Here is a 70937-nt window from a genome sequence, read left to right as displayed (position 1 = left end):
TAAAATATTACAAACTATTTATGTTTTAAATAAATCCATCCCTTACTTAGCACTAAAATATCAAGCCATTCATTTATTAACAGACCTTTGAGATATAATTAAAATGTTTTTATATGAACATGTACAGTTGTGTATATGTATACATAAACACACATGCATATATATAGTTATTTGAGGACATGGAAATACTAATCTTGAGAAAAAAAAGCGTTGGTCTACATAAATATTGATACTATCTGGCACAGCAAAAGTCCCCTTTAAGAAAATGACTTCCAAAGCATAGAATGACAGAAAATGCTCACAGCATGTACATGTGAAGAATGTGTCATGTTGGCCCCAGCTGTCAACATTGCCAGTGTTGCTGCTATTCTCAGTGCAGACAGCTGTGGCATTTGTTCAGAATCTTTGGATGCTGAGGGTGGCTGAGCTGGCCCTGCCTGTGCCACAGACCCTAAATTGGACAGAGGGGAGGGACTGTGGGTCAGAATCAGCATACTGAGGAGGGTGGGTGTGTGGAGCAGAGCCAACTGTGGATTCCATCCCTAGGTGAGGTGCCCCCTCCCCTGTGCAGTGGGTGAGGAGGGTAAAGACAGGAGCCCCGGGTATGGTTCAGATGCGACTCCACTTCACGACACTCTGCTGTGGAGCCTGAGCTTTCTGAAGCTGCCTTACATCTCCCAAAACCTTCATGGTAGCAGAGTCACTGCATTTAAATTAGAGCTGTGACTTGTCTGTTCCTGGGCCCTTTACCCTGACTTCTCATAGCTGACCTGGTGGGGTGAAGGTGTGTCCTAGCAGGTAAGTGTTGCCACTCAACTCTAACCAGTGGGCATCCTGAAGATCAAACTCCCATGGAGGCTCTGAGTCATTTTCCAGCTGGGAGAGGCCATCTCAGGAGTGTCCCTCACTGTCCCACACTGCCCTCAGGCCCCAAAGACTTCCTACCTCTCCAACACACTGGGATGTCCTAGGTGGAGAGCCTTGGATGCCCTCATTCTACTTTCTAAAGCTGTTCATGATGTCAGATAGGGGACAGGGCAGCTGGGAATCCTAAATAAAGGGGATGTGGGCTGAAGGGAGGTCACTTGTGCCTGACAGCTGTGCCAGAAGAGCATGTGTGACTCTTTCTATCTGTCAGTGTTTTCTGGGACACAGAAACACAGAGTTTACTCACACTATTAACACTCATCATCAGCCACCTCTTTCATATTTTTTGTTATCATCATTTCAATCATATTTTCCTCTATCTCGGAGTCACCAACTCAAGTGTAAATAATGTGGTTCCACTCTGACTTCCAAATAATCTCTACAGATGCTTAAAGAATTCATAATGTGTTTCTATTTTTTAAGTAAATAATTTTTTCTCTTTAGGCCTCATCTTATTTAAAGTCACAGCTCTAATTTAAATGCAGTTTATTGCTTATTTTTTCTAAGATTTAAACTCAGACTTGAACATTTAATTTCATCCATGTGTGCACATGAATCATTTCCATTATTTCTAACAGGTCAGCATTGTGTAAACTACACTTTAGTTACAAACCCTTGGGCTGAGCAGCCAGGTTGCTGCCTATACCACATGACCAGTGAGGACTTCCTCCTATGCATTTCCCTTAATCTCTGAACCACAGTGGACTAGCTGCATGGAGGGTGCATACTTAATGTTACTATGTGCTGAGGGACATCCTGCCGGATGGCTGACCTTGTTAATATCCCAGTTGTGAGTAAGAGCTTCTGAAGCTTCACAGCCTGACTGAAAATTTGTTTTATTTTTATTTTTTAAATTGCAACATTAGTTGTCTGCTCAACACTCACTGTTTCATGCCTCACTCAGAAGTGACTGCACAATTCTACGGCATCCACAGGAACCTACAGGTTTTGCCTGCCCCTGCCCCCAGCTGGCTGATCTTTAAACCCTCTCCCTGGTTTCCCACTGAGGGGGCTCTGGCAGCTCCTGCCACTCTTATCCTGCTCCTCCCAAGCCCTTTTGCCTTGCTCTCTGCTCTTCCAGGCTGCTCCTCCCACACAGACATGTTGGGCTCCACAGGGGTTTCTTTTGCTTCAAGTGGATCAGAACACGTGTTCATGTGACTTTTATTCATCCACATTTTGCCTTCTCTAAATTGCTTTGTTGTGATATTTGTTCATATTTAGTGACATTTCCATTTTATCTGTTTTTTCTATTTTTTTTTTCTGAAATCCAGATTGTCCTTGCAAATATCTTTCCATTGTTCCATATCCCTCTGCAATTTTGCCTGTTGGATCCTTCTTCTAACAAAGCACCTTAAATAGTCATTCAGGAACTCATAAGGTTATGTGACTTATCAAAATTCTAGAAACCTCAGTAAGTTCAGCACATGAAAATGCACTCAATCCCAAGTCATTAGCATAGTACACATTGAAACTAGTTTCTCACCCACCAGAATAGGCATGTTATCAGAGACAAAAATGCAAAGGGTGTGAGGATGTGGAGGAACTTGAACTGTCGTGTTACTCTGGGAACATACTTAGTTTCAACCATTTTGATAAATGGTTTTCTAGTGTGTACTACAGTCATCAGCACCTGTGACCTTACAGTTCCACTCCTGCCACCTAAGTCCGAGAGACAAGTATGAGCCAAGAATGTTGGTGTCCACCTGGGGGACTTTACAGAAGCCTTGTTTCAAGCAAACATCATGAGAAATAGCAGAGAGAATGTAAAAAACACAGAGGTGTAAACTAGCTGTGCCAACTTTCTACAATGTTATATACTGACTCAGCAATACAAAATGACAAATGTTTCATCATGTGGAACATGGGTGAAATTCATATATTCATATGTAATTTTCAACCAGAAACAAAAGAGTACATACTGTAGGTTTGCATTTATGTGATGTTTAAAAATAAATTTAAAATGTGTTGATCATGATCAGAGTAGGTATGTCCTGCGGTTACTGCACGGAAATTAGCTGCAGAGGGACTGCCAGGGGATTTACATCTGGGTGGTGGTAACACAGTGTTTGTAGGAAGGCTGCAGTCTGCACATGTCTTATGTGTGTACTGTGCCACGAGTAAAACAACCATCACCTAAAAACTAATGCAAATAATATCTTTCCATCATGCAAACATCCATCCTTATTGTCTCCCTGTGAGTCTATCTATATTTTAAATTGAAGTAACTTCAATTTTTGTATGTACAAGAACATGCTCACACTACTCTCTTTTAACTGAGAAAATCATGATAGCAACTTCTGTAAGACATGACAAGAAAGGTGAATTAAAAGTCAAACTCTTTTGAATACTGTTGCCAAAATCCAACACAATATATTAGCAATCTTGATTCTGAGGTTTGTTTTTTTAATTTTCCTTTGAGTTTGGGATACATGTGCAGAATATGCAGGTTAGTTACACAGGTATACATGTGCCATGGTGGTTTGCTGCACCTATCAACCTCTCATCTAGATTTTAAGCCCCTCATGCATTAAGTATTTGTCCTAATGCTCTCCCTCCCCTTGCCCCCTACCCCTGACAGGCCCCACTGTGTGATGTTCCCCTCCCTTTGTCCATGTGTTCTTATTGTTCAACTCCCACTTACGAGTGAGAAAATGCAGTGCTTGGTTTTCTGTTCCTGTGTTAGTTTGCTAACTAACTGCAAAGGACATGAACTGACTCTTTTGTATGTATGCACAGTATTCCGTGGTGTATATGTGCCACATTTTGGTTTTGTAAAGGAAAGACTGAGGTTTTGATGTGGATATAAATGTGGTGGGATGAGGACAAAATCCCTACTGTTTAGGGTGCTGCTGGGGAGAGTGGTGAGAAGAGACAGAGCCCTCAGCTTAGAGGAATGGACATTTGATTAGAAGGAGTACCTCAGTGGTCCTCAGGGACAGTCCTGGGGTGGGATCTCCAGGCCGTAGCTATGGAGGTTTCCCTCTAAGAGGAGGAGGAACTCTGTGCATTGTCCCTGCAGGGCTCGGAATGCAATAAAAAGTTGAAGACGCTGACTTTTGCTTTGGAAGAAATTAACAGGGAAAAAGGTCCACTCTGTGCTGGTGCAGCCACTGCCCATCCTCAGCCAGGTCTTAGTCCAGCTGCACAGACAGTGGCTCAGATCAATATTAAGTCAGGTGGGAAGCTTTATAAACTGAAGTCCTCAAACTACTGACACTCCAGCCCAGGTGCCCCTTATCAGTTAAAGGGCATTAACTGCTCACTCAGAATTGGTCAAGTGGAGAGAAGCTAAGCTGTTATGTGACAGTTTAGAATGTTTTTTTCTAATACAGTTAGCAGTCAGTTGACTGCAGGGGTCTTTTGTAGCTAACTGATTATTGGAAACACGTAGCCCATGGTAGGTGACTATGAAACTGCTATGAAAGGATTGCCCTGTTCTGAATCACCCTTTTCCTTCAAAGGGGCTTTGTTTGAGGTAAACCACATCCTGTTTGCATGCACTCATTCTTCTGCTGCTGACAAACACCTGTGCTGTGTTTGGGGTCTGAGATGGAAAGGAAGAGACAGAGACCAAATCTTGTGTCGAAGCTCTTTTCTGGGCTCAGGCACCTGTTCCAGGACATCCACCCTCCCACAGAAACCTTGGGCCAGGACGTCTTGAGAGTCAGGGGAGTTCATGTTTTCGGGGGTCTAGAGCATGATCTGGAGGTCTCAAGTCTGAAGACATCTCTGGCCCCAAGGCCTCAGGTACATTTCTGCCCCAGGTGCATCACATACCAGTGTGGTGACTGGAAAGTGGCATGACTGCCTTTAAAAGAATTTCTTCCGCCGGGCGTGGTGGCTCAAGCCTGTAATCCCAGCACTTTGGGAGGCCGAGGCGGGTGGATCACGAGGTCAACAGATTGAGACCACCCTGTTCAACATGGTGAAACCCCGTCTCTACTAAAAATACAAAAAATTAGCTGGGCATGGTGGCGCGTGCCTGTAATCCCAGCTACTCGGGAGGCTGAGGCGGGAGAATTGCCTGAACCCAGGAGGCGGAGGTTGCGGTGAGCCGAGATTGCGCCATTGCACTCCAGCCTGGGTAACAAGAGCGAAACTCCATCTCAAAAAAAAAAAAAAAAAAAAAAAAGAATTTCTTCCAACTGTAAAGTGAAGGCCACAGCTCCTGTTCTGCCCACCCTCAGCTCTGATGTGGGGATCATAGGAGATGATCTCATGTACTGTTCATGCGCTGTAAACCCTCCCACACAGGCAAATGAAGAAAAGCCAACCTCCACCCTCCCCTGCCCTGGAGCATCCATGTCCCCTCTCTGGTCACCCACTATCAAGTGTGTAGCTTCTCTCAGGCATTTAATGACAGAGGGATCATGGAGCATTGAAGAATTGACCACTTTGTCTAAGCTTTAACTCTGTTCAATGATCTTCAGTCTCATCATGCTAACCAGTCAGCCCTATTAAAGTGTTTAGATGGCAGTGCAGAGAACTGGAGGCTTAGGTGTTGTAGGACATTCCCCAGTTCTCACGGCTCTAAGTGGGATTGAGCCCAGGCTCTCAGGCCCCAGCCCTTAAGCTCAGTCACTCTGTTCAGCTGCCCTTCTGGACCATCTAAATCTACATAAAGGCATTTTCCACACAACCTTTCTCTTAGGTATTTCAAGTGCACATGAAAACCCAAGATCTTCCAAAAGCCCAGCATTGGCTCAGAGGCTGTGTCGGGGAGTCAGTGCAGTGGGATCTGCTGTTTGAGCTCTGCATAAATTATGGTTCATTTCCTCTGGTCTTCTGCCAACAAGATGTCAGCAGCTGTCTTTACTGTGAGTGCATTTTCCAGGATCTTAGCTGATGAATTTGAGGAGAAAAGCATTTTCCTCCTTCAAGAATCTGTACAACCCCAGACCAGCAGCAAATCAACAAAGGGCCCCCACCAAGCACAGGGGCACCTGCAGACGGTGAGCTGACAGCCCTGTGGATACTCAGTCCTTATGTTGTTTCAATAATAACGATTGTAGGTTTGTTCCAAAGTTGCATATTTAAAATAAAGCAATAAAAATGCTGAGCCATGTTATTCATGTGAGAAAATTTTAATTTACTATTCAGTCAGTAGTGTTTCAACTGCATAAAGATACATTCACAGCTCAGCTTTGGTTCAGATTTAATAGCAAAACACATCTGAAGCTCCTGATTATTCAACATTTGCTGCAATAGATCTGCCCCTAAAATAGTGTTGCCAAATGACACTTTAATTAATAGATATTATTTGGATAAGTTTTTCATTAGCAAAAATATAGAGCAGATGCTGAAATTAGCACGTGCCCCTTTCCTCCATTTCCCCTGTAATTGAAATATTAGAATGGTGCACTTTTATGGTTAATGAACCAATGTTTACATATTATTAACTATATGCCTTAGTTGACATTATGGATTACTCTTTCTATTGTGCATTTTCAAGGTTTTTAAAAAAATTTACCATGTCTTGCTTCACCTTGCATGCACTCATTGTTCTGCTGCTGACAAACACCTGTGCTTCACCTGTTATTCCTTTTCTTTTCCTTGAAAACAGCTAAATTTTTTTTGCTTTTTTAAAAATAATTTTATTGCATTTGAGGTTTTGGGGTACATGTGAAGAACATGCAACAGTGTTGCATGGGTACCCACATGGCAATATGGTTTGCTGCCTTCCTCCCCATCACCTATATCTGGCATTTATCCCCATGTTATCCCTCCCTATCTCCCTACCCCGCACTGTCCCTCCCCTAGCTGCCCCCCACAAACCCCAGTGTGTGATGCTCCCCTCCCTGTGTCCATGTGTTCTCATTGTTCAACACCCACCTGTGAGTACTAACATGCTGTGTTTGATTTTCTCTTGTTGCTCCAGTTTGCTGAGAATAACAACTTCATCCCTACAAAGGACATGAACTCATCGTTTCTTATGTCTGCATAGTATTCCACCGTGTATATGTGCCACAATTTTCCTGTCCAGTCTATCATGACACACTGGGGTCCATTGGGGGGAGCTAGGGAAGGCACAGTGGGGGGTGGGGAGTTGGGGAGGGATAACATGGGGATAAATGCCAGATATGTGATGGGGAGGAAGGCAGCAAACCACACTGCCATGTGCATACCTATGCAACAATCTAACATGTTCTTTACATGTACCCCAAACCCTAAAATGCCATTTAAAAAATTAATTCAAATCAAATCCATGGTGGACAAAATAACAACTCCTTAATTCAAGCCAGTGTCTACCCAGGCTTCTCTAGGGCATAAGCTTCCTCCTCACCTCTCTGGCTGATCTCCCCCACAGGACTCCCACATTTTTCTGGAATATCTTGCCCTTTACTGCCCCACAGGCTCTGCAGGCTGGGCTGGCCTCTTTCCACCCAGGTTTGCAGCTCCAGCTGGGATGAACAAGGTGGGGCCTGTTTATGAAGGAGCCTTGCCTCACTGTGCCTCTCCCAGTACCTGCATCTGAGCTGTGCCATGTGGAGCCCCTTTCCCATGGGACCCTAGGTCCCTTCAAGACACCTTGGCCAGAACCTATGGCTTCCCATCACCTTCAGAGACACAACTCTTTTTGGTGTGTAAGACACTGGCCTACACATTAAGTCTTCTGCCTCACATCTGACTCCAAGCCCTTCCCCAGGGCTGGCCAGACCAGTCTGGGGTGTCCAGTGGCTTTGAAATACTTTAGGTGGGAAAGGGGCTTGACTGGCTCCCACACTCAGGGGCAGGGTAGGGAAGAATGGAGAATCTTCTCGTGTGCCTGGGCCCAACATAGGTGAGTTTCTGACTTTCCCAAAGGTGGCCGCTGCCTCTCAGGCCACTGTATGACTGCTATGGCAGATGACTCCTGAGGCACTGGTGACCAAAATATGGTCCTTCCCAGGTCCCCTGCCCCTCCCTTCTCAGCCTTAGTAGATGTGACTGTCACTGGCAGCCTCCTGCTGGCTGCTCAGGCCTCTGGCTGGGGAGCTGAGAGACACTTGAGGGTCCTCTTGTCAAAGCCACCACCTGCTCTGAAAAACCCTCCGTGAGACCTGAAGACAAACCGGCATGGGTGGGTGTGCAGCCAACCCTCCCTCAGTATCCTTTCCTCTCCTACAGGGCCTATGGCATCAGCAAAGGTGTATCCCCTTGCTGGTGTGGAAGCTGTAGGGGGAGAAGAAACTCCAGGATCTCATTCTGGACCCACTGGCCCCTGCCTAAGGGAGGAAATAGGACATGGTTAGGCCCTCTCTCCATGATTCTCAGAATCAGGAGGTGAGCACAGAAGCAGCACTGATGATGATCATGACACCCAGTTGTCACTTAGTGTCTCTGATGTGCCAGGCATTGTCTACAAACCTAACATTTAGACAACTCTCTAGGAAGGTGATGTCTCCTTTTACAAGTGAGGAAACTGAGGTGCAGTGTCTTGTCTCTCACCCACAGTTCCCAAGGACAATGGGAGGTGCAGGGCTCAGGCTTAGTAAAGGTCCTGCCAGTTAAGGAAAGAATTCAATGGACACTGCAGGAGGGTAGTGCCACTGCTCCCAGCCCATTTTTAAATCCCTAATCAAATAATTTTTGTCTTTGATAACATGGTGATAAAGTATATGTTGGCAAAGTAAAAGTTGAACTGAATAAAAAGTTACGACATTTTGAGATTTACTGGTTTGAAGAAAATTAGGTGTTGGTTGGAGATGGAACAACAAAAGTCACTTCCTAACCTAGACTTCATCAAAGCCACCAGCAGGGTGAATGTACCTGGTTGGGAGTGAGGAGAGAGGTTTTTTTCTTGCTTCCCTTAGAGTCTGGAACACTGTGTATGCCTCAGTGCCATCATGCTCTATCTCACAGTAATAGCCTCATCCTCAGGCTGCAGCCCAAAAATGTGAAGAATCCCTAAGCTAGTTGAAGCATCTGTGGATACAGAAAGGCAGCTGGGGACTCCAGAGTCCTGGCGTTTATTTGACTCTGAGGAGTATAGCTCAGGAGATCCCGGGGACTGCTCCCTGGCTTCTGCTGTAACTGGTATTCAACTTTTCCACCAACATAGATGTCACTGCTCAGGGTGAGGTGAGTCTGCCAGATGTTCCTGGGGTTGCAGAGAGGGAAGATGAGTCAGCACAGGCTGGACAGAAACCCTGCAAACACAGACATATTGTTGGTGGAGATAAGTGTAAAACTCCCTGGGGTTCAAAGTCAGAGATGCTGACACAGGCTGGAGGCTGCCCCTGGTCCCAGAAAGCTGTTTTCACCTGTGCCGTGGGAGAGAAGCACACAGAGAAGAGACATCCAGGCCATGGTGGGCACAGCTGACATGCCAGCCCCAACTCTGTCACCCGAGGCTTCTTTAATCTTCTTCACAGGCCTGACAGTGGAGGGGCTGTGCCCACACATTTGTTTCTCCCCCTTGTGCTCTCAGGCCCACACTGAGAAGCAGCTGCCATCTGAGCTTGGTTCTTGGTACAGAGAGGACTAACATGTGAGACTCAGAGTTGGCCCCATAGGAAGGGCCAGGAGGAAGCAGCTGCTGCGAACTTCCACAGTTCTGTGGGCAGGAGACACTGCCCTGCAGTTTCGGGGTTGGCACAGCTGTGGAGTCCCTCAGTGCAGACCCTGAGGTAGACCCACAGTGCCCCCTGCTGCTCACTAATTAGATTACAGTCTTTCAGTGGAAATTATGTGAGTGGAGTTCCCTGAGAGCCTGGCACCAGTCGATCCACAGCATCTATGGGTCACACACTCACTCTGTCCTGAGTTACTGATATTGATAAATAGCTTTCCACAAGAATTTCTGAGTTACTAAAAGAAGGATATGTAGGGGAAAATGAGGATCACTTAATGCGAGGAGGCTGCAGTGAGGGGAGAATGCAGGGGGCTCTGGAAGCAAAGGCCTGAGCAGCTCCTTACACAGAGAATGGATTAGTTCATTGTCTGGGCTTGTTAGAGATATAAACAGGAAACAGGAGGGATAAAACGGATGCTCTATAGAGACATCTTTGGTGCCACTTTCAACAAAGAGCCTGAAGGCAGCAGAGCAGGTAAGGATGTGTCAGGGGAGTTGAGGGCTAAACTCTGGGGTCTGGAGGAGGCTGAGAAGAAAGAACCCATGGGTGACTGTGGTCCTTGAAAAAAAGTGAGGGAGGCATGGGGATGAGGCTGATGGTGGCAGCTGGGTTCATTTGGTGTTTTTTGTCTTCATTTGCTGTTATTGCAGGATGAGAGAGAGCAAGAGAACAATATGAAGAGAAGTAAATTCATTTTGTGTTCTTTTTTTAAAGTCAAGTAGGAACCACACACTTTTTAGTCCACTTTGCACAGCTCCACAAAAATCCCACAGACGGGGTGGTTTCTAGAGAAGAGATATTCATCTCCTCCCAAGTTTTGAGGTTGGAAAGTTCAGGATCAAGGCTCTGGCATCTGAGAAACGTCTTCTTTCTGTGTCCTCACATGGCATGTGGTGGAAAGGAGAGAGACAGAACACACCACCACCTCCAGCTTTTGTAGAAGGGCCCTGATCACAATCATGTGGTCTCCATACTCAAGACTACATCACCTTGTCAAGGCCCACATCTTAGTACTATCACATTGGCGATCCAAATCTATGCATTTTGGAAGGGAGACATTCAAACCAGAGCATGATGAGAATAGCAGCACTGGAAGGCAGGGTTTCTCATGTCAGTCACTTGCTAAAGGGGGATGGAAGCCACCCTGAGGATGCAGCTCAGTCTTGGGGAGAGAGAGGATGGTATCAGAACAGAAATAGAAATAGACAAGGGAGTGCCCCCTGCTCACAGAACAGAGAGGAGAAGCCTCATATCAGGTAGAAATAAATAATGAATGCCTCATTTATTTCTTCTTCCACTTGTTCAATCATTTTAATAACACATATTTATTAGCCAGCTCCTCTTCAGATTTGGGCTCCTGGTGTCAGTCAGTCAATTTGGATAATCAGGTTGTTCACATATTTTTATGTGTAATATTTTTTCTGCTGATTCACTCAGTTAATAAAAGTGTGACTTTTTTTGAGACAGGATCTCACTCTATCACCCTGGCTGGAGTGCAGTGGCACTGTCTTGGTTCTCTGCAGCCTCCACCTCCCAGGTTCAAGGGATCCTCCTACCTCAGACTCCCAAGTATCTGGTACTACAAGAAGATGCCACCACACCTGGCTAAATTTTTTTCTACTTTTTAGAGTGAAGTTTTGCTGTGATGTCCAGGCTGGTCTAGAATTCCTAAGCTCAAGCAATCCACCCACCTTGGCCTCCCGAAGTGTTAGGACTACAAGCATCAGCCACCACTCCTGGACTGAGATGTGTTTCGGATAATTGTTATGTGTTCTTGTTGAATATTTCATTTTATGCACATAGAATGTCCCACATTTCCTGATGTCAATAATTTTTATTAAAATTAATTGGTCTGATACCAAGATAACCACAAGAGCTTTCTGCAGGTAAATGTTTGCATAATGTATTTTTAGCACCCTTTTACATTTAACACACAAGTAACTTTAAGGAAACATATTTTTATCTGGTTCATCAATATATTTACATTTAATATACCTGCACCATACACTTCTTAAAACAGGATTTCATAGGGAAATCACTATGCTAAGTCACACACAAACCTATTTCTAATAAACACAGATAGTCAACATTTATTTAAAAAGACTATATCAGATGAATCACACCCTGCTAAACACATGGATTCTCATAGATAATGCGAGGCTCATTCACTCATGTTAAACCTGTTAAACTTAACATTTAAATATGTATTACAGAAGATAATAGCACATGAACCTCCTGCTTCTCAATGCAATGCTTCATGAGGTAGCACTATTCTCAATTACTCATGCATCTACCTCACTTCAATAAAGAGCAAATATGTATCAATGAACAATGCACCACATGCGCTATATGATGCTAAACGCAGTGGCTCATACAGTTAACTTGATGTGATCATTCATGAACTCAGCTCTCTTAAACATCGAAATCAAACAGGTATGTGGGACACAGCACATGGTGTGATTTGTGTCTGCATCTCTCTCGTGCCTGTTATGTATTTCATCTACTGTAGGTACAAAATGTGTCTTCACCCCCATCAGCCATCACCTAACAAGGGTTACAATAGTGACATAATACAACTGAGTTCTGCATCCTCTTCTATCATGACATCATGTGACAACATGACCAAGGTGAGTAATGACTATCCCCTCTCACCTGCTGTATCATGCCATGACATTTGTGACTCACATGCACTGTGAATCAGGCCTGCAACCATTCTATCAGTTGTTGGATGACACTGTATGTGCCATAGTGACATAAGGCAACTGAGGGCTCCTTGATATCATAAGTGACATAGTGACATGGTGTGAACAGGGCAGCCTCCTCCTCTTGAGTTTTCATTGGCTATCATATATGACATCATGATACAAAGTGACAAGTGTGTGTCCCCCTGAAGTGTTCTATGTCATATGTGACATAGAGTAAGGTGAGCCTGAGTCCCTCTCTTGGTTGTCCTACATTATTTTACTTTTTGAGACAGAGTCTCACTCTGTCACCCAGGCTGGAGTGCAGTGGTACAATCTCAGCTCACCACAACCTCCACCTACTGGGTTCAAGTGATTCTCCTGTCTCAATCTCCTGAGTAACTGGGACCACAGATATGGACCACCTCACCCAGCTAATTTTATATTTTTAGTTATACAGTGACATATGTGACTGAGGTCTACCTGCCCTCTCAATTGATGCATGGCATCCTTATTGCCTAGGGGTGAATGCTTCTCAGGCCTGCACCCTACCTCTTCTGTCACACACTATCATATGCTATGTAAGATGAGAACATAGAGCAGACACACTTAGTCACTGCACCTTGTGTGATATATAACACAACAGCTGAGAGAGTGGGACACATTCCTCATCACATTTTGCCAGTGTATCATAGCATATAGCAGCTGAGAACAGGGTACATCCCTGACTCACATGCTCCCATAATGTCACAATGTCATATATGATATCATAAGTCATACCATGGGCTAAGCATGGTGGCTCATGCCTGTAATCCTCACACTTCGGGAGTCTGAGGTGGGTAAATCGCTTGAGCTCTGGAGTTTGAGAACAGCCTGGGCAACATGGTGAAAACCTGTCTCTACTAAAAATACAAATATTAGCCAGGTGTGGTGGTGTGTGTCTGCATTTTCTGCTACTCAGGAGGCTGAGGTGAAAAGATGGCTTGAGCCCAAGAAGCAGAGGCTGCAGTGAGCCAAGATTGTGCTACTGCACTCCAGCCTGGGCAACAAAGCCAGACCCTGCATTAAAAAAATAGAAATAAAATGAAAAAATAGAAATGAGTCATCCAGTGACATGTGACTCACATCTGCAGGCCATCTCCTGGCTGCCATATGGTATCATCAACCTTAAATAACAAGTTTCAGGGAATATGGTTAAATGTGCAGTTTGAGCACAAACCTTTTCAACGGCCATCAGGAACAGAGATTCCAAAAAGTGCAATTCAGTGCTCCAAAGTGGAGAAGATTTGGGGCTTGTTTACACATATAAGGTTTGGGAAGCTTAGCAGGGTATCAACATACTCCCCGAAAGGCTAGCCCAGAGTTACAGCAATTTCATTCATCAATGCAGTATTCTATTTGAGAAAGGCATATTTAACCTTCCACGATGAAGATGTAAAAGATGTGGGGTCTTTTACACTATCTAGTCTGAGTTAGGTACAGGACAATAAAGGATGCAGTTAATCTATGACCCAGATCAGCAACTAGAAGGGGAGGCCTGGTCTCTGTTTTCTCCCAATCACTTACAGAACGTGGACAATGAGGAAGAGAGACCTTATGATCTAGGAGGCTGAAGTTGCAACTACCACTACACAGCTCAGACCACAGTCACAGCTCTCTCAAAGCCCAAAGTGTCTGGGGGGGGGGGGGTCCCAACAGTGTTTACATTTTATCTACTTTCACAATTGCATGTTACGTAGTGGCACAATGTGTCTTCAATATGTGTCCCTGGTTTTGGCTATTTGTGATGCCACATGTGACAGAGTGTCCAACTGAGTCCGGCTCCTGTGAGTGATTTGCCAGTCCTGACCACAGGCAATAACAAAGGCTTTACTTGGCAGGGCTGATGGGAGAAATCCCCTCCCACACCAGGCGTGGTGCATGGCCAGTGCATGGGCAGGCCCTGGCTGAACACAAAGGCCACACGCACGGCCTGCTGGATGGTCTCTAGTCTTGTTAACTGAGCAGCCATGCAACAGAGGCTTTTTTTAAAAGATCTTATGCAATGAGCTGAGCAAGGTCCCAGGTGAGGCATGAGCTGTGGACAATACTTGAGCAAGCGAATCAGAATTGGAGTATTGGTGCCTCCTCTTTGTTCACTTGAGGTTTCTCTCTAACGAGCTCAGAGATTGCTCATCAACCTCTATGGTCCTGTGGTGGTTGATTTTATGTCGACCATCCTGGCTGGGTAGTTCCAGGTGCATTTAGCATGTGAGGCAGTGGGCAAGGCACACGGCCCTCCCCAGTGTGACAGGCATCACCCAATCCACTGAGGGCCTGAGTGGAACAAAGGCTGGGGAAGAATTCACTTCCCTTTTTCCCACATCACTACTGGAGCTGGACATCTCATTTTCTCCTGCCCTCAGACTGCCATTTCCACATCCACCCCCCTGGTTCTCAAGCCTGGGGAGGGAGGTGTAAGGGTGCCAGAAGGACAGACACCAGTCAGAGCAGCACAGGCCTCAGGAGGTGTCTAGGGCCTCCAGGCCTCTGGTCATGCCAGGAAACAGCAAGGGACACAGGGATCTTTATTTTTATTTCTTAATTATTTTTTTGAGACAGAGTTTTGCTCTTGTCACCCTGGCTTGAGTGCAATGGCACAATCTCTGCTCGCTGCAACTTCTGCCTTCTGAATTCAAGCAATTCTCCTGCCTCAGCCTCCTGAGTAGCTGGGGTTACAGTGCATGCTGCCATGCCCGGCTAATTTTTGTATTTTTAGCAGAGATGGTTTCTTTTTCTTTTTCTTTTTTTTTTTAATTGAGACAGAGTCCCACTCCATCACCAGGCTGAAGTGCAATGGAGCCATCTCAGCTCACTGCAACCTCCGCCTCAGGTTCAAGCCATTCTCCTGCCTCAGACTCCTGAGTAGCTGGGACCATAGATGCATGCCACCACGCCCAGCTAATTTTTGTATTTTTAGTAGAGATGGGGTTTCGTCATGTTAGCCAGGATGGTCTCAATCTCTTGACCTCGTGATCACCCCGCCTGGACCTCCCAAAGTGCTGGTATTACAGGTGTGAGCCACGGAGCCTGGCTGAGTTTCACCATGTTGGCCTGGCTGGTCTCAAACTCCTAAGTTCAGGGAATCCACCAGCCTCGGCCTCCTAAAGTGCTGGGATTAGAGGCGTGAGCCCCCATATCAGGCCAGGTTTCACCATGTTGGCCTGGCTGGTCTCAAACTCCTAAGCTCAGGGGATCCACACACCTCGGCTTCCCAAGTGCTGGGATTACAGGTGTGAGCCGCTGCATCAGGCCGAGATGGGGATCTTTACGTGTGTGGTCCTTCCATGGCTTGGGAGTGAGAGAACATCCCCTGTAGGCAGATCGTCGATCTCTTTGGGGATACCCTGGTATCACAGCCAGGCCTACAGGGTCCTGCAGCCTTGTCTGAATCTTCCATCATGGTCTTTTCTCTGCCTATCCAGAAGGGCATTTCCCTTGGCCTAGGTCTAGTCTTCCATGCTACGAGCTTGTTGCCAGGAACTGAAGAGTTTCCCAAAGGCTGACTCTGGGGCCAAGAGAAGACTGCATGTCCCCAACAGCCTGGAGGTGCTGATGGAACACACTTATCCATCTCACCCCATGACTGCCATGGGTTCCATTTTGTCTCCCCTTCCAAGTCATATGTTGAAGTCCTGATCTCCAGTTATCTCAGGAGGTGACTGTGTTTGAAGACAGGTTTTTACAGAGGTAATTAATTTAAATCAGGGTCAATGGAGTGAACCCTAATCCCACTCTATAACTGGTGTCTTTATCAGAAGAAATGTGGAAACAGACTGTTAAATCAAGTTTAGCCTAAAACTACCTCCGTATGTATTTTAAGTTCAGCCTAAAGGTTTCTCTGTACATTGTAAACTATAACCTAAATGAAATTCTAAACAGACTCTAGCCTACTTTTGTGCCAATCACTGAGTTTTGGCCAGTTAAATGTGGCCCACTGTTCAAACTGTGTTGAAATAAGGGAAATTCTGAGCCATAGCCAATCTATCTGTTTCTGCCCCTCACATCTGTTTTCTGTGGGTCACTTTTCTTTTTCTGTCCATAAAGCTTCTTTCACCACATGCCTGCATGGGAGTCGCTGAGCCTACTCTGGCTCTGGAGGCTGCCAATTCACGAATTGTTGTTTGGTCAATTAAAAGAAAAATAGCCAAATTACATTTAAAAGAGTTGAACAAGACACACAGAGGGAAGACATTGTGAAGTCACAGGGAGACGTCAGCCATCGACGAGTCAAGGAGAGTCAGAGAACAGACCATTCACTTGCAGCCCTCAGAAGGAACTGGGAGCCGAAAGGCATCTGAGACAGGTTTCATTGACCTAGAAAGTTCATTGTGCCAGGTTAAGGACACACCCATGACACAGCCTTAGGAGGTGCTGGCGACACCTGCCCAAGATGGCTGGGGCACAGCTTGCTTTTATATTTTTTAGGGAGACAGGAGACATCAATCAGTACAGGTAAGATTTGCTACTGGCTCTGTCTGGAAGGGCAGAGCAACTCAAATCAGGGGACTTTCAGGTCATATGTAGATTTGAAGGCTTTGATTGGCAATTGGTTGAGAGTTAAGCTATCTAAAGACCTGGAATCAATAGAAAGGAATGCCTGGGTTACCACAGTAAAGGATTTTGGAGAGCAAAGTTTGATGCAGATGAAGCCACCTGGTAGCAGGCTTCAGAGAGAGTGGATTGTAAATGTTTCTTATCAGACTCAAGGTCTATATTGATGTTAATGCTGGTCAGCTTTTTCTGAATTCCAAAAGGGAGACCATCCCCTACTTCTTCTGGTCTCTGCCTGAACTAGTTTTTCAGGTTTACTTCAGCCAAGAGAAGGGGTCTTAGAATTTTATTTTTTATTTATAGAACTGACCCTGCCAACAACTCAATCTGAGACCTCTGGCCTCCAGAACTGTAAGAAAATCCACTCCTGTTATTGTCCTCAGTCTGTGGTCCTTGGTTATGAAGCCCAAAGACACACACAGTTACATCTCATCACCTACGCATGTGTGTTTTCCAATCTGAACCCAGGCTGGGGTTATAGTGGCCTGGGAAGATACAGGTGCCCCTCGCATTGCCCATGGCACTAAGCAGATGAGGAAACAAATCTGGGCAGTCCAGTGTTCCCTTGTGGAGGTGAAGACCCTTTGCACAAGTCCTGGTGGGTCATTGTAAGTTTTTCCTCATGTTCACATCACTGGTGTAAGGGTTATTGCTGAGTTCAAAATGAGGAAACTGAGGCCAGTATAAGAAAATTAAATGTCAATTTCTTCAGCTCCCAGGCGAGGTTCTCTGGTCCAGGGAAAGGGGGCCAGAGAAGTTGCACTGACTACGTGGGGCGTGGGGTTTTCATGGCTATGAGGAATGAGCAACAGCTGGGTGCTCTGATTGGCTGCAGGGGAGTGAGATTGGGACTGGGTGGGCCGCCATTGGTTGGTGGGTTGTTGGATGGGTTTTCTTGTGTGAGAGCCAGCCAGGGTTGCCTCTGCCAGAGCCTTCCAGGGGACCCATGTGGCAGAGCTAGGTGCCAAATGCAGAGCCTGGTGCCGGGTGCAGAGTCAGGTGCTGAGTGCAGAGGTGGGTGTGTCTGGCCTCCCAGCGAGTCAACTGGCCTTACAAGTGGCACATTGGTCATGGCCTGGCCGGCTTGGGACATGGGGGTGGCCATTGGGCAACTGAGTGACATTCACCCCTTTCTCATCCTGCAGACTGAAGGGCCCCAGTGTGTGCCACCAAGAGGAGCAGCCCCCTAGAGTCTCACTGGGCTTTTGCCCAAGCCCGTTGGCAACATTCCTCCTCCCATTGGCTCTAAGTTCAGACCTCAGAAGCTGCATGTATTACTGACTGCCCTTGGGGTCTAGGGAGAATTCTCTCCATGTTCACACCCTCCAGTCAGAAGGAGCAATCTCACTCTCCCATGTTGCAGAGGCTGAGCAGCAACTCTGGAGTGTGGACTGCTGCCTGCACTTCCGGAGTCTCCCCTGCATTATCTCTAACTAGCCAACAGGGTGACTAATTGGGGGTCTCTGGCACAACAAAGGCCCCTTGGCCCCTCATCACCGAACACTTCAGCAACCAGGCCCATGCCACCACCAGGGCTCTGCTTCCCAACTGGCTGGCTGGCATGCAAGGTCTCACCTGTCATTTTTCCAAAGAGCACTATAACCAGGTCAGTCTCCAGGAGAGGACATGAAAGGCCCAACAGCACGGATCTGTCTGGAGCATGCACGGCAAAGCCCCATGGCATGTGGCCTCTTTTCTGCAAAACAAACACACCTGCTTTTACAGGACTTGTAGCTTTGGTGTGAGGAGCCTTTACTTTACAGAGTTCTTTACTCTGTAAAAGACACAGGTTGCTCTCTGAGTGCCTGAGGGATTCAGGGCTGTGAGTCCACCAACACGGTTTCAGCCAGCAGAGGCACCATGTATAGACATCACTCCACACATCCCCACGTCATGAGCATTGACAGTGCAAACTAACACACCCATCACACTCAAACAACAGCACACGCCACACATCGGTCAGAGCCTCCCTCACAGATTGCATTCATCTCTTTCTCTCTCTTCACTGCAAGTTTTTTGCCGAAATGCAATTAAGCACTTGTGTGTGGAAACACAAACCAAAGAGTTTTAATGAGGCGCCACTCTAGCAGTGGCTGTGGACCATCATCTCCTGGTTGGAAACAGGGAATTCTGTTGGTGAGGGAGGAGCAACGCAGCAGCAGAGCGGGCTGATGCACTCTGGGGTGGGTGGATGGATGGGTGGATGAACGAATTTACTTACTTACTTATTATCTGGTTTTGCTCTGTTGCCCAGGCTGGCATGCAGTGGTGCAATCTCAGATCACTGTAACCTGGACGTCCCGGGCTCAAGTGATTCCACCTCAGCCTCCCAAGTAGCTGGGACTTCAGGCACATGCCACTATACCAGCTAATTTTTTTTTTTTTTTTTTTGAGATGGAGTCTTACTCTGTTGCCAGACTAGAGTGCAGTGGCGCCATCTCAGCTCACTGCAACCTCCGCCCCCTGGGTCCAAGCAATTCTCCTGGCTCAGCCTCCTGAATAGCTGGGTCTATAGGTATATAACACCAACTATTTTTTGTATTTTTTAGTAGAGATAGGATTTCACCATGTTGAGCGGGGTGGTCTCGATCTCTTGACCTTGTGATCCACCAGCCTCAGCCTCCCAAAGTGCTAGGATTACAGGCATGAGCCACCATGCCCAGCTAATTCATAAAAATTTTTTGTAGGGAAAGGCTCTCACTCTGGTCTTGAACTCCTGGCCTCAAGCCATCTGTCCACCTTGGCCTCCCAAATTGCTGGGATTACAGGTGTGAGTAACCAACTCAGCCCACTCGATTTTGAGTGGCTATTTGCTTTGACTCAACAAACACTGCTGATGGTAACAAGCACCAACTGGGTGGCTGGTCTCAGTCCTACCCTTGCCACCCAACACATTTTATCAACATGGAGCAAACGTTCTCAGATCTTGAGGAGCTGGCCACACTGCCCATTTTGCTGGTGGGGCAGTGGGAGGCCCCACCCTCCTCCCATCCCACACCACCTAGGTGAGAGCTGTGTCCAGGCACTGTCACCTGTAACTGGTCCGCAAGGCCTTGTCTTCTAAAAGGGTGCTGGACCTTCACTGCCCCCATGGGCAATACATTTGCCAAGCACGCACAAGACATGCCAGGGCCAAGGCCTGTCTGATTTGACAATAAAGACACAATGAGCCCCTCTCATTCAGAGCTGATTACTCACAGAGTAAAAATAAGAGAAGCCTGACGTGGCAGCTCCCTGCCGTCCTCATGCCACACACTAAAAAGGACAGCACCGAAACCAAAGGGGTCAGAGAGCAACCGTTTCAGGACACCCACTGCGGAGGAGGCCCTCCTCACAGCAGGTGGGTGGCAACCATTTCTTTCTTTAGGTTGACATCCACATTAAGGGAGTGGTGTTGCTGGGCTGGGGGGCTGGGGAAGCTGGTTCAGGTCGGAAGTTGCACTAAGGGTGGGAGAAGGGGCCTTCCTACATCCGCAGCCGGAGCAGGTGTTCTGCAGCTCCATTGTGCGGGTGGGGCAGGGAGACTCATGCTTACCAGGGCCAGTGAGGCAGGCAGTGAGGAACAGTCTCAGGAGACACAGGGAGTGAGTGGGGCCTGGGTGCATCCTGATGTTCTGGGAGGAGCAGGCTTAGGTCAGCTGCTGTGCACACCTCTGCATGGCTGCTGGTGATCCTGCAATGGCTCCAGGCCCGCCCCACAGCAGAGCTGTTTTTCCTGCCACACAACAGACACACAACCTGACACAGAAAAACTCACAGAGAAACACAGAAAGGCACATGTGACACTCAAAGACAGACCCACACAAAAGCCATGCAGCAAAGCCTTTTGCCACGCATGCACACACGTGCACACACACACACACGTGCTCATCCCTTTAAAGCATAGGCTAGGTGTGCTTGCCCAGACATACCTGTGTCAGAGACCAGGGACCTGCCACCCCCAACACACACCAGCCACCACACACTAACCCAAGATGTCACCAGCCAGCCGGGAGGACTTGGGAGGCCAAGTGGAGGTGGACACTGGCCTCAGAGCAAAGGCCTTCGGTGGATACCACCTGACGTGAAGAGCCATGGTGCCCACTGTGTCCACACACACAGGGGACACGCATGTCTGTACACCAGTGTCCCCATTCCTACACACCCATCCCTGGGGCTCTAGGGGATGAGACCCCTCCTTCCAGACCAGGCCCTCCCTGAAGACCCAGAGATGGCCCAGGAGTCCCCATGCCTGAGTGACCCATTGCTCATGTCCATGAAAAAGAAAAGGAACTTTATCTGGGAATGTGAGCTCTTTTTAGTTATCAGGCCCAGAGAGGCACTGGAATGAGACAGCAGTCACATCTCACTCCCACTTGAGCTAAAGACCTCTTGAAGCCACTTGCTCTGTGGGCTCCATACTGATGCGGGTTGACATAAATAGCCACATGCTGGACACCGTAACTCTTACCCTGTCATTCAACACTGTCTAGCCCATCACTAAGGTTCTCTCTGGAAACCAGTCAGAATTCCTGCTGCCTTCGTGTCAGCCCACTCCCTGTCCCCTTCAGTCTTGAAACACTTCCTGGTAAAAAAGCTGAATGGAGCACTCCCAGGGCACCTTGGCATCCTGGGCAGCTCTCTCAGCCTTGGCCCCGACAAACTCTCCATATGGGTTGTGGTTCCATTTCTTTCTTTAGGTTGACATCCACATTAAGGGAGTGGTGTTGCTGGGCTGGGGGGCTGGGGAAGCTGGTTCAGGTCGGAAGTTGCACCAAGGGTGGGAGAAGGGGCCTTCCTACATCAGCAGCCGGGCAAGGCAGAGGAGCAGGTGTCCAAACCCAGTCCTGGCCTGCTCCTGCTGTGGCTCACAGCCCCCACCTCACCTGGCAGACCCAGGAGGAGCTGGTGACAGGGGTGCCCAGCTGGTCATAGCATATATCATTAGCACATGGGGCTGCCCTGTTTAGGCCCCAGTCCTCACACACACGCCCTGCGTGGACTGGGGGACTGAGGTCAGGGACACTGGTGAAAATCTTCAGGCAGGCATCTTCACCCAGCTGCTTATCCCACCCACGACTTCTGGGGGAGGGGACAGTGTGACCAGGCCCAGCCCCAGCTGGCTCTTGACCAGTCGTTGCAGGCTCAGCTTCCCACAAGCTCGAGTCCCACCTCCAGCTCCTGCCACTCTGAGGGGCCTGGAGGGCAGGGTGCCTGGCACATGACCAGCTCTGGGTTGTGGCCCACCCTCCACGGAGTGGCAGTGGCCTGACTGCTTGTTGTCACTTTATTCACTTCTGGTTTCTGGCTGGAAGGGATCACAAAGACAGAGTGCAGGGGAGGCAATCCTGCCAGGGACCGAGGAAACAGATTGTGGGGAAAACCAGAGACCACGCTGGCACTTCAGGGGGACCCCAGTTGGCTCGACGCCCCCTCCCCCCGACAGCCAATCACTAACCAATCTTCTTTCTGGAAACCGAGCATAATTTCTGACCTACTCAAAGCAGCATTATCTCAAAGAGCCCAGCCACCCCACAGGCAGCTAAAGAGTGCCTGGTGAAATGCAAGTCTGATCGTCTCTGTGTCCCCAAGCACTTTCGTGTCCCCTGATGCTCTCTGGACTAGCAGCAGTCTCTGCAATGCGCACCCCCTGCCCTTCTCTCCCGCCCTGGCTGGCTTCCGCAGCCTGGCCACGCTGGTCCTCATGCCCATCCACCTGACCCAGCTCTGGCAGGGCGTTTGCTGGAGCCTTTCCTCCACCCGAACCCCTCCTGTTGAAGCATGTTCGTTGCCGGTTCAGCCCCAGACACCAGAACCCCCACCAGCCCTGGCCCAGCAACTGGCCCGAGTAGCCGGGAGAGTGCAGTCTGTGTCGAGGGTTCAGACTGGAGGCCGGGCAGCCCAGGGCGACCACAGCAGCCCCAGATGGGGACTGTGGCTCCGACTGTCCTGACCCAGAGGCTCTCGAGTGGTCCTGTCAGTCTCATCCCCGGGGGCGCCACTGCTCGCCTCAGACGGTGCCTTAGGCTCAGGTCCTGTGGGCTCTGGCCCAAGACCCCTCCCTCTGGGGGGAGGCCGGTGACCTGGAAGTCACCGACGCACCAGCGCGGAGCCCGGACCTCAGCCCGCACTGACTCAGCGAGGGCCTGTGGGATTCTCTGAAGTCCAGCAATATCCAGGCGAGGGAGTCTCGCCTGTAAGGTCGCGCAGGGAGCACGTAGGTGTAAGACCTGGCAGAGCGAAACCTTCCTTAGCGCCTCGGAGGAGGGGTTGGGCACGCCTCCTTTTGAATGACGCAGGGGGCGGGACGCACGGCAGGGAGGGAGGGGCTGGCGGTGCTGGCGGGCGGGCACGCTTTGCTCCGAACAGTCGTAAAAGGGGCGGGGCGCGCTAGCCCGTGACTGTCATAAAAGGGGCGGGACGTGCCGCGCTATGGATGGAGTTTGGGGCGTGTGTAGTTGAAGCAGGCGGCTATCGGGCGCCCGGGTCTTGGACAGCTACGCGGGCGCCTTGGAGGAGGTGGCGGACGGTTCCCGGCATCAAGGGTGACACTACCGTTTTCTGTCGGCGCTGCAGAGCCTGGTGAAGGAGTTGCCTAGGTATACGTGCGGGGCGGGCGGCGGCCTGCCAAGCCGGCCTGGGTCCCGCAGGCTCTCACCGCGCACCCCCTGCCCTCAGCTCCTTCCAGCAGCGCCTGTCCTGCACCACGCTCAGCGACCTGGCCCTGGCGCTTCTCGACGGCACCGTGTTGGAAATCGTGCAGGGGCTACTGGAGATCCAGCACCTCGCCTAAAAGAGCCTGTACAACCAGCGCCTGCGCCTACAGAACGAGCACCAAGGTAAGCCGGAGCAGCGGGATGAGGCGCTTCCTCCTCCGGGTCGGTGGGTCCCGGCTGCTCTTGGTATCTGTGCAGATCGGCTCCTTCCTTGGGAGTGTTCGGAAGAGGTCCCTTAGATTGACAAAATCAAAGGCGCCTTTTTGGTGACCAGTGGGTCCCAACAGTTTTGTTTTCAGTTGTGCAGCCCCCCTTCTTAGCAGAAACTGCCTGCTCAGGCTTTCCTGTGCCCCACCGCGTTCCAAGCAGGATGGCCCTAGGACTTGGTGTTTGGTTGGCCTGGCGCTAACTGCATTGCCCCTCAGTAGTTGAAGGTCTGTTCACAGCTGTGCAGCTCTCTTTAGGGTCAGTTCCCTCTCACGCCTCGCAGGGTCTCATACCAGTTGCACATCAAATTCCTAAGCACGGTCCCCTGTGACACCCTCCCAAACCCCAAGAGGTTCCCACTTGAGCCGCATGCTTGGTGGGCTTAGGAGCCCTTTCCTGCAGATTACACAGGGCGGGTCCCCCTGCACCATCAGATTTCCACCTATGCTGTTTTATTTTTCCCAAACTTCTTATTTTAAAAGTTTAAACATTTAGAAAAGCTGAAAAAGATAGTATAGTGCATACCCTTGTGCTCTCTACCAGAAGTTCAATGGTGAGCATTTTGCCTTAGTTCTTGATATCCCTAAATACATACACATAACAGCTTAGCAGTTCACCAAGAGTCTCCAGCATTCCTGGAGTCCAAGATTTTCAGCCCAGGAATGTTGACAGCTTCCTGGGGAGCTGTAGCCATTTGGCACTTACTGGTCACTGGTGCTAGCTGCGGGCTGCTGCGTGTTCCCTTTCGCCATGGTGGTTTCTTTGCGTCCCGTGATCACTTCATCTGTAGATTCCCTTCAGACTAGACAGGTTTCTCTCATCTGTGTTTATGCACAGTTCAGCAGGGACCATGGAGCTTTGCTTGGTGGCCGAAGGTGAGCCCCTCAGAGCCACACAGACTCCTTGGCCCAGAGTCTCATGGCACCCCAAGCTCATCCCAAACTTGGGCCTCCCAGGTCTATGCCCACCCTTCTCCCTCAGGTGCTGTGGGGGGCTGGGAGCTGCAAATGGGGGAGGGAGCTGCCCACCCTGAAGGGCAGCACTGAGGGTGGAGGGGCCGACCGCACCCCTGGTATGCAGAGGCCCCACAGTCAGGCCCAGTACAGATGCTCTTCACTAGTTCTTCAGTGTCCTGTCTCTTTACCTCTTGGATCTTTTCCCATGCCTTTGCCTAAGGTGGTCTCTGACACGAGTACCTGTCCCATGGACGATGGGGCCGAGCACACACGGCACTGCTGGCCTGTGGCCATGTAAGGCCTGAAGTCCTCAGACTGCACCCTCCCTCCCTCCCTCACCTCCAGTTGCCCTGGGTCTGGGACTGCAGCTCTGGCCCCACCCAGCCTTCCCCACCCCACCCTCTTTCAGTGTCCTGTACCTTCTGTAGTCCCCTGAAGACTTGCTGCCAGAGGAGGGCCCAGCCCTGAGTGACAGTGGGCCTAGGAGAATGGAGGAGCTTGGCGTTCTCCCCAGTGCAGACACCCCTTTGGTTTGTCTGCTCTGCTTGGGGCAGGGCAGGTGTCCATGAGTAAGGGCGTCTACCAAGTCCTACCGCCTGCTGATGGGCTCTCATCCTTCCAGTGCTCAGGCAGGTGCTGTGGCAGAAGCACCAGGAAGCCCAGCAGGCCTGCTGGCCCCACAACCTTCATGTGCTCCAGGTGGCTCAGCAGCGAGAACTAGAGGTACTGGGGGCACTGGCAGGGTGGCCAGACCCTCTCTTGTGGGTACCACCTGGCTCTGCTGACTGGGCTGAGCTAAGGGGTGCAGAGGGGCTCAGTCGTGGGTGGCTACCCTGGGCCTGAATGGGCCACTGGAGGCTGAGTGAGTCCCACCAGGTGGCTTCTACCTGCGGGTGCCAGGTGTGGTGGGGCTGGGTGGAGGGTGAAGGCCCACCAGTGCTCCCCTGGATAGCAGCTCCTTGTGGGTTGGGGCCTCTGCAGAGCAGGTGGCCTCGGGGATACAAGGGCAATGGTGGGATGATGGAGCCAGCCAGGAAGGGGCCCATCCTTCTCCCAGGGAGCACAGGGACAGCTGGAGACTGGTATTTAAACAAGAAGCCATGGGCCAGTGGGTGCCTACAGAGATGCGTGTGCAGTCCCAAGGCAGCCCCAAGTTGGAGCATTCGTGGAAGCCCCTTGGAGCCCCACTTCAGGGTTTGGCTGGCTAAGGAGAGGCCTGGGTGTGGTGAGGATGCATCAGTGGTATCAGAGCTGGTACTACTGGTGCTACTGGAGACGGCAATAGGCACTTGTTTTTGAGCTGCCCTCACTCTCTTCCACCCGTGGCAGGCGGTGGAGCACCTGATCTGTGAGGAGCAGCGGGCGATGGACCGGAAGATCACCCTGGAACTGGAATGGATGGTGGCTGTCCGGTAGAGCATACTGGAGAAGGCAGAGATGGCTGGCTTCTACGTGACCACCAACCCGCAGGTCAGTGCCTGGGCCTGCTCTGCCGTAGCCCAAGTGCCCCTGAGCCCTGAAGACCCCATTCCATCTGAGATTTCCCTGCTGGTCCCTGGGAATCCAGGCTCGGTACAGTGGGTGAAGTGGAAGGACTGAGGCTCTGGAAAGGATTTCTGTACTGTTTCCAGCACAGAGGCTGGGCCCACTCCCTACAGGAGGGTGAGCCAGCCAGACGTGGGGCACTGCTCATCCTCCCCAGGCCCACAAGACCCTCTTGCTCTCCTCCCACATGCCATTTTGAGTGGCCCTGCTGAGGGCAGAGGCTCAGATTCCACCCCTTACTGGCACGCCATGACCAGCTTCACAGGATGGTTGCCCGATGGGCTCACTGCCTGGCACCTCTAGGCTGGGATGAAAGGGGCCTGGGTCACTCTGATGCTTATAGGGCCCCTCTGTATCCCAGGAGCTGATGCCGCAGATGAATCTGCTGGAGTTTATCTGGAAGTTGCAGCGGGGTGCTGCCAGGCAGGGAAGGCAACCCTGGGACTGGGAGGTCACTGGTAGCCACCTGCTGCCCAGTGTCACCAGGAAGGCAGCCCGGTCCCCACATAGCCACAGGTAGCAAAAGGCTGGGCAGAGTTCATCTTCTTAACCTTTGGCCACTGCCTTCCCAGCTGCCCTGCTGAGGAGAGGCCAGGTGGACCTTGGCTGCCTGTCCCCCACCTTCATCTGGGACTTTCTGCCAACTGCTTAGCATGGTCTCATAAAGGGCAGGCGGGCCCAGCCTGCCACTATCTACCTCACGGCCAGGCAGAGTGGGTCTCAGGGTTCTCACAACTTTTAGTTCCATGGGACACATCCCGACCTGCACTGGGGCCCCACCTGAGTGCTTGTTCTGGTCTTAGCCACTTCCTTGGCAGCTGCAGCCCCCATGCAGAAGAGGCTCCGAGGCCCAAGCTCTGTGTGACCCGAGAAATAAAGATGTCTCAGCGTGGCCTGCATGTGGCTTGTGTGACAGCTGTGGGTTTGGCCATAACCAGGGCCCTGGTAGGGCCCCCAGCTCTGCTGCAGCAGAGGCCTCTGCCTGGGAGTCCCTTCCTGGGCTCTGCCCAGCCCTCCACCCCTTCCCCTGCATGGAGACTGGGAGCCTCCAGGCCTTTCCTGCCCCAGCCCTGGTCCCAGGATGCTGTCACTACCATCTACATGGGGACCCCACCCAAGCCCCAGGGCCTGAGGACCACATCCAGCCTTCTTCATGGGGCTGGGGGCTGGAGAGTGTGAGAGAAGGCAGGGGCTGAGTGTGTACCTGCTGCAGCCTGGTCAGTGTCCTATGGGAACCACTAGGAGGAGCCTGATGTAGGTCATGGTTGCAGTGGTGGGGGCGGTGTGGAGGACTCAGGATGTCAGCGAATGGTCTGAGGAGGAGTCCCAGCGGGAGGGGTGTCAGGCCCACCTGGGGAGCTTGGCCTCTGTGTCTGCATGAGTCTCCTCCATGCTGCCCTGAGCCCAGGGGCCCTACTGGGTCCTGAGTTGTGCAGTCAGGGTTGGGGATGTCCAGCACCCTGGGTGGCCAGGTCTGCACAGGGCCTAGCCTCCAGGAACAGATGATGCTGGAAGCCAGAGTCTGGGCTGAGACTTCTGGGACCCTGTCTGAGCCCCTTCCTCTTGCTGTCCAGAGCTGACCCTGTGTGGGGGCAAGGGCTCTCAGCTGCAGAAACAGTGGTTTATTGACCAGGCAGGCCTCCCCATCCTGGCCACTGCTCCCCGAGGGGCTTGAGACCTGTGGGCTGGCCCTGGCAGAAGGCAGACAATCCTGTAGGTCCAAGGACATGCGGGTCATGGAGGTAGGGGCTTGGGCCCACACATCCGAGGAGAGTTCCCGACAGTTCCCAGCCGGTTTCCCAGGCAGGTATCAGGTTCAGCCCACACTCTGGGTGGGTCTGGGAGGTACCTGGCCCACATCCAGCCGCTCTAAAGTGTGGGGTGAAAAAAGGCGAATCTGTGTGAAGATGGGGTTGGCTGCAGCTGTCGTGATGGCCTGGAGGGTCCAGGGTCCCTGGAGGCCACATCTGGGGTGCCTGGAGGCCAAGGGTGGGCTCTCGGGTGCTAGGTGGGACAATGTAAGAAGCTGCCAGTTAAAGCCGCCACAAGAGCTCCAGCCACAGCAGCTCCCGATGGGCACCCTTCATGAGGCAGCTGTTCTCCAGGGCATGGTGGGAAAGGTAGGGCAGCACGTCCATCACTGGGCCATAGGGGTAGCCAGCCTGGCCTGCATGGGGGAGAGATGCGCCATGAGGCCCAGGCCCAGCACCCCACCCCACCATACCAGGGAGGGCCCCACTCACCCAGTGGGAAACTAATGTCATCACACATGCCTAACACCTGGCCAAAGTACACCTGGTGGCCAGCGGAATGCAGGCACAGCTCCTCCATCCTGTGCAGGTGAAGTCAGGAGCTGAGGGCCAGTTCCAGGACACTGCCACCAGTGCAGGGGTACAGGGCCCCTGTCCCAGCTCTGAGCCTGTCCTGCCACCCCAAGTGCCCCATCTATACTCTCCAGACTTCATTGCCTGTGAAGTGGGGCTGGGTTATGGCCTCTGCCCGGTGAGGCCTCTTCCCGGCAGGACTCTGCTGGGTTGCCCTACTCTTCTCCCTGGGGAGGCTCAGCCCTTAGCCAGCAAGGCCCGCTTCCTACCAGCCCCACCCCACCTCTCCTCCACCTCTGTTCTTGGAAGTGCAGCCCTTCCTGAGGCCCTGACCCATCTGTCAGCCACCCCACAGGGCAGGGAAGCTCCTTGGCTCTCCTTCCATTTCTCCCTCAAGTCCTGGGGTTCTGCAGGGTGACTTGGCTCCGGCCCCTGCCCTCAGACTCCTCTGCCCCATCCCCACAGCTGCTCTGTCCCACACAGCTGCCACCAGCCCCCAAGTCCTTGGAAGGTGGCTGCTCTGAATTGAGATGTGTTGCAAGTGTCAAATACTCCCAGGATTTAGCAGACTGTAGTAAAATGCACAAATGCCACATCACTTTTCTAAAAGCAACTTGAATACAATTTGAAGTGGTAATATTTTGTATATTTTGGGTTGCTTAAAATGTATTACTGAAATTCATTTTATCTTTTAACGTACCTACTAAAAAATTCAAAATTACAGATGTGACACTGCTCAGATAGGGTTGGGGGCCCTCAACTCTTTTCTGACACCACCCCTTACAGGGTTTCACAAAAATTCTCATGTTCTGAAATATTCATGCAGTGACAGTTCTCAAGTTTCATCTCCAGGTTCCTGTATCCAGATATCCTGACATAGCTGGTCTGCACAGCACTGGGACTCCCACACTGGGATGAGTTCTGCCTGTTCGTCACACATCACCTGGGTAACTGGCGGGGGTCTGTCTTGTGCTTCTCACTCCCTCCCCCAACCCACCCCAGCTCAAGCTCCCAGAGTACCCATCAACCATAGACCCTTTCCCTCCATCCCTGGGCTGGGTTCTGGTGTTGGGACCACCCAGCTAAAACAGGCACCCACCTCTGCCACATTGCCCAGATCTCCAGCTTGTGCCTTCCTCAACCCCAGGACATGAACCCTAGAGCCAGGCTGCCACTGCAGGCCGTCCCCTCCCCTGCTGGTGTGCACAGCCTCTGCCACACTGAGAATATGTGTGCCCTCTCTCACTGGCCAGGAACTGAAAATACATGTGCCCTCTCTCGCAGGCCAGGCACTGAGACACGTGTGCCCTTTCTCACAGGCCGGGCACTGAGAATATGTGTGCCCTCTCTCACAGGCCAGGCACTGAGACACGTGTGCCCTCTCTCACAGGCTGGGCACTGAGACTATGTGTGCCCTCTCACAGACCAGGCACTGAGATGCATGTGCCCTCTTAGGCTAGGCACTGAGAATATGTGTGCCCTCTCTCACAGGCCGGGCACTGAGATGTGTGTGCCCTCTCTCACAGGCCGGGCACTGAGATGTGTGTGCCCTCTCTCACAGGCCGGGCACTGAGATGTGTGTGCCCTCTCTCACAGGCCGGGCACTGAGATGTGTGTGCCCTCTCTCACAGGCCGGGCACTGAGATGTGTGTGCCCTCTCTCACAGGCCGGGCACTGAAAAACCTATGCCCTCTCACACAGGTTGGGCATTGAGAACGTGTGTGCCCTCTCACAGGCCAGGCACCGAGAATATATGTGCCCTCTCTCACAGGCCAGGCACTGAGAATGCACGTGCCCTCTCACGGGCCGGGCACTGAGAACATGTATGCTGGGACCCCTTGGGCACAGCCAGCATATAAGTGGGTCAGTAGGGAGGGAGGTTAGAACCAGGTCGGGTCTGCTGCTGACAAGGAGGGGTTTCTCATTAGCTCCTCAGAATGCAGCATCCCCCTGACTGGCTGACTTGTGAGGCACCAGTCCCCGGGATACCTGGCCTGTCTGTATTCTGCACAGCCTGAGAAGCTGGCCAGCGTTTGTCCATGGAGGTGTGAGTGCCCAGCCCTTCACAAGAAGGGGGGAGAGCGGCCAGCATGGCTGGGCTGTCTTCCAGCCTGTGTCCCTCCATGCTGGGGCAGCAGAGTCTCCATGGAGGCCTGGCGGGCACAAGGCCGCCTTTCCTGCTGCCTCCACAGCCTGCTGAAGGCTGGCTCTGAGGGGCACTGCCCACCTCTCCCACATCTCTGGGATAGGAACTCCTGTTAGTGCAGTACAGAGCAGCCTTTTTTTATTTTTTATATTTTTTGAGACGGAGTTTCCCTCATGTTGCCCAGGCTGCAGTGCATTGCTGTGATCTTAGCTCACTGCAACCTCCACCTCTTGGTTCCAGTGATTCTCCTGCTTCAGCCTCCCAAGTAGCTAGGATTACAGGTGCCCACCACCATGCCCAGCCATTTTTTTATATTTTTAGTAGAAATGGGGTTTCACCATTTTAGCCAGCTGGTCTTGAACTCCTGACCTTAGGTGATCCTCTCGCCTCGGCCTCCCAAAGTACCAGGATTACAGGTGTGAACCACTGTGCCCAGGGAATGGCCCTTTATTTAAGGGTTGGTTTTATATTTTGCAGTTTTATATTCTGCCACTTACATGTTTTGAACCTGTCTTGTGGTGATCCCTTGTGAGGCGCTCAGATGAGCTGTGATGAGGCAGAGAAACAACTCCTAGGGACTGTTGTGCCTGCCTGTTTTTGTGACTAGAGCTGATTTGCCATAGAATGGCTGAAAAGTGGCAGATAATTTACACTGTTCACCTGCCTAAGTTAAGAGACTGACTTCAAAGACTAGCTTGATAGTTAAAGGCGGGGTTTGCAAGCTCCATCACAGCAGGGCCCTCTCTGGGATTTTTGGGTTGGAGTGAGGGCTGGCTGGGCTGCACCTGGCCAGGGTTGCCCAGGGAGGGCAGAGCTCTTGTTGACAGGTGTTCTGGTGCCTGTTTTTAAAAGGGAAATGGAAAACCTGGATTCCCACATGTCCCATGAATTTAGAAATGCTCTGCATGTCCAGCAGCGTCTGCAGCTGCAGCTGCCTGGCCCAGCTGCCGCCTGTTACCTGCCACACTGATGCACTGCCCTCTATTCTTCCTGCCTCTGCCCCTGGAGTAAACCTTTTCCCCACCTTTTCCATAGGTGACAAGGCTCTTGATGACTATAGTAAAAAGAAGTATGTCTGCAAGTTGCTGTTCATCTTTCTCCTTGGTCATGACATTAACTTTGGACACATGGAGGCCGTCAACCTGCTGAGAAACAGATACACGGAAAAGCAGATTGTGAGTATTGCTGTAGGCAGAGGCATGTGCCTGGCAGGACCGAGACCCTGTGCCCTCTTAGGGTCGCTGCCTCCTTTTCTACCTTTTCACATCTGACACGAGCCTCGTGGGTCTGCTGCAGATGGAGATGCATGCCCAGCCTATGTTAGCCCTGCTGCTGACACCCTGGGGCTGCCTTTCCTGCCCAGTCTGAGTGCTCCTCAGGAAGCCTGATGCCCTGGCAGTGTTCCTCCTCCACGTGGTTCTCCTGATGAGGTGGCCAGGCCTTTGCTTCCTGCTTTCTTTACAACCCCACAACGTGATTCTCAGAACTTCCCAGTTGGTCTGGAGAGCGCTGCACATGGCCCAGTGTTTGATGTGGCTGGTGCCCTGGGGTCTGGTTCCTGATGGCATCTGGCACATGGCCTCCTAGTCAGCTGTGCCCTGCAGGAACACTATGCCATCGCAGTGTCACAGCGCAGGGAGCCTCTGTTCCACTGGAACAGACGCTTGCTGAGTCCTGAGCTGCACAGCTGCCGCAGCAGCACCCTGGGTGCCTGGCTGGTGCCAGGATCTGCTGTAGGCTTTGGGGTCTGCTACATGTTTTGAACATGTCCTGCCATGATCCTCTGATTTTGTGCATCACTGCTTGTCACGTGACTCCAAGACGCAGGTGGACTCAGAGGGTCACACACTCTCTGTTCTCCCATCTTCTCGGAGCAGCGCTACCTCTTCATCTCTCCATACTGGTGAACTCCAGCAGCAAGCTGATCCACCTCATCAACAACGCCATCAAGAACGACCTGGCCAGCCACAACCCCGCCTTCATGGGCCTGGCCCTGCACTGCATCGCCAGCATGGGCAGCCTGGAGATGGCCGAGGCCTTCGCCAGGGAGATCGCCAAGGTCCTGGTGGCCGGGTAAGTGTGGGCTCCCATGTGAAATACGTCAGCTCCACAGCTGCTTAGCTGAGAGCTCTCACTCTCCCCATCTTGTGTCATGAGAGATGAGAGGTAGCCTAAGGTGAGGTCCAGAGTTACAAGCTTAGGCTGGGCATGGTGGCTCACTCCTCTAATCTCAGCAGTGTGGGATGCCAAGGTGGGAGAATTACTTAAGCCCAGGAGTTCAAGGCCAACCTGGGCAACATAGGGAGACCCCTTCTCTACAAACAATTTTTAAAAATTAGCCAGGTATGGTGGTGTGCTTCTGTGGTCCCAGCTACTCAGTAGGCTGAGGCAGGAGGGTTGCTGGAGGCCAGGGAGTCAAGGCTGCAGTGAGCCCTGTCCATGCTACTGCACTCCAGCCTTGGCAACAGCAAGACCCTGTCTCCAAAACAGAAAGAGAATTAGTGCAATCAGACTTTCCCTTCCCAATACCACTGAGATTCAAGAAACAGATCAAAGAAGAACACCCAAACCCTGCCAGCCACAGACAAACCAAGGAGGGGCTTCAGCCCCACAGGGCACTGGGTGGAGCTATGCATCTCAGGGCAGCTCCTCATTCTCTTTCCAGAGGGCTTCACATGGAGAAGCTGAGTACCCGCCTGAGTGCCCTGGGCCATCTGTCCCATTCCTTGTTAACTTGGAGAGAAGCCTTGTGGGGCCTAGTCACCAGCTCTGGAAGAGCTTAAAGCAGCCCTGTGCTGTCTGTGCCACAGTACAGGTTCCTGCCTGTGTCTTCCAGGATTCCCTGTGGAGTTGGTGACCCACAGCCCACATGGTACCATCCAGCTGAGCAAGGGCTTAGGCCACGGGACATCTACCTGGAACACACAGTGAGGAGCGGAGAGAAGGTGGTAAGCAGGCATGAGGAAAACAGGCCTAGACCACTTCTCACCTGGGCACCCTTGGCTTTGTTAGGACATTGGGTCCTGTCTTGGGGCAGTTCTAGTTGTCAGAGTGGAGGACGTGCCCTGGCATCTGTTGGGTAGAGACCAGGGGGCTGTGCTACACCCCACACTACAAAGGACGACCCACCACAGAGAATGAGAGAGCCTCCCATCAGCTGTGAGGCAGGGAGGAGCTGGGCAGGCAGGAGAAGGCAGTATAGCACCGGGAAGACAGATTCAGACATACATGAGCTCAGAGATGGGTGGGCTCACAGTAGGACAGACAGAAGCAGAGCTGCAAAGCCGGGGGAGCTCGGAGGGCCTGGAGGCACCGACACTTTTCAGGCCATCCAGTCACAGGTGGCACAGCATGTGGTGGGTGCCCCGACAACAGTGCCAAAAATGGAAGGAAGGCTCAGATGATCAGAGTGTGCTGGTGTAGGAGAGGGAGGGTAGAACTTGGGATCGGAACCAGCCAGAAGGTCCAGCAGATCCTGCCCTATGGCTGCGGCCCCTGCCCTCCCTCCCTTCCTCCTCCAGGGCTATTGCTTGCCTGTTTATTGCCCCTTTCCACCTTTGGGATGGAAGCTCCCTGGGCTCTGAGGTTTCTGTCCACTGTGGTGGCCGCTTTACACCCAGCATCTTCAACAGTATCGGGTCCCTAGTAGGCAGTTGGTGGGTGTCTGTGTGAGTGGAATGCAAGACAGGGCCACTCCTGAAGCTCACGTAGATGGACGGAGCACGTGTAGATGGACAGGGCAGGTGCGGGTGGATGGGGCAGGTGTGGATGGATGGAGTGAGCACTCCCTGAACCAAGGACCTGCTGCAGGAGTCAGGGACGGAGGAAGGAGGAACCACCATGAGGAGGGGTCTCCAGAGGCTGGCACAATGTCTGGCTGGAAGTGGGTGGCTTGAGTGGTCTCATGGGGTTGGAGGTCATAGGCAGGGTTCTCCTACCTCCAAGAGCTCAGGTAACACGGTACCCATGGGCCTTGCTTGACGAAAGGGGCCAATTGTTGAAATCCAGTGAAGTAGTAGATGATTCAAACTAGCATGCGTGGACCAGGTGAGGTGCTCACGCCTGTAATCCCAGCACTCGGGAGGCCAAGATTGGCAGACCACCTGAGGTCAGGAATTTGAGACCAGCCTGGCCAACATGGTGGAATTTTGTCTCTACTAAAAATACAAAAATTAGTTGGGTGTGGTGTTGGTCGTGGGCACCTGTAACCCCAGCTACCTGGGAGACTGAGGCAGGAGAATTGCTTTGAACCTTGGAGGCAGAAGCTCTAGTGAGCCAAAACTGGACCACTGCACTCCAGCCTGGGTAGCAGAATAAGACTCTATCTAAAAAAAAAAAAGTACAAAACTGTGTTCAGGAAGGAGGTGCTGTGGTTGGAGGACTCCTGGTGTGTGTGTCACCTAGAGACTGGAGGACAGGGTGGGTGCTGAGGAATGAGTGACAGGTCATTCTTAGGGCCAGAGGTAGGAAAGGGGGATACCGTCGAAGGCAGAAGAGTGGGGAGGTGTCTCTGCTGGGATGGACGGAGTTGGTGGAAAGAGAACCACCGTAAAGGTGCAGAGTAGCCCTGGGGCCCTCGGACCCCCTCATGTGAGCTGATGCTGGAGAGTAGTGGTAGGGCCCTCTGTCTCAACCCCACACCCCCGTGTGAGCTGACATAGCCCTTGTGCATTCTCCTCTCTGAGGAGCGTGGCATGCTAGGTGCCCTCACATGTCTGCATTTGTAGCCATGAGCACGTATCCTGGTTGGCTCCTCTGTGCTGAAAAACTGCTGGGGTCCTGAAGTTGCCTGGCACAGACTCCAACGTGGTCAAGACCACACATCCACAGGGACACACGGCAGGGTGGGCACCCAGTTCCTCCTCTGGTCTGATCCTGTGATGATGGGGTGGGAGGAAGAGGGACAGTACCTCCTCCTCCTGCAGGGGGTGTTTGCACCCAAAAGATGAAGTTTCTTTTTTTTTTGTTGTTTTGTTTTGTTTTGTTTTTTGAAGCAGAGTTTCGCTGTTGTTACCCGGACTGGAGTGCAATGGCATGATCTTGTCTAACTGCAACCTCCGCCTCCTGGGTTCAAGCAATTCTCCTGCCTCAGCCTCCCGAGTAGCTGGGACTACAGGTGTGCACCACCATGCCCAGCTAATTTTTGTATTTTTAGTAGAGACGGGGTTTTATCTTGTTGACCAAGAATGCCTTGATCTCTTTACCATCCTCAGCCTCCCAAAGTGCTGGGATTATAGGCGTGAGCCGTGGCACCTGGCTTTGATGGAGTTTTTACTCAGTTATTTATTTTTGGCATAGTATAGGGAGAGATTTAGGAATAAAAAGCCAAAAGGTGAAGGCACACATGGTCCCTACAGCCTTTTCTTCCTTCCAGTAGAGACCTGGCTGATTCTGGTGCTTTGAGATCAGACTGGCCCTTTTCCACCCATGCCCACAGCATCCATTCCAGGCTCCCTATCGTCTTCCCATTGCTCAGCAGAGTCCAGTGGTGGGAGTGCAAAGTGGGTAAGCAGGGCATGGAGCATGCCTTTGCCCTGGACATGCTTGTCAACTGAAAAGCAGGAGAGCCACGCCAGCTCCCCTCCCACCATGTGGGGTGAGGGCACGGGCACCCCAGCCTGCTGTTCAGGGAAGGGCATGGTGGGGTAAGGGCCAGCGTCGTGGGGGGGAAATCACCCAGGAGATGGGGAGCTCCACGGCGGTGTGAGGCCCTCCATGCGTTTCTCTTGTGATCGTGGGTTATTAAGTAGTTGTAACAGCAACAACAAAAAGCTGCTGTTGGAACAGTTGAAACAGCGAATGAACAGTGCGAGCTGCGTGTGGTTGGCTGGTGATTTTGGTGGTGAGAAGGTTGGCAGGGAGACCTTTGCAGCAGAGCCTGTGTGTGCTGAGAATGCCGCTGCTGCCCCCCAGGTGGCCCTCAGGAGGCGGTAGCAGCCCTGCCCTGAGTGCTGTCTAGGCCGTCCTGGCCCCACACCAGCCCCACCCCAGTGTCTCCAGCTGGCTCGGGATACTCCGTGAGGCTCCACGCTGCACTCAGCCATCAGGAGTGACTCTGACGTCTCCCTTTCAGAGACACCATGGACAGTATGAAAAGGAGCATGGCCCTGTGCTTGCTGCGCTGGTACCGGATGTCCCCTGACCTTGTCCCCATGGACGACTGGACATATCGGGTGGTGCACCTGCTCAACGACTAGCACTTGATAAGTGCCCTTGGCCTTGGTTCTTTCATCCTGCTCCGCCAGGTGACTTTGCGATGGCCTGGAGCGGGGTGGTGGTGGGGGAAGAAATGTGACCTGAGCACGGCACAGGTGCTGCGCGGACCCATGGGTTTTGTAGCCCGAGGGTAGCCTGGTGGAGAGACAGGTTGGAGTGGACATGGGCACCACGCTGAGCCATGGGTCCCATAGCCCGAGGGTGGCCTGGTGGAGAGATTGGTTGGAGTGGATGAGGACAGGAGACACCACGGGGAAAACAGTTTGGGGGCAGGGCCAGAGCTGGAGGCCACTGAGGAGACACGGAGGTCACCTTGGCACCAGCTGTTGCCACAGGTTAGGGCCACTTGTTGTCCTGAGTGTGCCCCTCGCCAGGCCCCTTGCTGTCTCTCTGTGCAGGGGAGGGACATCCTAATGAGCTAAGCACTTTGCTCACCGAGAAATACAGGAAGACCAATCAGACCCATTTCTTTACACCTTTTCCTTGAAAAGCTGAGGGCACAGGCACCTCCAGTCTCTGGAGAGAGTGCTGTGCTGTAGGAGCTGTACCCCAACCAGGCTCAGGAGCCATGTGCAGTGTGAGGGGTGAGGGGATTGCATATGTTCTGCAAGTAGACGCAGGGTGAGGAGTCGGGGGATTGCATGTGTCCAGGTAGACACAGGGTGAGGGGTTGGGGGATTGCATGGGTCCAGGTAGATGCAGGGTGAGGGGTGGGGGTATTGCATGTGTCCAAGTAGATGTGGGGTGAGGGGTGGGGGAATCGCATACATTCAGGTGGATGTGGGGTGAGGGGAGGGGGGATTGCATGTGTCCAAGTAGATGCAGGGTGAGGGTTGAGGGGATTGCATGTGTCCAGGTAGACACAAGGTGAGGGGTGGGGGGATTGCATGTGTCCAGGTAGATGCAGGGTGAGGGGCAGGGAGATTGCATATATCCAGGTAGATGCAGGGTGCAGGTGGAGGATTGCAAGTAGACATTTCCTTTTTTATTTTTGAGATAGAGTCTCATTCTGTGGCACAGGCTAGAGTGAAGTGGTGGGATCCCAGCTCACTCCAGCCTCTGCCTCCTGGGTTCAAGGAGGATTCTCCTGCCTCAGTTTCCCAAGTAGCTGGGATTACAGGTGAGTGCCACCATGCCCAGCTAATTTTTTTTTTTTTGCATTTTAGGTTTTGGGGTACATGTGCAGAACATGCAAGATAGTTGCATAGGTACACATGTGGCAGTGTGATTTGCTGTCTTTCTCCCCTTCACCCACATCTGGCATTTCTCCCCATGCTATCCCTCCCCAACTCTCCCCGCCCCCCGCTGTCCCACCCCTATTCCCCCCAATAGACCCCAGTGTGTAGTGCTCCCCTCTCTGTGTCCATGTGCTCTCATTGTTCATCACCCACCTATGAGTGAGAATATGCGGTTTTTCATTTTCTGTTCTTGTGTCAGTTTGCTGAGAATGATGTTCTCCAAATTCATCCATGTCCCTACAAGCGACACAAACTCATCCTTTTTGATTGCTGCATAATATTCCATGGTGTATATGTGCCACATTTTCCCAGTCCAGTCTATCATCTATGGGCATTTGGGTTGGTTCCAGGTATTTGCTATTGTAAACAGTGCTGCAATGAACATTCGTGTGCATGTGTTCTTATAGTAGAATGACTTATAGTCCTTTGGATATATACCCAGTAATGGGATTGCTGGGTCAAATGGAATTTCTATGTCTAGGTCCGTGAGGAATTGCCACACTGTCTTCCACAATGGTTGAACTAATTTACACTCCCACCAGCAGTGTAAAAGTGTTCCTATTTCTCCACATCCTCTCCAGCATTTGCTGTCTCCAGATTTTTTAATGATTGCCATTCAAACTGGCATGAGATGGTATCCCAATGTAGTTTTGATTTGCATTTCTCTGGTGACCAGTGATGATGAGCATTTTTTCATATGTTTGTTGGCCTCATGTATGACTTCTTTTGTAAACTGTCTGTTCATATCCTTTGCCCATTTTTGAATGGGCTTGTTTGTTTTTTTTCTCATAAATCTGTTTGTGTTCTTTGTAGATTCTGGATATCAGCCCTTTGTCAGATGGGTAAACTGCAAAAATGTTTTCCCATTCTGTTGGTTGCCGATTCACTCTAGTGACTGTTTCTTTTTCCATGCAGAAGCTGTGGAGTTTGATTAGGTCCCATTTGTCTATTTTGGCTTTTACTGTCAATGCTTTTGGTGTTTTGGTCATTATTTCTTTGCCTACTCCTATGTCCTGAATGTTTTTGCCTAGATTTTCTTCTAGGGTTTTTATAATGTCAGGTCTCATGTTTAAGTCTTTAATCCATCGGGAGTTAATTTTAGTGTAAGGTGTCAGGAAGGGGTCCAGTTTCTGCTTTCTGCACATGGCTAGCCAGTTTTCCCTACACCATTTATTAAACAGGGAATTCTTTCCCCATTGCTTGTTTTTGTCAGGTTTAAAAAAGATTGTATGGTTGTAGATATGTTGTGTTGCCTCTGATGCCTCTTTTTTGTTCCATTGGTCTATATCTCTGTTTTGGTACCATTACCATGCTGTTTTGATTACTGTAGCCTTGTAGTATAGTTTGAAGTCCAGTAGTGTGATGCCTCCTGCTGTGTTCTTTTTGCTTAGAACTTGGATTGACTTGGCTATGCAGGCTCTCTTTTGGTTCCATATGAAGTTCAAGGTGTTTTTTTTTCAGTTCTGTGAAGAAAGTCAATGGTAGCTTGATGGGGATATCATTGAGTCTGTATATTACTTTGGGCAGTATGGCCATTTTCACGATATTGATTCTTCCTAACCATGAACATGGAATGTTTCTTTAACTGTTTGTGTCCTCTCTTATTTCGTTGAGCAGTGGTTTGTAGTTCTCCTTGACGAGGTCCCTTACATTCCTTGTTAGTTGTATTCCTAGGTATTTTATTCTCTTTGTAGCAATTGTGAATGGCAATTCGTTCTTGATTTGGCTCTCTTTAAGTCTGTTATTGGTGTATAGGAATGCTTGTGATTTTTGCACATTGATTTTGTATCCTTAGTCTGCTGAAGTTGCTTATCAGTTTAGGAGTTTTGGGGCTGAGATGATGGGGTCTTCTAGATATACTATCATGTCGTCTGCAAATAGAGACAATTTGGCTTCCTCCTTTTCTATTTGAATACCCTTTATTTCTTTTTCTTGCCTGATTGCACTGGCTAGAACTTCCCATACTATATTGAATAGGAGTGGTGAGAGAGGGCATACTTGTCTATTGCCAGATTTCAAAGGGAATGCTTCCAGTGTCTGCCCATTCAGTATGATATTGGCTGTTGGTTTGTCGTAAATAGCTTTTATTATTTTGAGATACATTCCATCAATACCGAGTTTATTGAGGGTGTTTAGCATAAAGGACTGTTGAATTTTGTCAAAGGCTTTTCTCTGCGTCAATTGAGATAATCATGTGGTTTTTGTTTTTGGTTCTGTTTATGTGGTGAATTATGTTTATAGACTTACATATGTTGAACCAGCCTTGCATCGCCAGGATGAATCCTACTTGATCATGGTGGATAAGCTTTTTGATGTGCTGTTCCAATCGACTTGCCAGTATTTTATTGAAGATTTTTGCATCTATGTTCACCATGGATATTGGCCTGAAGTTCTCTTTTTTTGTAGAGTCTCTGCCGGGTTTTGGTATCAGGATGATGTTGATCTCATAAAATGATTGGGAAGGATTCCCTCTTTTTGGATTATTGGAATAGTTTCAGAAGGAATGATAACAGTTCCTCTTTGTGTGTCTGGTAGAATTCGGCTGTGAACCCATCTGGACATGGGCTTTTTTTGTGTGTGGTAGGCTTTTAATTGCTGCCTCAACTTCAGACCTTGTTATTGGTCTATTCATAGTTTTGGCTTCCTCCTGGTTTAGGCTTGGGAGGACACAGGTGTCCAGCAATTTATCCATTTCTTCCAAGTTTACTAGTTTATGTGCATAGAGTTGTTTGTAATATTCTCTGATGATGGTTTGAATTTCTGTGGAATCTGTGGTGATTTCGCCTTTATCATTTTTTTATTGCATCTATTTGATTATTCTCTCTTTTCTTTTTTATCAATCTGGGTAGTGATCTGTCTATTTTGTTGATCTTTTCAAAAAACCAGCTCTTGGATTTATTGATTTATTGAAGGGTTTTTCGTGTCTCTGTCTCCTTCAGTTCTGCTCTGATCTTAGTTATTTCTTGTCTTCTGCTAGGTTTTGAGTTTTTTTGATCTTGCTTCTCCAGCTCTTTCAATTTTGATGACAGGGTGTCAATTTTGGATCTCTCCACTCTTCTCATGTGGGCACTTACTGCTATATATTTTCCTCTAGAGACTGCTTTAAATGTGTCCCAGAGATTCTGGTATGTTGTGTCTTCATTCTCATTGGTTTTGAAGAACTTCTTTATTTCTGCCTTCATTTCATGTTTATCCAGTCAACATTCAAGAGCCAGTTGTTCAGTTTCCATGAAGCTGTGCAGTTCTGAGTTAATTTCTGAATTCTGAGTTCTAACTTGATTGCACTATGATCTGAGAGACTGTTTTTTATGATTTCAGTTCTTTTGCGTTTGCTGAGCAGTGCTTTACTTCCAATTATGTGGTCAATTTTAGAGTTGGTGTGATGGGTGCTGAGAAGAATGTATATTCTGTGGATTTGGGGTGGAGAGTTCTGTAAATGTCTATCAGGTTTGCTTGTTCGAGGTCTGAGTTCAAGTCCTGGATATTCTTGTTAATTTTCTGTCTGGTTGATCTGTCTAATATTGACAGTGGAGTGTTGAAGTCTCCCACTATTATTGTGTGGGAGTCTAAGTCTCTTTGTAAGTCATTAAGAACTTGCCTTATATATCTGTGTGCTCCTGTATTGGGTCCATATATATTTAGGTTCCTTAGCTCTTCTTGTTGTGTCGTTGCTTTTACCATTATGTAATGTTCTTCTTTGTCTCTTTTGATCTTTGTTGCTTTAAAGTCTATTTTATCAGAGATGAGAATTGCAACTCCTGCTTTTTTTTTTTTGCTTTTCATTTGCTTGGTAAATCTTCCTCCATCTTTTTATTTTGAGCCTTTGTGTATCCTTGCATGTGAGATGGGATTCAGGGAGAAGATGGCGCTGTAGGACCAACTCTGGATTGCAGCTCCCAGTGAAAGCGCAGATGGTGAGTGGATGCTGCATTTTCAGATGGATCTTTATTGCCCACAGACCAGGAGGTTTCCAGGTGTAGGAGCCCCACGGGCCGCCAGCACAGCTGTTTGGGCCAGCACAGCTGTTTGGGCTGGGGTCGCAGCACAGCGGCACTCCATACAAAATACACTGGTTTTCTTGCCCTGTTAAACCGGCAATTGGAGATTTCTGAAAGCAGATTAGCACATTCATCTGATTAAACGGGACTTAAACAGAAAGCCAGGCCAGGAGATTCCTGGGCAGCAACGTTGTTCCAGCCGGCACAGTGGGTCACTGCACGGGAAATCACACAGATTCCAGCACCCTTTCAGCAGGCGACTGGAACACCTGGGAGAGAGTCAAACGTTCAACTTAAAAAAAAAAAAGGGCTCTGAGGCAGGGAGCCAGGTGATCAGGCTCGGCAGGTCCCACCCCCACAAAAACAAAACAGCAATTGGAAACGCTCGGGGTCGAGAGTTTCATGGCAAGCACAGCTGAACCCAGGACAGTGCAGCTCGGAGGGAGTGGGGCGTCTGCCATTACCGAGGCACTCAACCCCTACGGAGGTACTCTGCCATTGCTGACACAGCCTGCCATTGCTGAGCCAACCAGCCATAACAGAGAGAGTCCGCCACTACAGAGGTGGGCCACCATCACCATGGCAGCTCTAACCACACTCATATAAACAGGACTACAGGGAATTACACATGGCAGCTGGGCAAAGCCCACAACAGTAGGGCGGAGCCCACAGCAGCAGGGCAGAGCCCATGGCCATATGGCCCAGCCCACAGCAGCTCAGCATAGCCACTACAGGCAGGCAGTGATTAGACTGCCTCCTTGCTGGGCAGGACAGTGCAACAGATACTCATAAATAAAGCCCTAACTCCCCAGGACAGAGCACCTGAAGAAAAAAAGGGGCTTTATGAATTCTGCTGCAGCAGACTTAAACGTACCTGCCTAGCAGCCCTGAATGAACAACAGAGCTCACAGCTCAGCACTTAAGCTCCTATAAAGTACAGACAGTCTCCTCAAGCAGCTCCCTGACCCCCATATATCCAAAGAGTCACCTCACAAAGGACTGATCAGACTGGCGTTTGGGAGGCATCATTCAGGGACAAAGATAGCAGAAGAAGAAACTGGTATCAATCCTCAATGGTTGTGCAGCTGCTACAGGTGTACCCCAGGCAAGCAGGACCTGGAGTGGACCTCAGCAGTCCTACAGCAAAGGGGCCAGACTGTTAGAAGGAAAACTAAGAAACAGAAATACTTCATCACCAACAATCTGGACGTCCACTCAGAGACCCAATCAGAAATCAGCAACTACTCAGACGACAGGTGGATAAATCCAAAAAGATGGGAAAAAAAACGCGCAAAAAGGAGGAAAACACCCAAAACCAGAACACTTTGCCTCCTACAAGGGACCACAACTCCTCACCAGCAAGGGAACAAAGTTGGATGGAGAATGAGAGTGATGAAATGACAGAATCAGACTTTAGAAGGTGGGTAATGAGGAACTTTCATGAGCTAAAAGAACCTGTTCTAACTCAATGCAAAGAAACTAAGAACCTTGAAAAAAGATTTAAGGAAATGATAACAAGAATGGACAACTTAGAGAGGAATATGAGTGAATTGAAGGGGCTGAAAAACACAACACGAGAACTTCACAAAGCATGCACAAGTTTCAACAGCCAAATTGACCAAGCCGAAGAAAGGATATCAGAAGTCGAAGATCAACTCAATGAAATAAAACAAGAAACCAAGATTAGAGAAAAAGCACAAAAAGGAATGAACAAAGTCTCCAAGATACGTGGGACTATGTGAAGAGACCTAATCTACATTTGATGGGTGTACCTGAATGTGATGAAGAGAATGAATCCAAGCTGGAAAATACTCTTCAGGATATTATCCAGGGAAAATTTCCCCAACCTAGCAAGGCAGGCCAATATTCAAGTTGAGGAAATACAGAGAACACCACAAAGATATTCCGCAAGAAGAGCAACCCCAAGGCACATAATCATCAGATTCACCAGGGTTGAAATGAAGGAGAAAATGCTAAAGGCAGCCAGAGAGAAAGGTCAGGTTACCCACAAAGGGAAGCCCATCAGACTCACAGCAGATCTCTCAGCAGAAACCCTACAAGGCAGAAGATAGTGGGGACCAATATTCAACATCCTTAAAGAAAAGAACTTTCAACCCAGAATTTCATATCCAGCCAAACTGAGATTCATAAGTGAAGGAAAAATAAAATCCTTTGCGAACAAGCAAGTACTCAGAGATTTTGTCACCACCAGGCCTGCTTTACAAGAGCTCCTGAAAGAGGCATTACACATAGAAAGGAACAACCAGTACCAGCCATTCCAATTTTTTTTTTTTTTTTAAACTGAGTTTCGATTGTGTTGCCCATGCTGGAGTGTAATGGTGCAATTTCGGCTCACCTCCTAGGTTCAAGCGATTCTCCTGCCTTGGCCTCCCAGGTAGCTGGGATTACAGGTACCTGCCACCACACCCAGCTAATTCTGTATTTTTGTAGAGATGGGGTTTCTCCATGTTGGTCAGGCTGGTCTTGAACTCCCAACCTCAGTTGATCCACCTGCCTTGGCCTCCCAAAGTGCTGAGATTGCAGGTGTGAGCCACTGTGCTGGCACAAGTAGACATTTCCTGAGCTGTTTGCATTTTCAGAGTGAATAGGTATTGTTTATTTAAAATATTTGTGGGAGAACGTCTTTATGTAACTAAAGTCTTCTTTCAATAGGTATGAGTGACTGAATCCCTTGTGTTTGTCCTGGGAGAGTAACAGGCTGCCTGGTGCTTTGGGGAGGACCCCTTGTGCCCTGGGGTCTGAATCTGTTCTCAGTGAGGCCAGGAGGAGCAGGAGGGAGGACTCATGTGCTGGGCTTGGTGGCCTCATCTAGACTGTGGTTCAGTGACTGCTGTGGTATCTTGTACTGAGTGCGGGCTGCCATTCCGCTGTGTGGCGTGTGTGCCATTTCTCACAGTGACCCCGAGGGGTCCCAAGCAGTGTCAGTCGCTCCTGTGAAACAAAACCATTTTTCCAGCTCAGGGCTGACTCAAGGAGTGAGTGTGGCTTTTTTTCAGATCCCCACTCGTGCCGGGCTTCATGTCTCATTGCCTGTGCTCTTACAGATCATGATGTCCACATCAACAGATCTTCAGGATTACACTTACTATTTTGTCCCAGCTCCCCGGCTGGCTGTCAAACTGCTGAGGCTGCTGCAGTGCTACCTACCACCAGGTAATGAGTGGGCCAAGTCTCCTGAAGCTGCACCAGCTGATTCCCTGTCTCAGATTCAAGTGGTTTGTTGATGACTTTAAGAAGTGTGTTACTGGCCCCGCCTCCTGATTCATGGGCCTTGCTGCTGGTGCTGCCATGCGCCCTGGCTTTTGTGGAGTTATTGCAGAGCCTACACTTTTGTTAGGGTTTGCCTCTGTGGTTTTATAGTATCAGATCTGTGCAGTAGGTTTTCTTTCTTTCCTTTTTTATTTTTTTGAGCTAGAGTGTCCCTCTGTTGCCCAGACTGGCATACAGTGTCATGATCTCAGTTCACCGCAATTTTTGCCTCCTGGGTTCAAGTGATTCTAGCACCTCAGCCTCCTGAGTAGCTGAGATCACAGGCACCTTCCATCATGCCTGGCTAATTTTTGCATTTTTTGATGGGGTTTCATCATGTTGATCAGGCTGGTCTTGAACTCCTGACCTCAGGTGGTCTGGCCACCTCAGCGTCCAAAGTGCTGGGATTACAGGTGTGAGCCACCATGCCCGACCTTTCTCAGTTTTGTAAATGCTCCCAGCTGGGTACACAAATGTGAGTGAGTATTAAAAGTTCTCTCACAATACATGGGTGCAGCTGGAGGGCAGGGTGGGGTGAGTTGCGGGTCACGGGAGCCTGGTGAGCCCTATTCTATCTTGACCCGAAGACCCTGCAGTTCGAGGCTGCCTGACAGAGTGCCTGGAGAACATCCTGAACAAAACCCAAGAACTGCCCAAGTCAAAGAAGGTCCAGCACTCCAACGCCAAGGAAGCCATCAGTTTAATCTTTGAGGCCATCAGTTTAATCATTCACCATGACAGGTTGGTCGGCCATCTAAGGAGACTCCTTTACCTTATGCATGCGCACATGCTCCTCACTGGCATGAGACTGGGCGGATCACGCCCAGTTAGTTTATCCAGTCCATGGGCCTCCCCTTCATCTTGCGCGTGTGCTCCCTGCCGGACCCCTTTCTTCTTTCTTTGCAGCCGGCCCCTCCTGCTCTGAGCTCACCATGAATTGCTTAGCTGACTGTGGTCTCATCCCTGATGGGCCTTCTCCTCCTTCCCCAAGCATCCCCACTCCTGATGGGCCTCTGGTGTGTTGGAACAGAGAGGAGACAGGGAGGGTGGGAGGTGTGCGCACACATGTCCTGTGGCTTTACTGGGCATGAAGCTGTTCTTGGTGGATCCAGGGTGCCAGGACGGTGCTGGAGACAGCCATGCCCATCCACGCGGGGCAAAAGCACAGGGCAGGTGGCCACAGTGCAAACTGGAGGGTCCACCTTCTCTACCCCCATGCCTTTTCTGCTTAGCTCCTGCAATGCAGTGCTTATGGTCTGGCATGGGTCTGGCCTGTGGTGCCGTTCTTTAGAGTCCTGTGAGAATGAGATGGCAGCTCCCAGCAGGCTCCCAATAACCAGGGAATATGCCAGGCTGTGAGCAGAGGCTCTCTACAGCTAGTGGGTACCACCCATCGGCTACTGTAGCATTTTTACAAATGTAGTTTCCCATGATGAAAATGCAGTCTGAGAGTCATGCTTCAGAATTGGGAGCTGTTAAGACTGAAATTTCCATTTTAGAGAAAGCTCTGTTGTAATATGAGGAGAAGCCACATCCTGAGGAGACAGTAGAGTCACTGTGGCAGCCACGCTCCCCGCCTCCTCAGCCTTCTCCCTTCCCTGGGCTGGTGCCTCTGGCTGACAGGCTATTGCGGGTCACAGCTTGACCAGCCTTCCATGGGCCTGATGCAGATTGAGGTTCAGGAGATGCTGGGAAGACTCCAGAGGATGCACGGGCTGCAACTCTCACTGTGGGGAGGCACAGAATGGACGCAACACAGATGTTAGGGGTAGGGGTTGGGTGTCCGCATTCAGGAAGGCCCCCAGATTTCCACCTGAGCAGAATGGTGGCGGTGAGTGTGGTGTGACTTTGCTGTCTGCCATCTGGACCCATCAGGGAATGCGGGTTCTGTCCAGTTTGTCACATGTGTTGAGGAAACCTTCCCCTACTTCCCCTCCCTCCACACAGTGAGCCAAACCTGCTCATCTGTGCCTGCAACCAGCTGGGCCAGTTCCTGCAGCACAGGGAGACCAACCTGCACTACCTGGCCCTGGAGAGCATATGAACCCTGGCCATCTCTGAGTTCTCCCACGAGGCTGTCAAGACACACATCAAGATGAGCATCATTGCCCTGAAGGCAAGTCCCTGTCCTCAGGATCTGCTCACTCCCTGCGCCGGTGCCATGGGTCTTCCCATGGAGGCTGGAGACACAGTGCTTCCTGGCTTCCCACAGAGGTGGAGGTGGTGTTGGTGCTGCTGGCCTCCACCTGACACCTTCTCTCAGGAGGGCACAGCACTGTTCAGGGCCACGCTGCCTCCTGGCTAGGTTCAGCACAGCATCCACGGCAGCCCTCACCCTGCCATGGGCAGGCCCCCATGTGCCATCCTGCACGTGCACAGTCCCGACAAGTAGAAATGGTTCTTCTTGGTAGAAAGATTAAAATTTTGTATCTTATCTCCAAGAAAACCCCTCTTTTGCAAAGGAAACTCACTTTTTTTGAGGATTAAAATTGCAGAGTTGGAAGAGCCCAGTTGAGGTTGTCTGTTGCCAGCCTTTGTGAGTCTCCAGAGCGGACCCTGAAAGTTTACTCCATGTGAGGTTGCCCAAGGTGTGTCCACCACGTTTCCCATCTAAGCCAGCCTTGGGCTATGGCAGGGCTTCTCCCACTGCCCCTGTGTGTCGACATGTGGCTCATGGGCATCCTGGATGGCCTACAAGGGCTTGTGGTGGCATTTGGTCTTCTTGGTCTCTGTTGGTGTGTGTTTTACTCCCAGTTGTCAGAAAGGCTGCACTCGTTTGCACATGGCCAACACTAGGGCTGCTGGTGGCCACTCCCTTGTCCTTTGCTGGTAGCAGAGCTGTGCAGGCTTCAGGCTTTCTCATGCTGTAGATCCTCTGGGGGGATTATTAGCTCAGGCTCTGGGGTGCAATGTGAGAACCTAGGACAGCTCCATGGCAATGCCAGAGGCAATGGGGTCTTCGGCCACACAGAGGAGAGGCTTTGATGGCCCACACCAGGCAGTGTGCTCGGTTCTAGTGAAGCTGACTTGTGTGGAGGGAGGAGTCAGTGAGGGCACTGGGCTTGATTCTGGGCTGTCCAGACCTACGCATCCCACTTCAGAGAGTGGGAGGGACCGGTGCACTGGGGAGGAAGGACTGTGCATGGATAGAGCCTGTTTTGCTCCCTCAACCTGGATGTGTGTGTGAGAGAAGCTCAGAGTAGGCATTGTGATGTGGTGTCAGGCCTGTACCCCAGCCTGTCCCCTAGCCTGGTCCTGGCTCCTGTGGCCTTTTACTCTGTGCCTTGTTCCCCAGACCGAGCAGGATGTGAGCATGTGGCAGCAGGCCATGGACCTCCTCTACGCCATGTGGGACTGCAGCAATGCCCTACAGATCATGGCCGAGATGCTGAGCTATCTGGAGATGGCCGACTACTCTATCTGAGAAGAGATTGTGAGTTCTGGTGGCCTCTGAGTTTTTGGTGGTCTGCCACAGACGTGAATCTCACTGCAGGATTTCCTTAGTGCTCTGTGATTCTGTCAAGCAGGGCTTGGCTGAGAACCCGTGAGATGCTGGATACAAGGCTCCTCTGCCTCTGTGTTTTAGTTCACATTTCAAGCTGAGTGTGGTTCCAGCTTACAGAGGCTGAGGCGAGAGAATCACCTGAGGCCAGAAAGTTGAGGCTGCAGTGAGCTGAGTTCATGTCACTGCACTCCAGGCTGGGCAACACAGTGAGACCCTGTCTTAAAAAAATTAGCATTTTTGGTGGTGTCATTTGGTCTTGAAGATAACTAAAATGCTGCCCCGTGCAGCTTATCTGGCCTGCCTGTCTTTTTGGTGGTGGCACTGCATCCCCAGATCTGAGTGAGGCTGCAGCACCTATGGAGGGGCTGCACAAATCTAGACTTGTCTGGGCAGAATTCTTCTTAACTGTGTTGCATTTGAGCCACTGAATTAATCCTTTGTGGCTTGGCTTTTGTATGTGTGTCTCTTGGTCTTTGGAGGGATGTGATCTAGGCATAGCTTAGTTTCCTGTGTTGTTTTTATCACAAAGTAGGTGTGCACACCTGCCAGATGGCTGAAGGCTGAGCATGACTGAAAACCTGAGGGCAGAAACCCTTGTGGAGGTCATATGGTCTACAGAGAAGAGGACCTGAGGCCTCTGCCTTGCTCACAGGCCTCTCAGGCTCACTGTGTCTGTGGATGGTGGGGTTTAAGGAGGTCCCGTGTGTCCTCATGGGAGGCTGGCTGCTGTCACCAGCCAGGACCACAGCCTCTGGTTTAGGCTGAAACAGTGCCTCCGTTGTATATGAAGCACTTTGTCATTTGTCTTTTTAGGCAAAGTTCAACTTGATCCTCTTTGGGTGCTTTGCCAAGAGTGAGGATTGGAGCTGGTGGCAGGTGACAGGGGTTGCCCTGGGCAGGTGTGTGTGGTCATGCCCAGGTGAGAGACTCTTAGGTTTTCAGGGATCTTTGAGTGAACAGAGAGACTCGGGTGCCGAGGGTGAAAAGACCACAGACTGAGCTTCAGTGAGGCGCTGTGCCTACAGAGCAGGGGGCCAGGAGGTGGCTCTCCCACTGGACTGTCCACCCTCTAGGACAGAGGGCCTGGGAGGGTGAGGAGGACGGGACAGGGGTGGGCTGATTTCTGGCAGGAGGCCCCAAGGGCAGGCCCCATGGGGTGGGTTTGGTGTAGGGCAGGGCTGAGCGGGTTCTGTTTGTGGAGTGGCCAGGCAGGTGCTTATTGAATATGTCTAGGAGTCCCTTTTTGGCCTGGCTGAGGCAATGTGGCCTGGTCTTAACACCTGTGGTGGGGTAGGGCTGGCTCTGGGGACTGCTGTAACAGGAGCCTCATTCCTGATTATCCTGAGTGTTCTGAGCAGACGGAAGCAGTGTGCGTCTGAGTACTCTTGTGCAGATTTTGAGGTCCTGGGCATTCATCAGCCTGGTGTCTGCTCTCACCCCTCTCTGCGATGAGCAGCAATCCTGAGCCAGCTCCTGCTGTGGGGAGTAAGACACGTGTGGTGGGTGACCTCAGCTGCTCCTGCCATGAGGAGTAAGGTGTGATGAGCAGTGACCTCACGGCTCCTGCTATGGGGAGTAAGACAGGTGCTGCATCTCGGCCCAAGTGGTGCTCCCCACACCCCTTTCCTTCAGCCAGGCATGGCAGAGCATGTTCTCTGGCTATGCTAGGTGCTGGGTGTCCACACCAGACCTGGCCCACTCCTCCTACTCTGTACCTTCCCAACCATGGAGGGGCATGGATTAAGAGCAGGGCCACGGGTCGCTGTGCTGTAGGTGGGATGACTGGAGGAAGTGCCCCATGTTCTGGGGCTTCAGGGGATATTACACCCTGGGATCACTGTGGATTCACTGCAGGAGGTGGAAGGGGCCTGGTCTGGAGAGGATGATGCTGCAGGGGCCACTGGGAGGGCAGAGAGGCAGTTTGTGGAGGGGTGGTGGGTGGCTCAGCACAGTGTGGGGAGCAGGGCATGTGAGACGGGTAAAGTGGTGCATGGGGACCCTGCCAGTGAGGCGTGAGGGCCCTTGTGCACAGCCCCTGACTGAGGCAGGGCTCAGCAATACATTTTGGAATGATGCTCTGGAAGTATCATGGAGTTTTTTGGGGACCAGTCTCCAGGGAGGGACTCTGGGGAGGCATAGTCATCAGCATCTGAGAGGCCAGTAGCAGAGCATGGTGGGGGGGGCAGCAGGACATGAAAGGGGATGGCAGGGCATGGGGATGGGGCGGCAGGGCATGGGAGGGGGCAGCAGGGCATTTGAGGGGTGTCCTCGGGACTTGTGTGGTCTTGATGCCTGCCAGCATTGGTGTTGGCAGCTGGTGCTGTTGGAGGGGGCTTGGTGCAAGGTGAGGTGACTTTGGGAAGATGAATTTGGTGTTGGACAGCCTGGCAGAGCTCCCAGTGTGTGGCTGCCATGTGAGTGTATGCTGGGCGGGTGCCTCCGGGTGCCTGGGGTTAAAGGAGTGGTGGGTCTCCTGTGAGAGTGAGCCAGAGAGGGGAAGAATGGGGAACCCCAGGTGAGACTCGCAGGAGATTGGCCAGAGCAGGAGGAAACTATCAGAGAAGCGGCTGCCAAGACCCCATGGTGGCATAGTCAGAGGGTGCTGTGGCCAGGGGCTTCTGGACAGGAGGGCCCAGGCAGGAGATGGCCTGGCTGTGGCCAGGTGCTGGACTTCGGGAGAGGAGGGCCCAGGTGGGAGGTGGCCTGGCTGCAGTAATGGCCACCTGTGTGCTGGGCTCTGCCTTTTCCTGGGATTCAGGCTGGCTTTACTTGCTTAAGTGAGGGAATGTTAAACTTTCTGGACTCGTGGCCTTTTTTTGAGAATCTAGTGCAAGCTCCTTGTGTGTCCCAAACTTTTGTAGACACAGATGCTTCTGAAACTCTCACTTTGATGTTGAGTTATAGTTTGATTTTGGGATTACCATGGCCTGCACGTGTCCTCCTGCAGCCGCCAATCCCCTGCAGGTGCTGAAGGTCACCATCCTGGCTGAGAAGTATGCAGTGGACTACACCTGGTATATGGACACCATCTTGAACTTGATCTGAATCGCTGGCAATTACCTGAGAGAAGAGGTGTTGTATTGAGTCATTCAGATCATCATCAACCGGGACGAAGTGCAGGGCTATGCAGCCATGACCGTGTTGGAGGTATGGCCCACAGGACTGCCAGGAAGGATGCGGTGTGGGGAGTCATGGAAGGTGAGTAGTGTTCCCAGCCCACCTGGGTGAAGGTACTGGGGGCTGTGGCTGACCCCTCATGCCCCTCAACTCTTCCCTGAGGCTCTGGCTCCTCTGCTGCTGGTATCCCTGGCTGAGTCTGTTTCCTCTCAACCTGATTTTCAAACTGTGGCTCTCTGGGGCCACCTGAGAAAGCTGGCCTCCATGTGTGTGAGAGCATGCTATGTCTGCAGGGTGGGGTGTGCATGTCCATAAAGAGGATTAGGCCACCGGGGCTGATGTGTCATGTGGGCGCTAGCAGAACCTACCCAGCCACAGCCTGTTCAGTATGCTGCAGCTCTCTCCAGGGAAGGCCAGTGGGTGCCAGGACCTGAGGGTGCTTCAGGAAGGCAGGAGTGGGAGGATGCACTCAGACTGGGGTTTCCAGGAAGCTGAGGGCTGCTGCTGGCATGGGGTGCAGTCTGCCAGGAAGTGTCTGCCTCACCTTCACTTTGCCCACATGGCTGCAATGCCTCTCATTGTGTTTATGGCTTTGTAGGCTCTTCAGGCTCCCACTTGCCATGAGAACCTGGTCAAAGTGGGTGGCTACATTCTGGGGGAGTTTTGAACCCTGATAGCTGGCGACCCGAGATCCAGGTGAAAGGTCCCGTGCACATCGGGGTTGTGTGTGCTCCAGTGGGCCAGGGTGGCCAGTGTCCTTGCTTGTCACTGGAACATCCCTGAGGCACAAGCCGGCTTTGTTGTGAGGCCCCACAGAGATATTCCTGCTCTAGGAGCTATTTTGTTTTCCTTCAGGGGACAGAAAAAGCAGGGATTCTAGTGGGAAATAGAGAGATGGGGTCCACAGCTGATCTTGTGAATGGGCACCTTGCAGTGGGCTCTGGAGCTGGAAGAGGGGTATCACCAGCGGCCTGTGGTGCAGGTGAGGTGGTCTGGCAGCCGTCCCTCCCTGCGGGGTGGTGCTGGAGGACTTCGGGGATGACAGGTTCCCTGCTGTGCTTCTCCCTGCCCCCAGCCCACTGATCCAGTTCAACCTGCTGCACTCCAAGTTTCACCTGTGCAGTGTCCCCACCCGCGTGCTGCTTCTCTCCACCTACATCAAGTTCGTGAACCTCTTTCCGAAGGTGAAGCCCACCATACAGGATGTGCTGCGCAGTGACAGCCAGCTGCGGAACGTGGACGTGGAGCTGCAGCAGTGCACCATGTAGTACCTAGAGCTCAGCACCGTGGCCAGCACTGACATCCTGGTAGGAGTCCCCACTCTGTGCTCACGTGACCGGGGGTCAGGAGTTGGCAGTCAGGACTCTGCTCAAGCTTACCCTGTCTTCCCAAGGCAACTGCGCTGTAGGAGATGCCTCCATATTCCTGGAGCGGAGTCTTCCATCCTGGCCAAGCTCAAGAAGAAGGGCCCCAGCACCATGACAGACTTGGAGGACACCAAGCGGGAGAGGAGTGTTGATGTGAACGGGGTCCCTGAGCCTGCCTCAGCCAGCACCAGCACTGTGGTGGGTCCCTCCTCTGCTGTGCACTCAGACCTGTCAGGGTCTCTCCCCCAAAACTTGGCACCAGCAGGGCATTAGCCTGTCAGGGAGCAGCATGTACTGAGAACCCAGGCATCGGATATGGCTTTGGACACCCACGATGGCCTGTCCTGGGGGCCATTGTGTCTGCTATGCAAGGCAAGTCCTCCAGACCAGTGTCTTGAGTCCAGCTCAGCTCCCACATCCTCTGTGGTGACTTGTTTTATGGGATTGGCCACCCCTCTCCTGTAGGACTGCCTCGCCCAGGTTGCTGTTGACACGTGCTTTGTTGATTTAGGGCAGACCTGTCTTGCCCTGTTCTTGGAGGTTTTCTGTAGTGAGTTGGGTTAGGTCTGGTTTTCCTTGTATGTGTGATGTGATGAGAGTAATTCTGTAACTGAGAATGTGTCCTGTGGTATTTGTCGGGTGAGAAGTGTCATTTTGAGAATTGTGTTTTTGCTTGGCTCTGTTTGCTGGCTATTCCCCTCTATACTGCTGGGGTGGGCTCCCGTCAGGGTTACTCGGTCTGTCTGTGTCCAGTTAGAGGAGTTCTGGAGAGAGGGTCTCCTCTCCAGGATGCCAATCCAGTGCTGCTACTCAGTATTGGCATAGCTTTTTGGGCCAGCTCCCATGGCAGTACCTGCCCTGGCACTTTGCTTGTTGGAAGGGAGCTCATCTCTGAGTCAGGGACCTGCTTGTGTGCCCTTGCTGACTGCGTGCCCTTCCTGACACCATGTCCTTGCTGACCATGTGTCCTGCCCCTCCGGCTGAAAGTCATGGGGCCCATATCCAGGCCTGACATCTCACCCAACAGCCAGCTCCTGCTGCTCCTCCTCCTCACCCTCTCCCTTCCGCTCCCCTTCCCCTCCTTTTCTTCCCCCTCCCCATATCCCCTCTTTTCCCATCCCTCTCAACCTCCTGGCTAAGCCTGATGGTTCTCCTTCCCCTTCCTCCCCCTTTTTCTTTCCCCCACAGCAGGTCTCCTCCCTCCTCCTCTGCCTCTCCCTCCTCTGTCTCTCAGCTGAGCCTGACATAGGGTAATGGTTTACCCTCTGCCCATCGCCTCATGCCCTGTGTGCAGACCCTGTACCCTGTGTCCTCTCTGCATTGGTCATGGCACCCTGCTGTGCCTGCCCTCTGGAGGCTTGACTTGCCTGTGAGCTGATTCTGGAATACATGATTAACGTAGCTGTTTCTGCCCAGGTAAGCATTTTTCCTTCATTCCTGAGCACCTTCATGCTCATTTGTCACATGCTCTGTAGAGCTGGTGACCTGCTTTTGGCCCTTTCCCATGGGATGTCAGTAGCCACTTTGTCACTTCTCTGATCCGTCTCTTCTCTTCCAGGCGTCTTGACCTGGGTTTCTGGAGACAGAGTGCTTGTGGAGATTTGTGTGTGAGCTGCCAAAACAGGGCCCTACCTGTGGGTGCTGGACCCTTCCCAAAGGTGCTGGGCCAGCAGTGGCTCTGCCTTGCAGAGACGAGGACGTGGCCCCAGTTGAGTGAGGAGGCAAGGGCAGGAAGACATGACCCAGGTGAGACGGCTCTCCACAGGGCACTGGAAGTCTTTTGTGGAAACCTGCGATGGTCCATTGGAGGCTGGGAAGGAACCAGGGGCTCTCGCTCTTCTCCAGCTGCTTTGACTTGAAGAGGAGCTCACTGAGGGAGCAGAAGGGGGTTCAGGGTTGTTGTCAGTCTCTCTCTTTGTGGTTCTCATTCATATGTCTTTTTCATGTGTGCCCTAAGTGAGTTGTTCCCATACCCTAGGCCTTAGATCACACCCAGGTTTGCCCAGCTAGGCTCTGGGTGGATTCTGGAGGGTTGTCACTTAGGGTTGAGATGGAAGCTTCTAGACTGTGGGAGTGAGTGCCATGCTGCCCTCTGCAAAGGAGGATGAAGGTCCAGTGAGGGCCAGCATTTCTGTAAGGTGCCTCCTTGGAGGGCCCCCTTCAGGGCTCATTCCATGGATTTTCTGAGTGTGGCTTCCCTCCTGCTGGTCAGTGGTGCCTGGCAGGTGGACTTCTTAGGGAGTTTCTGTGACAGAGTCAGTGGCCTCCATTGTGACCGAGAGCTATGGCGTATGGGCTTTGGTTCTATCCTGTGCTTTTCAGTCTGTCCCCACTACTCATGGGAAGACCTGTTGGGCTGGGGGTGAGGAATGAGGGAAGGACAGAGGTGGGATCACTCCTGGCACATTCTTTTGCTTAATGTCTTCTGCATGGGTGATGAAGGGGCTGTTTCAGGGTTTCATCGACATGCATGCCTTTTCCATGCGAGGCAGTGGCTTTATTCTGGTGTCACATTGGTGAAAATGTCTTTTATTAAGATTATTAATGAGGCCAGAACATTTACTACTTCTAAGCATTCTTTCTCTCTGCACACAGCTCCTTGGGGCCCCTGGGTGTGCTGGGAAGCACATGGGTGTGGGGAATCAGAGGCTGCTTGGCCTCGTGTGCAGAAGCCCAGGACCCTTGTAGGCAGAACCTTCACTCATCAAGTTGTCCTGCTGTTGTTGGGAAGAGATGAACCAGCATGGCTCAGGAGCCAGGCCTGCTCCCTGAGGAGGGTCTCCCAGGCCTAGGACGAAGGGGAGATGGGGAACCCACAGTGGATGTCAGGACCCTGTTGTCCTGGGGCCTGTATCTGGCCTTGGCATCACAGTCTGTGGTTACGAACATTACAGGTACATGCACCATCTGCAAAGGGCGGCTGAGCTCATGGTGTCGGCTGGCAGGGCTAGTCCCAGAAGACCCGAGGGCTGTCTAGTGGACTGCCCTCCCAGCCTAGGGCCCCTCTTTCTTGGCCAATGCACAGAGTGATGGGTGGCGGTCACTGGGTGCTCTGCAGCTGCTGGATCCTCAAGACTGGCCAGTTTCTGCTTTCCTACAGCAGCAGGGCTGACTGCCTTCATGACGAGCTGTGGAGGCTTCTGGCCCTGGGATCCTCACTGTGGTGGAGTCAGTGGGCAGCATCAGTGGTTGTCACTGTGGCTGCTGCATGGCCATGTGCAGGTGGCAACTGCAGCTGAGCCCAAGGCAGAGGCTGGCCCTAGATGGCCCAAGAATTCCCAGTGCACCGCCTAGGGTCCATCTTCCTTGCCCCTGCCCAGAGTGCGGGGTCTGGGTGCTGGGCGCTGTGCAGCCTCATGGGTTGGGCTGAGCACAGGTTCCCACCCTCCTTCTCTTCCTTTTTGGCCCTGGTCCAGGGTGCTGGTTGTGGGATGGCAGCCACTGGGATGGGGCTGGGCACCAGTTCCAGTCCTTCTTTTGCTGTGAGGCCTGATTTAGGTGCCACAGTAGAGTCTGGCTCTTGGATCTGTGTTGCTGGTGGAGGCAGGCAGGAGCAGGGTTTACTACCGCTACTTTCTCATGCCATCTATTAAGTGGCAGTTGCAGCAGAATGCACGGGAGGCCACAGTGCTGGTCTCAGACAGCCTGGGAGTCACCCCAGGCACCTCCCCCCACCGTAAGATTCATGCTTCCTTTGCCCAAGCACAGAGCATAGGGTCGTGGGCCCACTGCAGCCCCTGGGATGAGACTGAGCTATGGCTTCCACCCCTGTGGAGCTGTGCCACCAACCACCTACATTAGGTGCCATGGTGACATCTGGCCCTGGGTTTATTGCTCCTGGTGGGAGATGACAGGGCCAAGGGTTGCCACTGATACTGACTTGTGCCATTTCTAGGTGGCAGCTGTGGCTGAGCCCATGGCAGATTCTGGTGGGGCTGCTCTCCAAGGGCATGAGGATGGAGGAGTGTACCGCCATTCCACCCTAGGGTCCACTTTTCCTTGACCCTGGCCCAGAGCACAGGTTTGCGGGCTCTGGGCACTGTTTAGCCACAGAGTTGTGACTGAGCGCCTCCTGCTCTCCCACACCTGTGGGCTGACTGTGGCAGTATCTGTTGCTGGGTTCCATGCTACTGGGGTCAGTGTCCAGGATTGCCACTGCTGCTGCCCCATGCATGTACTGCAATAGTCTGATAGCTGAGCCATCTACTGAGTGCCCGACAGAATTGGTAGTGTAGACAGTGAGGATAGGCTACACAAGGGGAGATTCATGGCCTCAGGTGGGCAGTTGGGATGGTGTAAGATTTTATTATGCTCCTTGGAATGGCATGTAAATGAAAACTGAATGTTTTATTTCTGGAATTTTCAATCTGATATATTTGGGATGTGCTCAGGGAACTGAAACTGCAGAAAGCTACACTGTGGGTAATGAGAAAGGACTGTCTCTTAGTTTTTATATTAGTTTTCTATGGTTGCTGTAGCTGATTATCACTCACTTAGCCACTTAATATAATAAAAGTTTATTACCTTTAAGTTCTTGAGGTCTGAGTTTAAATGCATCTTAGTAGGATAAAATCAGGATATTGTCAGGGCTACATTCCTTTAGAGATGCTGGGGGAGAATCTGTTTCCTTGCTTTGTCCAACTTCTATAGAGGCTGCCTGCATTCCTTAGCTCATAGCCCCTCTTCCATCTTCAAAGGCAACAGTGCAGCATCTTCAAATCTCTGTCCTGACCCTCCTACCTTTCTTTTCCATCTTTTTTTTTTCTCTCAAGACAAGGTCTTACTGTTTTCTCCAGGCTGGGGTGCAGTGGCATGATCATGGTTCACTGCAGCCTTGACCTACCTGGGCTCACATGGTCCCCCACTTTAGCCTTTCACGTAGGTAGAAGTACGGGTGTGTGCTACCACTCCCACTTAATTATTATTATTATTTATATATCATAGAAACAGGGTTTTGCCCTGTTGCCCAGGTTGATCTTTTTTTAAATATTTTTTAAATTTTTCTTTAAGTTCTGGGGTACATGTGCAGAACATGCAGGTTTTTTACACAGGTATACATGTACCATGGTGGTTTGCTGCAGGTGTCAACCTGTCATCTAGGTTTTAATTTCTGCATGCTTTAGATATTTATCCTAATGATCTTCTCCCCTTTCCCCCAACCCCTGACAGGCCTCAGTGTTAGATGTTCCCCTTCCTGTGGCCATGTGTTCTCATTGTGCAACTCCCACTTACAAATGCGAATATGCAGTATTTGGTTTTCTGTTCCTGTGTTAGTTTGCTGAGAATAATGGTTTCCAGCTTCATCCATGTCCTTGCAAAAGACATGAACTCATTTCTTTTTATGGCTGCATAGTATTTCATGGTGTATATGTGCTGTATTTTCTGGACCCCCAAGGCTGGGAAGGCAGATTCTCACTCAATTTCCACCTTTTCCACTGCCTTCTCTTCCCTCTGACATCTTCTCCCTTTCCTTTTGTTCTTTGGAGAAAATAGGTTTACAGCAGCCACTGAATTTTGTCTTGCTTTGTGTTCTCTTGGTCTCTCTTCCTTTTTCTCCTTCCACCTTGCCTGGCTGATTTTTCATATGATCCCCTTGAGAAGGCTTTTTGACATCCTTAGAAATCTCAAAAGTGAATTTCTGCCTATGGTTTAAATGGATACCATTGTCAGCAGGGGTCAGTGATGACTCACCAGTCTCCTACGCTACTTTCCTTTGCTCTTTGGTTTCCACATTTGATTCTGTTTTCTGCCACTTCATCCGTCTTTCAGGTAGTCTCAGCCTGCCCTGATCTCTAACACATGAATGAAGGGAAAGCTGAGCCATCCTTCCTGGCTTTCTAGTGAGCCAGCAGGTGGGTCTTCAGACCTTCCTGCCTGTGTAGACATCCAGAAAACTTTCGGGGTGTGTTGCCTTGGAGACACTGGAGTATTTATTGTGCTACCATCCTTAGGCTTTCTTATGCAACTGCCTTCTTTCCCGGATTACTGTGATGCTGCAGAGAGGTTTCTTAAATTAATCTTGTCAAAATAGCCTTTGAATCCCTTTGGAGCAGGAATTTCTTTTTAATCTCACAAGATGCAAACTGTTCAAGGGAAGAATTAGGAACAAACACAACACAGGGGGACTGGAGGGAACTTGGAGAGCATTTAGAGAAAAGCGGGGAAATGATTATTGGGTTGGAAAATAGGAGCATGGATAAGTGGTGAGAGGAATGGAGATCACTTATTTGGGACAGAGAGGCTGACAGGTAACCTAGTAATAGGCTTCCAGTTTGTGGAGGATTAGCACAGGGAGACTGGCTTCCCATTACCAGGGAAGAAAAGACACAAAGTGGGAGGTAGGGGAGCCTGAGGCTGAGAAGAACTTCTAATCAGAGGGTCTGTTAATTAAAGCAAGGGAAGATGGATCAAAAGCTCTTCACTGAGTAGTCTTCCCAGACAACAGCAGCAGTGGATGGTGGTAGGGCTTTCTGCGAGTCATCCAGTGCAGAGCTTCCTGATCACTTGTTCTCAGATAGTAGCAAGATGGCTGCCTCAGCATCTCCAGGGACACTTGGTAAAAATACAATTTTCTGGGCCCTACCCAGACCTTCTAGTTTAGAATTTCTGGGAGGAAAATCCAGGTGTCTGTATTCTTATACACCCCAACCCCCAGAGAAATGTAGAACTAACTCATGGAGAACCAAGTGTCTGGTGATGTGGAGAAAGAGGAAACGCCTCCCCCAGATCCATCTGATGTTCCCTGTAGCATCCTGCTAGTGCTTCCACTGCCCATGAGCTGCTCCAGAGCCCAGGCCACACCTGCCCTGGTGACTCTGTTCAGCATCTCTTCTGGGCCACTTGAAATGGACCCTGGGGCATCAAAGCTGCCCTACAGCTCTGAAGAAGCTGTTTCTCCCCTTAATCACAAGGGTGCTGGAAAAAAATGCTTATTCAACGTTTTTGTTTTAGACTTAACTGGCAGTCGCTGAAGTCTTAGGTGGCTGCTCTATGGAGTTTTCCAATGCCAAGGGGTCCCTCAGACACAACCACAGCCCCAAAGGGGCTAGAATGAAGTGAGCCTGGCAGTCAAGAGATGATATCTCTCTTGAGCTTGAGCAGGCTATTTTACCTCTCCCTATTGCAGTTTTTTTCTCTGGAAAAGGAGGCATCCAGTGTGGACAAACTCTAACATCTTTCCAGTTTTACCTTTCTGTTTTTACTGGCTGTTTGAAAAATTGCAGTGCTTCAAGAGTATAAAGTTGTAGATTCAGTATAATATTTTGTACTGAAATATTTTAAATTCAGTGGTTTTTTTTCTTCCATAACTTATCTTGGGGATGTTGGAAAGGATGGAGGAAAATACACGAATACACCCAACTCCAGTGAGCTCAGATTGTGTGTGGGCCTGCCGTTCACTGTGCACATCCATGCACAAGCTCTCTTGTCCCTTAGTGGCAGCAAACCAAACTACACATGCTGTTCTTTGGCCTCACAACAGTTTTTTGTATGTTTTAAATGTGTAGCTTGGAATCAATGAATATTGTTCATGGGAATACTAGGAAGGTTGGGGAGCCGGAATCATTATTTCACACACTTACTTGCTTGTTTCCTGCTGAATTCAAGATTGCAGTTATATTTCAAAAAAAAAGCTCCAATGTCAATTATTAATTTTGCTTGTAAGCTTTTGGGACCAGTCACACCCTGACACTTAAAAAATAATAATGAAATGTTAGTATAAGAAAAATTGCGAGCTGCCTATCCCAACCCTCTGTCTTAGTAACTGAACCTAATTCAAGGCATATTTCTACCTACACTGTAATAGTAGATTTTCTAGTCTCCTGTATGGCCAGGTAAGTTGTGGACAATGATAGAGATAAGTTACCATAAGCGATCATTAAAGGAAGTCTTCTTATCAAAAAGTAAGAAAAGGATTCTTTTGTCCTTTCTCCCTTCCTCCCTTTGTTTCTCATTCCTTCCCTTCTTCCTCCCTCCCTTCATCCCAGAATGCAGTTGTAACGGCTGGAGTTCCATCAGCCACTTTAGATCATAACATGGAAATCAAGCATTGACTATGGCAAAGCAAAAACCTAAAAGCCTGAGACGTGATTACCATGGGGCTGCCATCACGCCCCAGGACTGTCTCCCTTCAGACATCTTTTATGTGAGAAAAAAATAAAGCCACTATTGTATTTTTTTTTACTTAGCTGAACCAAATTCTGATGAATCCATGTGGGTTCATTCTGAGCAGATGATGCTCAGAGCAAAATGGAGCTCAGAGTGATTGGAGCACTGAGCAAGATGGGGCTCGGAGCAGATGGAGCTCTGAGCAAGATGGAGCTCTGAGCAAGATGGAGCTAAGAGCAGATGGAGCTCAGAGCAAGATCGAGCTCTGAGCAAGATAGAAGTCAGAGCAAATGGAGCTCTGAGCAGACAGAGGTTTGAGCAAGATGGAGCTCTGAGAAAGATAGAGCTCGGAGCAGATGGAGCTTTGAGCAAGACAGAGCTCAGAGCAGATGAAGCTCAGAGCAGATGGAGCTCTGAGCAAGATGGAGCTCTGAGAAAGATAGAGCTCAGAGCACATAGAGCTTTGAGCAAGATAGAGCTCAGAGCAGATGGAGCTCTGAGAAAGAAAAAGCTCTGAGCAGATGGAGCTCAGAGCAGATGGAACTCTGAGCCAGATAAAGCTCAGAGCAAATAGAGCTCAGAGCAAAATAAAGCTCAGAGCAGTTTAAGCACTGAGCAGATAAAGCTCAGACAAGAAGGAGCTCCAAGCAAGTTGAAGCTTGGAGCTGATGTTCCTCTGTGTAAGATGGAGCTAAGAGCTAGATGGAGCTGGAAGTGAAAGGAGTTCAGAGCAGATGGTGCTCAGAGCAAGATGGGGCTCGGAATGATTGGAGCTCTGAGCAAGGTGGAGCTCAGAGCAGATGGAGTTGTGAGCAGATGGAGCTCTAAGCAGATTAAGCTCATACAAGAAGGAGCTCCAAGCAAGATGGTGCTTGGAGCTGATGTTCTTCTGTGTATGATGGAGCTAAGAGCTAGATGGAGCTTGGAGTGAAAGGAGCTCAGAGCAGATGGTGCTCAGTGCAAGATGGAGCTCAGAGTGATTGGAGCACTGAGCAAGATGGAGCTCAGAGCAGATGGAGCTCTGAGCAATATGGGGCTCAAAGCAGATGGAGCTGTGAGCAACATGAAGCTCAGAGCAGATGGAGCTCTGAACAAGATTGAGCTCTGAGCAAGATAGAGCTCAGAGTAGATGGAACTTTGAGTAGATGGAGCTCTGAGCAAGATAAATTTCAGAGCACATGGAGTTCTGAGCAGATGAAGGTCTGAGGAAGATAAAGCTTAGAGCAGATGGAGCTCTGAGCAAGGTAAAGCTCAGAGCAGATGGAGCTCTGAGCAAGATAAAGGTCAGAGCAGATGGAGCTCTGAGCAGATGAGCTCTGAGGAAGGTAAACCTCAGAACAGATGGAGCTCTTAGCAGATAGAGCTCTGAGCAAGGTAAAGCTCAGAGCAGATGGAGCTCTGAGCAAGATGGAGCTCAGAATAGATGGAGATCTGAGCAAGATGGAGCTCAGAACAGATGGAGCTCTGAGCAAGATAAAGCTCAGAGCAGATGGAGCTCTGAGCATGATAAAGCTCAGAGCTGATGGAGCTCTGAACAAGATAAAGCTCAGAGCAGATGGAGCTCTGACCAAGATGGAGCTCAGAGCAGATGGTGCTCTGAGCAAGATGCAGCTCAGAACAGATGGAGCTCTGAGCAAGATGGAGTTCTGAGCAAGATGGAGCTCAGAGCAAACAAAGCTCAGAGCAGATGGAGCTCTTAGCAAGATGGAGCTCAGAGCAAGATAGAGCTCAGAGCAGATGGAGCTCAGAGCATGATAAAGCTCAGAGCAGATGGAGCTCTTAGCAGATTGAGCTCTGAGCAAGAAAAAGCTCAGCAGATGGAGCTCTGAGCAGATGGAGGTCTGAGCAAGGTAAAGTTCAGAGCAGGTTAAGCTCTGAGCATATTAAGCCCAGACAAGAAGCAGCTCCAAGAAAGATGAAGCTTGTAGCTGATCTTCCTCTGTGTAAGATGGAGCTGGAAGTGAAAGGAGCTCAGAGCAGGTGGTGCTCAGAGCAAGATGAAGCTCGGAGAGATTGGAGCACTGAGCAAGATGGAACTCAGAGCAGATGTAGTTCTGAGCAAGATAGAGCTCAGAGCAGATGGAATTCTGAACGGTTGGATCTCTGAGCAGATTAAGCTCATACAAGAAGGAGCTTCAGGCAAGATGGAGCTTGGAGCTGATGTTCCTCTGTGTATCATGGAGGTAAGAGCTAGAAGGAGCTTAGAGTTAAAGGAGCTCAGAGCCGATGATGCTCAGAAGAAGATGGAGCTCAGAGTGATTGGAGCAGTGAGCAAGATGGAGCTCAGAGCAGATGGAGCTCAGAGCAAGATGGAGCTCTGAGCAAGATCGAGCTCTGAGCAAGATCGAGCACTGAGCAAGATAGAGCTCAGAGCAGATGGAGCTCTGAGCAGATGGAGGTCTGAGCAAGATAAAGCTCAGAGCAGATGGAGCTCTGAGCAAGGTAATGTTCAGAGCAGATGGAGCTCTGAGCAGGTTAGGCTCTGAGAAGATTAAGCTCAGACAAGAAGGAGCTCCAAGCAAGATGGAGCTTGGAGCTGATGTTCCTCTGTGTAAGATGGAACTAAGAGCTAGATGGAGCTTGGAGTGAAAGGAGATCAGAACTGATGGTGCTCAGAGCAAGATGGAGCTCGGAGTGATTGGAGCACTGACAAGATGGAGCTCGGAGCATATGGAGCTCTGAGCAAGATAGGACTCAGGGTAGATGGAGTTCTGAGCAGATGGAGCTCTGAGCAGATTAAGCTCAGACAAGAAGGACCTCCAAGCATGATGGAGCCTGGAGCGGATGCTCCTCTGTGTATGATGGAGCTAAGAGCTAGATGGAGCTTGGAGTGATGGAGCTCACAGCAGATGGTGCTCAGAGCAAGATGGAGCTCAGAGTGTTTCCAGCACTGAGCAAGATGGAGCTCAGAGTAGATGAAGCTCTGAGCTTGATAGAACTCAGCAAACGGTGTTCTGAGTAAGATAGAGCTCAGAGCAGATGAAGCTCTGAGCAGGTTAAGCTCTGAACAGATTAAGCTCAGGAGAGAGGGAGCTCCAAGCAAGATGGAGCTTGGGGCTGATGTTCCTCTGTGTAAGACGGAGCTCAGAGCTTGATGGAGCTTGGAGTGATAGAAGCTCAGAGCAGGTGGTGCTCAGAGCAAGATGGAGCTTGGGGCTGATGTTCCTCTGTGTAAGACGGAGCTCAGAGCTTGATGGAGCTTGGAGTGATAGAAGCTCAGAGCAGGTGGTGCTCAGAGCAAGATGGAGCTCAGGATGATTGGAGCACTGAGCAAGATGGAGCTCGGAGCAGATGGAGCACTGAGCAAGATGGAGCTCGGAGCAGATGGAGCTCTGAGCAAGATAGAGCTCAGAGCAGGTGGATTTCTGAGCAGATTAAGCTCAGAAAAGAGGCAGCTCCATCCAAGATTGACCTTGGAGCTGATGTTCCTCAGTGTAAGATGGAGTGCAGAGCAAGATGGAGCTCTCAACAAGATGGTGCTCAGAGCAGATGGAGCTCTGATCAATAAGGAGTTGTAAGCAAGATGGAACTTGGTGCAGATATTGCTTTGTTTTAGGTGGAGCTCAGAGCAGATGGTCCTTACAACAGGATGGAGCTCAGAGTGATTAGAGCTCCAAGCAAGATGGACAGTGGAGCTGAGGCAGTTTGGAGCAACATGGATCTCATGGAGCAGATGTTGAGAGTAAGAAGGAGTTCTAAACAAATGCCACTCAGAGCAAGGTGGATCTCGGATAAGATGTTGTTCGCAGTGAGATGGAGCTCTGAGAAGATGGTGCTTAGAGCAAAATGTAGCTCTAAGTGATTGGAGTTCTTAGCAAGATTGTGCTCAGAGCAAGATGGAGCTCAGAGAAGATGTTCACAGTGAGATGGAGCTCCAAGTGGATGGTGCTCAGTGCAAGTTGGAGCTCCGAGCAAATTGTGCCCAGAACAAGATGGAGCATGGAGCAAATGAAAATGAGCAGATGGTGTTTAGAGGAGATGGTGCTCAGACCAAGATGGAGTTCCAAGGATATCGTGCCCAGAACAAGATAGAACTCAGAGTAGAGGGAGCTCTGAGCAAGATGAAGCTCAGAGTAGGTTGTGCTCAGGGCAAAATGGAGCTCTGAGCATATAGTACTCACAGCAGGGTGGAGCTTAGATTGATTAGAGCTCAGAACAGATGGAGCTCACAGAAGTTACTTCCAAGCAGATAGTAATGAGAGCAATCTGGAGCTCCAAGTAGATGGTGCTCTGAGCAGGACGAACCTCAGAATAATCAGAACTCTGAGAAAAATTAAGCTCTTTGCAGATGGTGCTTAAAGCAAGATACAGCTCAGAGTGATTGGAGCTCTGCACAAGTTGGCACTAGGAGGAGATAGAGCTTTGAGCAAGAAGTACCTCCAAGTAAGATAGAGCTTGCAGAAGTTGTTTCCTGGTGTAAGATGGAGCTCAGAGCAAGTTGGAGCTTGGAGTGATTGGAACTGTGGACATTGCTCTGAGCAGTTGGAACTCTGAGCAAGATCGATCTCTGAGCAAGAAGAAGCTCTGAGCAAGAAGAAGCTCTAAGCAAGATGGAGCTTGGAATACACATTGCTTGGTTTTAGATGGAGCTCAGAGCAGACAGAGCTCTGAGCAAGAAGGAGCTCCAAGCAAAATGGAACTTGGAGCAGATGTTGCTTGGTGTAAGGTGGAGCTCAGGGCAGATGGTGCTCAGAGCAAGATGGAGCTCAGAGAACATGCTGCTCACAGTAGTAAGGTGGAGCTTTAAGCAGATGGTGCTTAGAGCAAAATGGATTTGGAAGTGACTGGAAATCTCAGCAAGGTGGACCTACGAGAAGATGGAGCTCTGAGCAGAGGGCGCTCAAAGCAAGATGGAGTTTGGAGTGATTGGAGCTCTGAGAAAGATGGAGCTTGAAGCAAATGCAACTCCAAGTAGATGAAACTCTGAGCAGATAGTGCTCAGAAGAAAATGGAGCTCAGAGTGATGGGAGCTCTAAGCAAGATGAGCTCAGAGCAGATGGAGCTTCAAGCAGATGGTGCTCAGAGCAAGATGGAGCTTGGAGTAATTGGAGTTTCAAACCAGATGGAGCTCAGATCAGATAGACCTTTGAGCAACAAGGAGCTCCAAGCAAGATGGAGCTTGGAGCATATGTTACTGGTTTAAGATGGACCTCAGAGCAGACAGTGCTTAGAGTAAGAGGCAGCTTGAAGTGATTGGCATTCTGCACATTGCTGTGAACAATTGGAGCTCTGAGCAAGATGCAGCTTGGAGTAGATAGAGCTCTGAGCAAAAATGAGCTCTAAGCAAAATGGAGTTTGGAGGAGGTGTTGCTAGGTTTTGGAGCTCAGAGCAAAATGGCGCCCATAGTGAATACAACTCCAAGCAAGGTGGACTTCGGAGCACATGTTGCTCAGAGTAAGATGAGCTTCGACCAGATGGTGCTCAGAGCAAAATAGAGCTGGGAGTGACTGGAGCTCCCAGCATGATAGAGCATAGAGTGATTAGAACTCCCAGCAAGATGGAGCTTAGAGTAAATGGATCTCTGAATAGATGAAGCTCTGAGTAAGATAAATGTCTATGCAGATGGTGTCCAGAGAAAGATAGTGCTTGGAATGATTGGAGCTCTGAGAAAGATGGAGCTTGGAGCATGTGGAGCTTGGAATAAATAGAACTTGAAGCAAAAAGGACCTTTAAGCAACATGGAGCTTTCAGCAGATGTTGCTTGGTGTAGGATGGAGCTCAGAAAAGATGATGCTCACAGCAAGATTGAGCTCAGAGTGATTGGCACTCCAAACATTGCTCTGAGCCATTGGAATTTGGAGTAGATCATGCTTAGAACAAGATAGTGCTCAGAGTGATTGGAGCTCCGAGCAAGCTGAAGCTTGGAGAAGATGGAGCTCAGAAAGATGATGTTTAGAGTAAGATGTAGCTCCGAGCAGATGGTGCTCAGAGCAAAATGGAGCTCAGAGTGATTGGAGTTCCAAGCCAGCTGGAGCTCACACCAGATGGACTTGCAAAAGGGACACATCATTTGTGGTATATTTCATTCATTCATGGTGAACTTTTTAAACAGCACACACATTATTTAGGCATCATTTGGGAAAAACAATAAACACTCAGCATTTATCTTTTGCAGTCTTACAGAAGGAAATTCTAGCAGATTTTACTACCAAACTTCGAGTGAAGGAACAGACCAGATGTTTATTGGCCACATATACTATGATGCCAGTCCTAGAATCACCTTCCATTGGAAAGTTTAATGACAGTTTAGGTCTCAACAGAATACATAATCCAGGAGATTTAAGGATTCCTATTTCAAGCTCATTGTCTTCAAATATCAGTATGGAGAACTACTTGTCAAAGGTTAGTTACAGGATCGCTTTTCTTTAGTTTTCAGATTTCTAACATAATTCTTGCATTTTTCTGTTAACAGAACAGAGCAGGTCCAGGAGTACATTAGAGATCTTATAGACCAGACCTCTCATCTTTGGTAAAGTGATATTAAGAGTTGGCTCTGCTGGAGTGTCACCTGGTCTTCATTCTCATAGCTCTTCTCTTTCCTGGGACACCTGGCTTCTATCTTTCTTCTTCTTTTTGAGCCTTGCTCTCTGAATCTTCTCAGTTTATTTCCTCCCACCTAGAAACCATCAGACTTCAAATGGTCTTGTGATGGGGATATCAACCTCTTTCTCTCCCTCCAGGACAACCAAGTCCCTATATGTCTCCTCTGGACAGTACCGGTGAAATCTTCTGAGAGAACAATCATCAAAACCTCCTCACCATAACAGCAAGCAAGAAGGAAGGACCCTGAAGATGGTCGATGCCTCTTTTCAGCAGGAAGTAGCTACAGAGAATGACGTCTGCCCCATTTCCCGAAAGATTTCTGGGTTCCAACCACTTGACGGAGAATGTAACAGGAGTAGACAGATATGAGCAGGCACAAGGGGGAGGTATCCATGTTGGAAAGAACCCCCCAGAACACCTCTTTGGATGCTCCGTACTTCATCTTCAAACTGTCTGATGTTGTTAACTAGATCATGATAAGGAAAAAGGGAAAGGGGAATTCCTGAGAGCTGAGCAGGCACAATGAGTACAAATTGACGGCTATACCTTCCCAGGGTGGTGGTAATATGCAGTGCCATTATTAGGTAGGATTCGTGTTGATTAATGTTTCCCATTCATGTGCATTAAGCGCAGTAAGGGAGGATCCCCCAAACTTCAGTGAGAACTGGGCAAAGAAATAACTGAGGCAATAGAAGACAACAATGCAGAATGTCATGGGGATGTTTCCAGCAGTGTCAGCCCCCTCCTCTCTTGGAGTGTGTTTGTACTTTCCCAATAAAACTTTTCTTTATTTACAAATTGATCTTTTGGGTAAATTTTTTCTTCCACAAAGACAACCAAGGATCGCCTGGGTAACATCTTCATGTGATTTCACTTATAGTAAGAGTCTATTTGTCGGGATCTCAAAGTGAATTCAATAATGACAAGGAGTATCAATTACAGAGTTGGTAAGGAAAAAAATAGTTTATGCTTGACTTATTAAGAAAACTATCTAGGGTTTGACTATTTTTCACTGCAGGAAAATCACAAAAGCCAGGTGCAGTAGTGCACAACTGTAGTCTGAGCTACTCCAGAGGCTGAGGCAGAAAGATTACTTAAGCCCAGGAGTTCAAGGGTATACTGTGAAATGATCGTGCCAGTGAACAGCCACTGCAGCCTGAGCAACAGCATGACCCTGTCTCTTGAAAATATTAGCAATTATAAAACATTTGTTTTAACAAAAATGAATAAATTGTAACTTTTTTGTCTCATTATTTTAAATATTCAGTGAATGCACTTTAACTTATAGTTTTGATAATGTTTTTATGATCTCCTCAATGCCCAGAAAAGTAATATAAGCCCATGTTAAATGAGGTCTCAAACTTCTTTATTTACCTTGCGTCATGTACTAGCACATCATAAAAAAGCAAATCTAATGTTTTTAGGAAAGCATTGCAGCAGATAACTTACAACAAATTAAATGGTTGTTCTGATACATAAATTACTCTCAGCTAGCTGATATAAAAAATCTTATTGCATTGTGTTATTTCTCTACAAAAATGATTTGATGAGAGTCTAAGTGCTTTAGAGTCATGAAATTTTTCCACTGGGTGAAAAAGGAAAATGAAAACTTCTGTAAATTAAGCATGATGAAAATGTAAATGTTCTCGGTTTTTGCCAGCAAAATCAGGTAGTATGTCATTTTACAAGATGACAATGAAGAGTATACAAATGAAGATTTATAGTTTGCTAAGACATCTTAGCCTTAATACATGATACAAAATTATTCTGCTAAGATAGAAAGCTGTGATTCCATGAGCATTGCGGAGTGCCTTGACAAAATTTTAATATGGTTGCTGTCTACTAAATTTTTAAGTTACAGAAAGAAGATGCTTTTTAGTGTTGCTAGTAAGTGTAAATTGATTTTAAACAGTGCTGAAGTTTCTGGATACTTCTTTCATGTTGGACGTTAATATTTTATTTTCAAGCAGAAGCCATTTTTTTATTTCATGATAAGCTAAAGGATGGCATAACAAGCACTCAACAAAGATATCTGGAGAGTAGTGCATGGATATTATATCTATCCAATGCTACTAGACTGCTTCTTGCAAATGGCATTTGTTATGACCACCAGAGCCAGAAAGATAGAAGAAAAAACTGTTTTCCACCAAAGATGGGCAAAAATCTGGAGAAGGGAGTGGATATATATGTAAAGATCATCTACAGAAAACCACTGTGGAGTTGAAAGTGTGTGGGTCCTTTACAGACAAAAATGGTTCCATACAATGAAGACCAGAACAGATTGTGTTCGTGTAAACATAATAACTTGCTTCCAGAAAACATGGAAACAAATGTCACAATTCAGGTGCTTTGAAAACCTGGTGAACTGCCTCCACACAAATAGTTCTAGGCAACATATTTGAAATAGCTAAATATTTGCCTTATGACTTTAAGCATATTGGGTTTCAGAAATAAAAAACAAGTCAATATTCTGAGATGAGAGTAGGCAATACAATGAAAATTGAAACCAAGTATTTTAATTATGTTTTATTTTTGTAGAGAATTCAAAAACTAAAGAGATTCCCAGGCACATTATAATAAAATGTCATGAGGAATTTTTCTGCTTTTTTTTGCCTTGAAGACAAAAATAATTATTCCATGACAGCTCTGACAGAACAGTAAGATACGTGGAATACATCTATTCAGGATTTGTCATCTCTGGCATGACTGGAGTCTTTTTGATAAAAGTACCTTGCATCACATTTCAGATGGTAGATATAAGTGTTACAATCCCACAGAACATCACAAATTAAGCAGAACCCATTATTAAATGTAAAGAGAAGTATGACCCAGGATTCTATATTGATTGTCAGGGAACAATATTGATTGTCAGAGAAAAATATTGATTTCTGTAATCAGGCATACTTCCTTTGACAAAGTTTATGATAGCAAACCTCACAAGGGC

General features: G+C 49.9%; 1 pseudogene across 1 annotated transcript; it reads left to right on the top strand.

Annotated features, from left to right (window-relative positions):
- The first annotated feature begins 23155 nt into the window (after positions 1-23155).
- LOC100405300 (AP-2 complex subunit alpha-2-like) lies at positions 23156-68788 on the top strand (annotated as a pseudogene). Its single transcript, XR_013525267.1, has 18 exons — positions 23156-23337; positions 23417-23577; positions 25240-25340; positions 25947-26087; positions 31668-31807; positions 32510-32705; positions 36706-36962; positions 44956-45258; positions 45942-46095; positions 47302-47470; positions 48650-48787; positions 51824-52057; positions 52911-52958; positions 53052-53283; positions 53370-53541; positions 54532-54759; positions 54902-55089; positions 68131-68788. The product of XR_013525267.1 is annotated as an AP-2 complex subunit alpha-2-like (transcript).
- Positions 68789-70937: the final 2149 nt, after the last annotated feature.

Source organism: Callithrix jacchus, chromosome 13 (genome assembly GCF_049354715.1).
Source record: "Callithrix jacchus isolate 240 chromosome 13, calJac240_pri, whole genome shotgun sequence".
NCBI classification, from domain to species: domain Eukaryota; kingdom Metazoa; phylum Chordata; class Mammalia; order Primates; family Cebidae; genus Callithrix; species Callithrix jacchus.
The sequence above is the reverse complement of the archived record's forward strand: the minus strand, read 5'-3'. Positions and strand labels throughout refer to the sequence as shown.